This window comes from Hyaena hyaena, unplaced genomic scaffold, assembly GCF_003009895.1.
Source record: "Hyaena hyaena isolate Hyena2069 unplaced genomic scaffold, ASM300989v1 scaffold_14, whole genome shotgun sequence".
In the NCBI taxonomy this organism is placed as follows: Eukaryota; Metazoa; Chordata; class Mammalia; order Carnivora; family Hyaenidae; genus Hyaena; species Hyaena hyaena.
The window spans coordinates 2,723,507-2,795,595 of record NW_024080646.1 but is presented as its reverse complement, the minus strand read 5'-3'; the positions used below and the strand labels follow the sequence as shown (position 1 = coordinate 2,795,595).

At 39.5% G+C, this 72,089-nt stretch overlaps 2 protein-coding genes across 6 annotated transcripts in view; one reads left to right on the top strand and one right to left on the bottom strand.

Annotated features, from left to right (window-relative positions):
• Positions 1 to 9,930, bottom strand: part of OSBPL1A (oxysterol binding protein like 1A) — a 239,018-nt gene extending 229,088 nt beyond the window's left edge. Inside the window, exons 1-2 of one of the 3 annotated variants that reach the window (XM_039217817.1) lie at positions 9,879 to 9,930; positions 7,618 to 7,711 (exon numbers count right to left, since the gene is read on the bottom strand). Coding sequence is in view for 1 of the 3 variants with exons in the window: in XM_039217802.1 (XP_039073733.1) it covers positions 3,965 to 3,974 (10 nt within the window). In the remaining 2 variants the exon portion in view is untranslated. Of the gene's footprint in view, positions 1 to 3,964; positions 3,994 to 7,617; positions 7,712 to 8,999; positions 9,170 to 9,878 lie in introns of those variants that run through there. The other 2 variants (XM_039217808.1, XM_039217802.1) reach the window with 2 other exon arrangements.
• A 22,433-nt stretch (positions 9,931 to 32,363) lies between these two features.
• IMPACT (impact RWD domain protein) lies at positions 32,364 to 58,844 on the top strand. 3 transcript variants are annotated; one of them, XM_039218205.1, is made up of 11 exons: positions 32,364 to 32,466; positions 33,543 to 33,671; positions 34,648 to 34,700; positions 36,806 to 36,868; positions 43,835 to 43,920; positions 47,078 to 47,200; positions 49,119 to 49,171; positions 51,298 to 51,371; positions 53,964 to 54,054; positions 55,458 to 55,592; positions 56,343 to 58,844. In XM_039218205.1, the coding sequence occupies exons 1-11, from the start codon at positions 32,431 to 32,433 to the stop codon at positions 56,409 to 56,411; spliced, it is 912 nt and encodes a 303-aa protein (XP_039074136.1). In that variant the 5' UTR covers positions 32,364 to 32,430; the 3' UTR covers positions 56,412 to 58,844. The 3 variants fall into 3 exon arrangements, with proteins under 3 accessions (XP_039074136.1, XP_039074127.1, XP_039074146.1); XM_039218196.1 differs by having other exon boundaries at positions 49,074 to 49,171; XM_039218215.1 differs by lacking the exon at positions 32,364 to 32,466 and adding an exon at positions 32,661 to 32,909 and having other exon boundaries at positions 49,074 to 49,171.
• The last annotated feature ends 13,245 nt before the right edge of the window (positions 58,845 to 72,089 follow it).

The following is a 72,089-nucleotide window of genomic DNA, read 5'->3' as shown; positions in this document are numbered from 1 at the left end:
ACTGAAACCAAGAGAGGACCGAGCTTCAAAGAAGCCAGATGGGTGTGAAACGGTAAAGGCAGCACAAGACCAGGTAGGAAATCACTGGCCGGTCTTGGTGAATCAGAGGACACTGATGAAGTCAAGGGTACAGACAAAAGCAGGTGTGGGTACACTGAGGAGTGAATGAGGAGAGAGGACAGCAGGCTCCTTTAAAGGAGCTTTGTTCTGAAGAGCTAGTGTTAGCTCCAGACTTAGGATAGCTGGGCACATGTTAACAGCTGTGGGGCAAGGGCGAGAAACAGGAAAAGCTTGATACGTAGGAGAAAGGAGGCGTGCGGGATTGAAAAGATCCTAGAGGTGCCTAAAGTGAGTGGATGAAAAGCCCAAGAAGGGGGCATGGCACTGAGACCGGGGGCAGGGAGATGGTACTTAAGGGCCGGTGGGCAAAGCCAGACAGCCCAGGAAGAGCTCCTGTCCCATGGCTACCGATTCCCTCAGACCAGAAACACGTTCTTGGGCATCTTAACAAGGGAGAGAACTCTTACTATAAGACAGGATGAGTGGGTGGCGGGGTGTAATAGAGGCAAATAAAACAGATTATCTTGAAGGAAACCAGGCCTTGGTTAAATTTCACCAAAACCCGGGGGGGGGGGGGGAATCTCTCGCTGTTCTCTGCTTAATGCCCATAGATTTTAATGCAGGTGGCTGTTTGATTAAAAAACATTCTTAAAGCAATCTGGACACTCTGCCATTTTCAAAGCAATTTTAACACCACATCTATCAAAACTAATTAGCCTATCAGCAGGCCAACCCAATTCTAAAGGTTTGTGGTCTGTAAATTTTAGGACTTAAGTAAATCCTTGAAGATAAGTTCCAAACTGCATTTTCTCTATATTGTTTTTAAAAACTTCTCTGACCCAAGAAAGGGGTGGCAGGGGTGGGAAGGAGACGGACACTTTCTCCTCTCCCTGTAGAAACAAGTCTATAAAATCACATATACATTTAAATATATACATTTTTAATGTTTATTTTGAAAAAGTGCAAGTGGGGGTGGGGCAGAGAGAGGGGGAGAGAGAATCCCAAGCAGGCCCTGTGCTGTCAGCACACCTCCCGCAGGACTCAAACCCATGAAGCTATGAGATCATGACCTGAGCAGAAACCAAGAGCCACCAAAAACCACCCGGGCGCCCCCAAACCACATATACATTTAAAACTTACTTTCATAAACAAATCATTTCATGTTAGGAGCAGAAAACAGTTAAGAATATATTTTAGCAAGGTAATTTCTCAGTGGCACACACAGACCTGGGATTTAAAAACTCAGTAAACTTCCTAAAATGCTAGCAGTATGACCAGCATATTCATCGTCCTGTTCCTTCCAACTAAGCTACAAAAACTGTTCTAAACCGAGGCATAAAACCATTCATGGCAACTTCTTTCTCCATTCAAGAATCAGAACGCAAAGCCCACTGCTGACAAGGCAGACTTGAATTTTAGAATATCCACTAGGATCTTAAACCACGTGCCTTCGGCAGGCATCCAGGTAGTCAGTCAGCATGGGCTGGGAAGGTGTCCAGTGTGACGTGCCCAAGAAGCTGCAGCTTCCCAACCAGCACCAGCACCCCCCCCCCCTCCCGCCTAACACTTGTGCCCCACAAGGAGATGAAGCAGCAAATACTGGATTGAGCGCTGACCACATTCCAGGAATACCACATTCTAGGTATGGTCCTGAGCTCTGCTGGCTCATTAATGAATAAAACTAGGCCTTATACTAGGGGGAACTTATAAATACTGTAGGAATAAGTATATAAATCAATTACTACCCACCTCTCTCAAGAAGTCTGCCTTGCTCTCTCTTCATTCCCAATCTCAACTAGATCCCTCACTGTATTTACCACACGTCAGCCTGCAAGTATTCTTGGGGTCATTTCTTTGGCTCTCCTTACACTGCACTCCCTGTAAACTTGAATGGCACAAGGGTCTCATGTCTATTATGTTCCCCATATTTCTAGTACCTAGCAAGGTGCCCAAAACACAGCAGATAATCAAACGTTAAATAGATAGACAGACAGATGAATGGATGTGGATTTAGTTCTCTGAGAACAAAGCATCAAGTCTCCCTATCGGAAGGCCTAAACGCAATGCCTTTAAGTGGTACACTTTTATTTATTAACAATTAATGAAGGTTTTTTAAATTGTTTTAATCTTTATTTTGAGAGAAAGAAAGAGCGCATGAGCAGAGTAGGAACAGAGAGAGAGGGAGATACAGAATCTAAAGTAAACCCTAGGCTCCGAGCCATCAGCACAGAGCCAGACATGGGGCTCAAACTCATGAACTTTGAGAACATAACCTGAGCCAAAGTCAGACACTTAACCAACTGAGCCATCCAGGCATTCCTAATGAAGGCTTTTTCTTATCGGTCACAGAAAAAGAACTTTTAAAAAATCTACTCTAGGATTACTAAGGATTAATATTTTTTAACTTGATGCATCTCTAATTTATGAACTGATACCTATGACTAATAGTTGACTTTAGAAGAAAAACAAAAGAATCCAAATTCACATGCTGAACAGACTTTGTTTTAAAAAACATTCTCTGGAATCACAAGCTTATTTCAGAAAAGGGCTTGGTCTCTGACATATAAGAGAAAAAAAAGACAAGCAATCCCTTACTGCAGCTGATCAGAATGGATCTGAGTAATAGCTTACTGCCATTGTGTTTTTCATCACCACTTTGTGGAGATTTTCAACTGCTCTTTCCACATTCATGCAATTCCAAGCTTTGTTTTTAAGATTAAGGAGATTTGGGGGCACTGGAGTGGCATGGTAGGGTAAGCGTCTGACTTCGGCTCAGGTCATGATCTCATGGTTTAGGAGTTGAGCCCTGCATCAGGCTCTGTGCTGACCACTCAGAGCCCGGAGCCTGCTTCAGTTTCTGTGTCTCCCTCTCTCTCAGACCCTTCCCCGCTTGCATCTGTCTCTGTCTCTCTCTCAAAAATAAACATTAAAAAAATTTAAGATTAGTAAGATTTTTAACAACGAAGAGAATGTTTTCAAGGAACCAACTAGACAAAAAACAGTTTGAGCTTCAAAAACTGGGAAACCACAGACTATTTTGCCTAGTTTCCTCTCCTCTGAGGTCCACTGAGGAAGCTAGGCTTCTAAATTATTTATTTTGTTGTTTTATAAACACTGTAAATTACCTAATTAGACTGGTCCCCATACTTGATGGTCTGTGCCACTAAATGCCCCCTCAATACAGCAGATAAATTCTATAGCACTTAACAACTCTGAGATCCTGGCAAAGACCCTAAAACTTGGAGCCTAAAGGACAGTCATGACTTGCTAAATTTGGTTGGAAGTCTATCAGAAGTTGAACTGCTACTTTTCTTTAGTATTCAAGTTTAATGTCTACAGAATCAATGTAGAAAATTCCTACAGAAATCAAAGGTAGTAAAGTTTGGGGCACCTGGGTGGCTCAGCTGGTTAAGCTTCCAACTCTTGAGTTTGGCTCAAGTCATGGTCTCATAGTTCATGAGTTCAAGCCCCACATCAGGCTCCATGCTGACAGTGTGTAGCCTGCTTGGGATTCCCTCTCCCTCTCTCTCTCTCTCTCTCTCTCTCTCTCTCTCTCTCTCTCTCTCCCCCCCCTCCCCTCCCCTCCCCTGCTTGCTATCTCTCTCAAAATAAACATAAAAAAAAATTAAAAAGTAAAAAGATAATAAAGTTCAACAATCAGAGTTAATTCACCTGAGTACCAAAGACTCAAAATAACAATTTGTCTTCAAGTTCTTAATGATATTTAAAAAGTTAAAATTCAAAGACATCCATGTTAACTTGACTCAATCATACACATAACATTTAACTGGGCATCATAAACTGTCAGGAAAGTATAGAAATTTCTCAAAAATTAAGAATTACCATATGACACACAATGTACCCAAAAGCGTTAGAGCACAGACTTGAACAGATAATTGCTCACCCGTGTTCATAGCAGCATTCTTCACAATAGCCAAGAGGTGGAAGCAATCTAAGTGTCCAGTGACAGGTGACTAGAAAAAGTGTGGTATATACATACAATGGATTATTATTCACCCTTGAAAAGGAAGCAAATTCTGACACATGCTACAACATGGAGGAACCAACCTTGCACACAATACGCTAAGTGAAACTAGACACAAAAGGACAAATATTAAATGATTCTATTTACATGAGGTACCTGGAGTAGACACATTCACAGAAAATAGGATAGTGGTGCCTAGGAGCTGAAGGAGGGAGTGCATAGGGTTTCGTGGTTACACAGTTTCTGTTTGGGATGATGAAATAATCCTGGAGATGGACAGTGGCAGTGGTTGCACAAGGATGTTAATTACTCAGTGCCACTGAACAGTAGACTTAAATGGTTAAAAGGGTAATTCTATGTTATGTGTATTTTACAGTGGAAGAAATTCAGGAAGCATCTGAAATATGGTTCTTAAAACTGTCAAATGGTTTTTGTTCTATTAAAGTCAAAAGGAACCTAATTATTCAAAATTGACCACATGTTGTGATTATTTTAAAAATTCTCAGGGGCACCTGCATGGCTCAGTCAGTTGAGTGTTGGACTTCGGTTCAGGTCATGATCCCATAGTTGGTGGGTTCGAGCCCTGCATCGGGCTCTGTGCTGGCACCTCAGAGCCTAGAGCCTGCTTTGGATTCTATCTCTCTCTCTCTCTCTCTGCCCCTCCCCTGCTCATGCTCTGTCTCTCTCAAAAATAAACAAACATAAAAAAATTAAAAGTTCTCAGATACTGCTTTTATGCTTGATATTATTACAACAATATTTGAAACACACTGTATGCTAGGAATTTGAATAGTAAGAAAAATTAAATTTATTTATGAACTTTTTTTTTTAACTTTTTTAATGTCTTTAAATTTTATTTTGAGAGACAGAGACAGAAAGCAAGGGGGGTAGGGGCAAAGAGAGAGGGACACATAGAATCTGAAGCAGGCTCCAGGCTCTGAGCCGTCAGCACAGAGCCTGACATGGGGCTTAAACCCACAGACTGTGAGATCATGACATGAGCCAAAGTCAGACAGTTACCCGACTGAGCTACCCAGGGGTCCCTTTATGAACATATTTTACAAACTAAATCTAACATAAAAATCTGTAGTGCACTGAGCACTGCATTCTAATGTAGCTAGCTGCTTAGACTTTTTTCTTTCCTGTTATTATATTCTTTTAATGTGAGGAAAATATAAAAATTACACTATGTAAAAACACAGCAATAGCAAGAAAATAAATTTTGTCCTCATTCTTACTAACTCCTAGCAAACAATCAGTGAGTTTTCTAATGTTGATATATCTATGTGTACATATATACATATATAAAATGTATACAACTATAAATTTGGGATAACAGTTACACAAATACATTGTTTTAGAAATTCAACACTGGCATATTCATATTTAACCTTACACTGATTTTAGAAATAAAAAAAAAAAAACCCAAAAAGTACAGAGGTAAAGTTACTTGACAAGTGTTTGACAATAAAGCCATAACCATAATCTAGAACTTCTAATCAAGGCACGTAACGTTATTAGTGCTATATATTCCATAAAACTCAATTCAGCCTCTAAAATTAAAGGCCACGGATTCTAGTTATTGTTCCTGTGTGAGCATTAAGGAAGTTAAATCTGAATTCTGGCTTAATCTCCTCAGTTTTAGAAGCTTTATTTACTAAAAGGAATTAGCCAAAACATGACAATTTAAGGAAAACAAATTGTCATGTCCACTTTAGGAAGTACTCACTTCCTCCTTTTAAAAATGTAAAGTTCAATTAAAAGTCACTTAACTTTTAATACAGTGAAACTTTACAAATTCCTTCCAATAAGACTTTGTGCCCTGATAAACAGCTCGTGTCCTTTGGAGGAGAAATGATAGACAGGGACCTAAAATTGCAGTATGTAACACTACAGTTTGTAAACCACTGAAGACAATGTAAAAACATTTATACCAAATTATTTACTTTACATAGGACATATTTACACTTCTCTTATTCATACTTGTTATGGACTTAGATGTCATACTAACATAGTAAAAGAATGATCCCGCTTGCTGTGTATTTATCTTTATTTGGTTGAAAGTATTAATCAAAATTTGTGAAAATTATATAAGCTTCTGGGCCTTGCTTTATGAAACTGTTTAAACTAACCTTAGGTTGCTACACATTTTGTGTGCTTTGATAACCAAGAACTCTTAGATGCAACCCTGATTTGCACTGAACTTGATAGATTCTGAGAACTACTAACTACTGTTTCAAACAGTTTGGATCTGTAGAAGCAAAGAGCAGAGAAGTCCATACATTAGACAAATCCAGTTCTAGACAGCAAAAATACTCTAACAATGAGATTTATTGCTACCTTTTAATGATAAAGCTCCAAACTTTAATTATGTATACATAGTAATTCTGACCTGTTATCTATCATATAGTCAGAAGTTTCTCTTTAAAGAAAAACTTTAAATAACAAAGTAAAAACATGTGGCTACTTTCCATTGTCACATGATTGGAAAATAGACAAAGACTGTTTTCACTACATAGTAATTTCCTATTTGCTGGCTGATATGTACAAGAACTCAAAGCCAGTGACCTAGTAGTTCCTCTTACTAAAAACATAAAAATTGTATGGTGACAGATGGTAACTACATTTATCATGGTAAGCATAGCTTAATATACAGAACTGTATAGGAACTATGTTGTACACCTGAAACTAATCATTATATGTCAACTACAATGAAAAAGCTTTAGAACTATTTCTTATACTTGCCCACCTAACTGGTGGTTGAGGTCAGATGAGTGAGGGAAAATCCAACATTTCTAGGGATCAAGAGCATCGTGAAAGATACTTATATGACATCATGACCATCAATATAAACTGTAACAGAGCGCATGTTTTCTAACACTTCTGTAATGAATTCTCTCAAGACTCGCATACGCTAGTGACTACACTGCTAACACCAGCCTTCGTTCTAGGAACTGGAAAAAATTTACTAGTCATCAATAAAGTTCTGACTTCCAATGGACTTGGCTTGAAAGAACTGACAAGGTCCCTAACCACATCAACCATTTCTCCTGTGCATGTGCCAGCTCATTCTTTCCTTTCCATGTTATTTCTTAAGCAGATTTCTACCTTCTACTACTTTTCTCAGTGAATCCATAGAATGTACAAAAGCTCAGCTTTTAGTGATGTCAAGAGATAAGAAAGGGTCACAGAGTTCCAACTTGAAAAGATAATAATTAAATATACAGATGTTTCTATAAGTTAAATAAAGCCACAAGAAGAAAAATTTTAACTTCTCTAACACTGCACCATGTTATTCCTCAAAAACAAAACAAAACAACAACAACCAGCTGTATTCTTCTACCTACTTGTTGATTCCAAACAAGTATTCCCCCTTTGCCTTAAGGGCAGAGTGGGGGGAGCAATGTTTTCATAGAAACATCTAGCTGCTATGAATTACAGGTGTAAGTACTGCTTGAATAATACCTCCAAGACTGAAGGGCCTCCAGAGACCAGGATTAGCCACCCACCATAAATTTCCACTGACAAGATTCTGCTGAGATATTTAGGCAAGTGTCATCTGATAAACTGACCTTGGCAGAAGACTACACAGAATTACAACTGCTTCAGATAAATCCTCTCAACTTGCGGCAGTTACCTCCTGTTTTGGATATCAAATGTTCAGTGCTGCCAGGGAGAAAACAAAAAGATGATAAAATTTAAAGCTGTTACTGACAGTTTTGTTTTTTGTTTCCTGTAGATTGTAGATAGAGCTCCTAGTTTACAACTAGGGGATGGAAAGAAGGTGGATTTTGTAACCATTCTGTAATTAACACAGAGAGCTTTAAAATTTTCGGGGGGAGGGATGCATAAATTATACCTACAATACTACCTGCATAAAATTCGTTGCTCTCAGGGTTAGAACGCAAACATTGCTAGCCCTCAAAACAAATTGACAAAACTATCTTCCCAATGCTTAGTAAAGAGGTGAGATTATTCTGAACTCTGTCAAGAATAAATCAACTAGAATGCTAAGGCTTAAGTTTTCAGACAAACCACATCACTGATTTTAGATATTACCAACTATCCACAACAGCCTTTTAGCTTGGGTGGCTCAGTCGGTTAAGCGTTGGACTTCGGCTCAGGTCATGATCTCATGGTTCGTGGGTTCGAGCCCTGCATCGGGCTCAGCTCAGAGCCTGGAGCCTGTTTCAGATTCTGTATCTCCTTCTCTGAACCTCCCCTGCTCACGCTGTTTCTATCTCAGAAACAAAATAATTTTTTTTAAAAAAAGTCTTCAGCTAAATGTGCTAAATTTGAGCAGTCTCCATTCAACACCACATTGCCAACGGTTCAACTTCACAATATAGTCTGCATAAAGCAACGACTTTGAGAACGAAAAACTAATATTAATTAAATCAGAAAAACCCTTTTCAACGCCTTCTGCCAATCAACAAGGCCACCGGGTAAATGAATCTTTTTCTATAGTGCAGCTGCAATCTTTCATAACTGTTTCTGAATCCCTTTGATAGTCTTCCATGCTTGTCGAAGTGACCACGAGGTACACCGTGAGAATGGTCACATGGACAGCTCGTGACTTCCACTGAGATTCAATCCTCTCCTCTTGGTAGTAGGAAACTAAAAGTTATGATGCACACATCAAAGTACTGAGAAAGCACACAGCTGACGACTTGATAGGAAACACATGTAGCACCAGCACGAAGTCGTTGCACCCCGAGTGGAAGCGCAACAAACGCCAACATCTTGCTACTTTCAACAACTAACTTTGCAGCACTGGAGAGCCCGCGGCCACAAGGAAGCCTAGCTCGGTGTGGGAGCACAGCGTCACGACTCAGACCGTCCTAGAAGACGCGCGCGAGAGGCCCGCGCACGCCCCACCAGGGGATGACAGATTTTCCCCGCGTACCAGGCAGGGGGGAACGCGCTCGCACAGGAACCGGCCACGGAAACTGACCTACGCGGTCACCCGGGCTCCCGGAGCTCCCGTGGCGGGGGCCCCGACCGCAGGCTTCCCCACGTCGATGAAGCGGCCGGCACCGACTCTGGCTGGCACTACCGGAGGACTCGCGGCCCCGCGGAAGGACGGTCTCCCGAGTGCCGGAGCCCGGAACGGGGCGGAGCGTGAGGCTGCCAGGCACTACTCCGCGAGGCGGCGCCGCCCCTCCACGCCGCCCGCGCCACGAGCGCGCGCGCGCCGGGATTACTTGCGCCAGGCCCTTGCGGCACGTGACCGGCGCGCCGGGGCCCCGCCCCCGCCCGGCACGCCCCCGCCCGGCACGCCCCCGCCCGGCACGCCCCCGCCCGGCACGCCCCCGCCCGGCACGCCCCCGCCCGGCACGCCCCGCCCCCGCACGCCCGGGTCCCACTGGGACCCCAGGCCCCCACTCCCACCCCAGCCCAGGCTTTGCCAAGCAAGGGGTGCCAGGAGTTGTGAAGGCTTATGCTCTTCTCACCAAACCCCTGACTCGGAAGAAGGGGTGGATCTGATACTTGGGAGCTGAGGCGGAGAGTGGAAAGGCTCCCTCCCCTGCCGAAGCGAATATAAATATTGGGCTAATGCTCTGGAAATTTGTCATTAAATAAATACATCACGCAGCTGCCTAGATGTTTTTCTTTCCTGCTTTGGTTGCGACTTTACCCACGAGAACTTAATTCGCTTTGTAAATTAACTACACCCCTTTTTCTTTTCACGTGTCGAAGGATGGGCTTAAAATGCCATACAGGTGTAACTGTTACAAGATAGATAGCAGCGAAGGATGCTTAAAGTCACCAGGATTTATAAAGTTTCCTTCCCCTCCTACCCCCCATCAAAAAATCTTTCATAAAAATCCACCTCTTAAGAGTCGATTCATAACAGGTCTAGCCAGAAGACTTAATTATGCAGTCTTCAACATGAAGCTTCAAACTCTAGTATAATGACAACTGTAAAAAAAAAAAAAAGTATGCTTAATTAAAACAAAGGAAATTATGAGCATGCAAAAACTTGTCCAACTTTTTTGTATTTTCCAATATATTTAATGAACATTTTGTAATGAAAAATTAATGAATAAGTATTATTTTTTAAGGGGCTGTAGTTTTCCTGTCAATTCCATTTTGGAAACACTATTGAGAACTTATATGCTACATGTGATATGTCATGTGGCAGTTTTCTTGGAATGTTTTTGGAGCCTTGCTTGTATTTCCCAGGCTAGCATCTCTTATTAACAAAAAAAATGCACTTGAGTAGTACAATACTTCAACTGCAAAATGTGGGGTAATTGAGGCACTCTTTTGCCTAAGTACATCAGAATTTATTTTCTAAGGATACTGAATTATCTTCACAGCCAAAATAAAAATTGACCACTGAAATAATTTTCCACAAAATTCTAGGAAAGGCTTCATTCTCACTATACTTAAATGCCTAAATTCACTACTCACAGTTTTTCAATTCACTGTACTCTCTTGAATAAGTAAATGAAAACAGATCCTAGCCAAATAAGAGGATGGAGGTAACAGAAGGTAATCATTACATTTACTAATAAAGGAATATTGCCGACTAGTAAGATGGAAACACAACAAAGGTGTTAACAATTCTTATTGTAGAATACTGCTGTCCAGTGGAATTTTCTGCACGGAAATGTTGGAAATGACAAAAATGTTCTATGATTCTATCCTGTCCAATATAGTAGTCAGTACACAATATAGTAGTCACATGTGCCAAACTGAGCTCTTGAAATCTAGCTAGTGTGACTAAAGATCTGATTTCTAAATTGTAATTAATTTTAATAGCCACATGTGGCTAGCAGCTACCATACCGGTGAGTGCTGTTCTAGAACAACAAAGAAATCACTGTATTTCCCCAATCATGGTATACTCTTTCTTGAGAAACATTTGGCAGATATAGAACCTCTGGAAGCAATAATTCCTCCAAAGTCTCTTCTGAGCTTTTGACAAAGTAGGTATTTTAATTTGACAGAGCATATTAAAGTAACTATATCATCCTTAGCTGCAATGCGTGTAAGCAGAGATAGAAGTGGAAGCTCTAGATGTATGGAAAGGGGCTTTGGGAGTAACTAAGTCTTTGCTCTGCCGTTCCCATGCCACCAGACCCAATTGGGATGGGGCTGGGGGGGAAGAGGTGGCTACTGTTCTTTAGAGCATGATATACTTCAGAATTGCCCATTGTCTGGTTCACACTAGATCCAGCTGGTACTCTTCCATTTGCTTCATTCAATAAACTTGGGAGCCCACACCTTTCTACCACTGTTCTCCCCACGTCCCAGCTATTCCCTCCAGACTACGGTACCTGACACTCGTATCCCTGTAGTTCTGTCTAAAGACTGAAACAGTCCAGAAAGCACTATGTACATTCCATGTTTTAAAAACACTCCCCTGATGCTAGTGTGACTTTGAAGTGCTGCAGGAGCACACTAAAGGCTTGTTAAATCTTATAAAAAGGAGGAATTTATAGACTGAGACTTTGGGGAGGGCTTTGGGTAATTACTGCCTGGAATGCTGAAAAAGTAGGTCAGATGTCACCAGGCACGTCCAGATCAATTGTTTGGGTGGGGGAAATTAACCCTCCCCTACAGATTAAGTACTTTGTAGTTATTATGAACTCCAGACCATAAATGCTATGAGGTCAGGAGGTTTTTCTCTGTCATTTGTACCATTAAGTTTATTTAACAGCTAAAATAAGGGGGTTGATATATTTCCAGATATTAAATTATTTTTATCTAGACCTCATTCCGTGCTGACCCTCTGTTCCTAGGGGTGACAAGTTACAGATGGCTAAGTAACTCAACTTCCACCAATGATTGATTTTGCTGGGTCTCCACACAAGAAGCTTAGAAGGGCACCCTATACCTATAGTTTCTTGGTTGCAAGCAGTGAGCACTGACCCTGGCTAACTGAAACAAATTGGGAATGTAGTGCAGTATCAAAGAAAGCTGAAAATCTGGCCTGGCAAGGGCAGGGCTGGGGCACTTCCAGGGATTACAGCAGCAGGAGAAGTCAGTCTATAGCTTTTCTAGGAAATGAGAATAAATTCTGATTATTTTTGTTTTCCTATCCTATCTTCAGAAGAGGGAAAATTAAGAAAGAGAAGGAGAGACTGATTTTGGGCACCTTGGCTGACAATCCCACAAGATTACCTTCCATAGAAGTAGCTCCTCACCTACACACACACACACACACACACACACACACACACACACACACGGGTGGGGAGAGAGAGTGTGTGTCCTGGTGCAGTGCTATAACCAAAAAAAGGGCCAACGGTTAATGGGCAGCCACCATCACAGAAATGCCCTTTAAGCCTCTTTTTTTTTGTTTAAATCAAGTCCTCCTCTTTCATAGCTTGTGACATAAGGCTCCTTGGGCAATGTTTCCAGCTCCACCTTTAAACCTTAGCTCTATTCATCATGAATACACCCCATTTTTCCATCCAGTGTACCTGACTGTTAAATACTACCCCTTCTTCGAAGTTGCAGAGTCTGGGGGCATCTGGATGGCTCAGTGGGTAAGTGTCCGACTTTGGCTCAGGTCATGATCTCGCAGTTCTTGAGTTTGAGCCCCACATGGGCTCTGTGTTGCCAGCGTGGAGTCTGAAGCCTGCTTCAGATTCTGTGTCTCTCTCTATGTCCCTCTCCTGTTTGTGCTCTCTCAAAAAAAAAAAAAAAAAAAAAAAAAAAAAAAAAAAAAAAAAAAAAAAAAAAAAAAAAAGCCAAACATTTAAAAAAAAAAAAAAGTCACAGAGTCTGCCCCACCCAAAGTCCTGTTTTGAGAACTTGCTTATGCAACCTACTGTCCTTGGCTCAGCAGAAGGCACAGGGTCAAGGGCTAACTGAATGGTACCTTTCTATTAAGTTTACCAAAGATCTGGGGCGCCTGGGTGGCTTAGTCGGTTAAGCGTCTGACTTTCGCTTAGGTCATGATCTCGCGGTTTGTGGGTTCAAGCCCCGCGTCTGGCTCTGTGCTGACTGCCAGCTCAGAGCCTGGAGCCTGTTTCAGTCTGTGACTCCCTCTCTCTCTGACCCTTCCCTGCTCACGCTGTCTCTCTCTCTCCTAGAAATAAAACATTTAAAAAAAAAAAAAGTTTACCAAAGATCTGGTAGATACTCTCTGCCCAGCAGAAAAAGGTCTTTACTAAGTAGCATTAAATGATCTAGATTCCCTCTGGGAGTATTTGTCCATGAAGTAGACAAATACATTTTTTTTAAATGTTTTTTCTTTATTTCTGAGAGAGAGAGAGACAGCGTGAGCTGTCAGGGGAGGGTCAGAGAGAGAGGGAGACACAGAATCCAAAGCAGGCTCCAGGCTCTGTGCTGGCTGTCAGCACAGAGCTGGACGCGGGGCTCGAACCCATGAACCGTGAGATCATGACATGAGCCAAAGTTGGACGCTAAACCTACTGAACCACCTAGAAAAGTACATTCTTTAGCCAGGGTACATGAATAAAGGCATAGAGGTAAGTGAAGACAGAGAACAAACAGAAACCATAGAACGGCAAGAAGGAGAACAGAAAAAGGGTGATCAGAAGTAGAAGCAAATGTGGAGTGAGAATGACAGAGACCCCAAAGTGCGGGAACGCTAGAGTAGGGAGCCAAGGGTGAGGTGCCGTGCTTGAGAGGGCGCCAGAGGTGGCTGCAGTTGTATCTTTAACGACCTTTCAGAGCAGCACAGGTGTTTTTACTTTCAACAAATCCTGCTCTTCATCGATGAAACCTGAGTGCTGCTCTATTCCTTGAACCCAGAAAGAGCCTAATATATCACTCCTACTCCCTTCCCTGCATTCATCTCTCTTGTTCTTTATCTCTAACAAACAGCCCTGTTTCTTTTCATAAGCTATCTCTTTCTTGAGGGTCTGTCTACTTCTCCTTGCTCTTCTGAGCCTTCTAAAACATCCTCACTAACCTCCACTGTCTGTCCTGAGTCACCTTTCAACACCTGATACAGCCAGGTCCAAGGCCCTACTCTCAATGAGTTGCCATAGCATGAAATAGTGGTTCATTTACTGAAGTCATGAAGATCTCAGCACAGGGATTTGGCGGACCAACCTTGGGGCCTGAACTGGAAGTGTAGAACAAATCACAGACTCCTGGATATTAGATTTGGAAGAGCCATCGGAAATCAGCTAGTCTAACCTCAAACCTAAAGCCAAGTTGCCCTCAACCACATTATGAATAAGTCTTTTCCTCAGCCTGAGGCTGGGGAATTCCTGAACGGGCAGATCATGGTTTCACAGTGCAGCTCAAACAGTTCCCCACCCCCCACCAATACAATTACTGTTAGATGTCCCTCCCGCAGAGGCAAATGCTGGCTCCACACACCCCTCACCTGCTGGTCCTCAAGATAAAGCCGAACACATTAAGTTTAATTTCCTTTTTCCTAATCCATTCTTCTAAAAAGCCTCAAGACATGTGGGATCAAAGAAGGTGATATGTAGGGTAGCTTTTTCTGATCTTTAAAATATACCACAGACGTACACTATTATTCTCTCCATTACTGTAAACACTTCTAATTCTTCTTCATACCCGAAGAAGGAAGATCCCTAGACTTCACAGTGCAGCTTGAGAGGGAACAGACTATACCACCCAGAATGTGCCACTTTGGCATGTGGATATTTTCAAGTTGAAGACAACAGGGATCCATCAAATTCAGGAAGAGACTTTTACTTCCCTCTTTTTAAAGTTTTTAAAAATATTTATTTATTTTTGAGAGAGAGAAAGACACAGAGCACCAGTGCTGAGCAGAGCCTGATGCAGGGCTTTAACTCACCAATTGTGACATCTTGACCTGAGCTGAAGTCATGAGCTTCAGGTTCATAAGCCTGAGCTCAGCTTAAAAGATTGAGCCAACCATGAGCACTTTCCCTCTTTAAAAAAAAATTTTTTTTAATGTTTGTTTATTCTAGGGAGAAAGGGAGACAGAGCACAAGCAGGGGAGAGGCAGAGGGAGACATAGAATGTGAAGCAGGCTCCAGGCTCTGAGCTGTCAGCACAGACCCTTACGTGAGGCTGGAACTCACAAACCATGAGATCATCACGTGAGCTGAAGTCAGACGCTTAACTGACTGAGCCACCCAGGTGCCCCTACTTCCCTCTTAACTGCCTAAAATAATTTAGATCAGGGGTGTGTACCAGGAAGAGCTGTTACTACAGAGAACGTTTTATATCAGAAAAGACTTATCTGCATGGTATGGCAAACATTTGTTTACCAAACATTTACTCTTTTCATCTTCTTGTGAACTCTCTTCGTCCCCTTTGAAGCCCCAGACCCCTACCTCCTCCTTCTCCTTGGCTCAGGATGGTAGCTAAGCCTCAATCACCTGACTGCAGCAGAGTCTCATATTTTTATGGGGCTCCAGTAAGTATAAAACTTGTTTTTCTCCTATTAATCTGTTTTATGTCAATTTCAGCATTAGACCAGCCAGAGAACCTAGAAGGGAAGAAGGGAGAAGTTTTCCAACCCTACAATCTCAAACTTTGAAGCCCCCTACCTCCACTCCAACATGCTTACTGTTGCCAAGTTCTTCTAGAGGAAAATGTCTCCACAGTGCTCACCTGTTAGGTTTACTGATCCTTTCACATTTAAGACAACTAGCATGAGCTGCTTTGATTTCCTTTTCTAGGCTTACATTCCAAGATGCTCCAGCCGGTCCTCATGTCCCAACCGGTCATGGCATTGTGATACACAGTTTGTACTTTTCTCTTTTAAAATTTAGTGCCTATAATTAAGCAAATCACATCTGTTTCTAAGAAACTAAAGAGAGTAATCTTAGTTAAGTCCTATTATATCACCTTTGCTAAACCGAAGGCCTTTTCCCCCCTCCCTAGTCTCTCTGACCTCTCTACTGCCCTCTGGTGGTAGCTAGTTTTTTCTCAACTAAGAGAATTGGAGAGAAAAGGAACAGATTGGAGAAAGGGGCAAAGGAGTACAGCAAAACTGTGATACATTTATATAAAAATTCTTGGCCTCCTGAATTTTACAATCTAATGTTGGAGGCAAGTTATACAATGAAAACCAACAAAAAAGACAAGCCACAGTAACACCCCGAAAGATTTGGGAAGACCAGATCAGTGAGGACTAGAATAGAGAAGATATTTAGAAGTCGTGGCATGGACACTCAGCCTCAACCTTAGATAGGAAACACCAAGAAATGAGAAGTGAGCACCTTCCACATAGGAAATTTGAAAGATGCAGCAAGAAACAAAATGTGGGAGTTTATTCTGGGCAAGAGCTTCGGTATAGAAACCGACTTAAGAATCACCCTCAAATATCCGTGAGAGGATTACCAGTGGAAAGAAGATTGAGATAATGACATGTAAAGCCTTAGCAGAGCAGAGAATGTGTCGTTCATTGTGGGTTAATTCATTTATTCATTAGTCAGTAAATACACATTAACTTCATAAATGACATGATTTTGTGAGGGAATACATGCTCTCCACTGGGACAAAAAAGATGCCTTTGACAACAGCCTTACCTTATTTAACAACCTAGTAATGCAGATGAGACAATATAAGATGTGTAAATCAGTAGGTATACCACACAGGAGAATGAGGACTCATACAAGTTTGGATAAAGGACGAGTAAGAGGAGGAAGGTTTGGTTTTCCAGCTGGGGCTATTAGTGAATGTTTTACAAAGAAGATGGCTTTTGACGTCAAGTCATTAAGAGGGATAGGACTTGAAGCTGTAGAAATAGTTGGGGAAAGGGCATGTGAAAGCTGATGAAATCGTCTGAGCAAAACTAGGGCGTGGCATACAAGACAACATAGGGCCTTACACGGAGTAGGCCGTGCTGCAGGTGCAGGAGGCTTAAATATGGATGGAATTCTCAGCTCTGCCTAACAGTCTCCTCTCCTCCACTGGCAGCTCCGAGCTGGAGCTGGAGGGCCAGAGTGGGGAAGGAGCCTTCGAGATACTCAAGAGTAGGCTACAGGTGCATGGTTGAAAGCTCGCAGCTGAGGCCTGGGCTAAAGATAGCAACCTGCCGTCTGTGCAGAGGCAACGTGAAGCCACGAGCCTTGCAGGGAAAGGCCCAGAGAGCAAGCAGAACAGAGTGAGAATCAAGGGGGCCAGGGCTAAGCTTTGTCTCCTGCCCTACTTCACATCCCTTACCCCGCCCGCGCCCCTGCACTCTCAACAGAGGACTACACTCTGCCAAGGAAACAAAAGCCATTAGACGAGAACCCCCTGGAACGCTTACATCCAAGCCAACATGCTTACCTGCACCCACACCCATTCTTACATTTCTTTTCTGTTAACGTGTCAAGGCCAAGGGCCTGCATCCGTGTTCGTGGCCCCTCCTCAGCACCCTCATTCCAGCAACTCCCTTCTCTTGGATCTTCAAGTGCTCTCACAGTCTGCCTGACGCACAGGGCGTCTCTAATCTGTGCCATCTTTTGCAAACCTGCTAGAGAGTAGTATCCTTTCTCTCTTTCCTCCCTCCCAATTAAAATTAAACTCCTTGACAGAGTAGTCTATACAGACCCTCTCCACTTCCTCTCATTCTCTCTCTACTCTCTGTGCAGCCACTTCTGTCCCGGCTACTCCACTCAACAGGCTCCCACTGAAGACACCGAAGGCCTCCTGGTTGCAAAACTGAAAGGACCCTTACAACTCCTAACTTTACTTGATCTTTGGCAGCACTTGACACCAGTGACCCTTTCCCCCCTCCTGGGAATGCTCTCTTCCCTTAGTTTCCCTGCGCTCCTTATCCTTGGTCCTCTCCTCATACCCTTCCTGGGTGAGGTCATGTGTTCCCTCTGTATGCTCATGTCTCAAACCTGTAACTGGGTCCCAACATCACACCCGAGCTTCTGACTCACACACCAATTCATCAAACTCAGTATACCTAAAGGGACAGTTTCTCCTTCCCCACCCACCCCCACCCTGCAGGCTGCTCCTCTCCTTACATTCATTCTCTTTCTCAAGGCAAACATTTTTGTCGCTCTCTCTCCATTCTCCCCAACCTACCTTTTCCTCTCTCCACCTCCCATACCCAACCCTAATCCATTTTGTAGTCAAAGTATGTTGCCACATTTTACACCTGGTCAAGTAATGCTCTTTCTTAGAATTCTACTCTACCTTTTAATTGCTTTGGGATGGAGTCCAAACTCCTTAGCACCACAAAGGCCCACAACATCCTGATTTGTGTCTCATTATCACCTGGGTACTTTACACTTCAGCAATTATGAACAACTTTCAGTTCCCTGTATTGACAGTCTCTGACGCTTTCAAACCTTTGCCATCTTCTCTTGTGCCTTGAACTCTCCTCCCCACCTTCTTCATCCTGCTGAGGCTTATGTTTCACACGGTCCGAGTTTAGAAATCACTTTTCTCTAACGGCTTTTTTACTGGATTATGTGCCCCTCTTGAGGCTTTCTGATTTACGGTGTACTTAAACCCATGATGACCTTTTCACACTGCGATACAAAGGCATCTTTATTTATCTAGGTCTTTCATCAAACTAGAAGTATGCTGAAGGCAGGGAATGCCTTGTTTACCAGTTTCCTTCCCTTATCTAACACAGTGGATAGATACCACACATTAGGAAATCAATAAATACTGGTTGAATCAATGAATGAACTGGGACATTAAAGTAGGTCTAAGGTATTTTATCCAAGGTGGGAGGCAGTGTGATGAAATAGAATATACACAAAATTTAGAATTAGAAAATCAGATTGAATCCTAGCCATCGGGCACTTAACCAGGTGTCTGACCATCAACAATTCATGTAACTACTCTGAAAAGAGAGCCGACCAGAGGCTCAGCATTGCGCTAGCTGCAGGTAATGCAAGGACAAAGAAAAACCTAGTAACTGCCACCAAGAAAGCCAAGTCCGAAACAGTATATGGTAGGAGGGAGGGGGAAGGAAAGAGTATTTCAAGCAGAGGGGGTAACAGGGATAGGACGGCAGGTAAGCAATCAGGTGCCTTATTGTAGAAGTGACAATGGTCTAGTAAGGCTATGTCTAAGGTGCAGACCAGGCAGCTGGAAAGTTAGGATGAGGAGACGAGACTGGAGAAATCCATGGGAACCACATTATGGAGGGTCCTTTAGTGTGTGTCATAGTTTGAGATTCATCCTCAAAACCACTGAGTGAAAACCTAATAGTCTCAACGTTGGATGTCTATCGTGGAAAGAGAGAAGTCTGGTGGCAAGAAGGGAAAGGGTTGACAGGCAGTGATGTGTGAGGCAAGAACAGCAGTCAGGAGGCTGCCACTGCAGTCCAGTCAAGAGATCACAGTGGCCTGAACTTTGGTAAGAGCTGTGAGGATGGAAAAAAGAAGCAGTTAACTGACTGATGGCAGATTCAAGCGACAGAACAGAAAGAGCATGGCGACAGACTGCATGAGGAAGAGTAAAGTTGGCACACTGCTGGTGCCGACAGTTGGCCTACAGGCGATGCAGAAGATGGTAAGGCTTTGGGACAGAGGACTGACATGACCCAAGTGATGCTTTAAGGGCAGAGTTCTGTCAGCAGGGAGGAGGATGGGTAGAGAAAGGGTCTGGAGTCGGGAAGATGAGCTGAGAGGTTTCTGCCATAGTCTGAGGTAAGATGAGAGGGCCTGAACCAAGATGAGCAGTGGGGGTAGGGGGGACAGGGCGTCACAAGAGGCAGGGCTTGGCACATATGGCACACAGCCCTGTAGTACCTCAGCCCTAGCAGAGTAGAGAAGGGCTCAGAAAGGACTGAGCTCATGATCTCACAGTCCAAAGCCATCAGTCTGGGATTTGGAGCCAGGGAAAGAAAACAAGGGTAGAGTGGTATGAACTGCATGAGGGGGACTGATCTGACATTCTCTGAAAGCCAAGCAGAATTGAGCCTTGATTCAGCAGGAAAAGATGAAACTTGAAAATATTCTAGGGCACCTGGGTGGCTCAGTCGGTTGAGTGTCTGAGTCTTGATTTCGGCTTGGGCCATGATCCCAGGGTTGTGGAATTGGGCCCCATGTGGGGCTCCCCAGTGAGCACAGAGCCTGCTTAACATTCTCTCTCCTTCTGCCCCCCTCTCCCCTGCTTGCACACACTCTCTCTAAAAACAAACAAACAAAAAAAAACCTTAAAAATATTCCTGAACAAGGTAGTATTTAAGAAATAATACCAGATCCAGAATGTGGGAAAGTGGAAACAGGATTGAGTGAGGAAAGAAAGGATTGAGGCAGCAAGGAGACTGTGGTGATCATTCAAATAAAATACAACCCTCTGAGAAGATGGTTATGACCAAGAAAGGATTTAAGGTATTTGTCTCTTCAAATGTGAGGTGTAAAGGAGAGGAAGCAACTGACATACAGCCATGGCACATAACACATTTTATCTGTTTATGTGTTTCCCTCCATCAGACCATGGGCTTCTTGAAATCAGAAACCATGTCTCATTTATCTATCTTTACATAGTGCATTTTACGGCACAGATCCAGGCTTGCAAATATTCTGAAATGACCAACTCGAGGAATAATAACTTGGAAGGGCAGGGTACAGTAGTGGTCTCCCCTTATCTGTGGGAGATATGTTCCAAGTCCCCCAGCGGATGCCTGAAACTACATAGTACCCAGCCCTGTATGTACTATGTTTCTTCCCCACACATACATACCTGTGATAAAGTTTAATTTATACATTAAGCACAGTAGGAAATGAACAATAACCACTAATAATAAAATAATCATAATATACTGTAATAGAAGTTATATGAACGTGGCCTCTCACAATATCTTACTGCACTGTACTCACCCTTCTTCTTGGGGTGATGTAAGAAGATAAAATGGCTGCGTGATGAGGCAGAGCGAGGTGACTGATGTAGGTGCTGTGACGTAGCTTTAGGCTACAAAAGGATTGACCTGCTGGTGCCATGTCAGAGTGGGGACCATCTGCTTCTGCACGGCAGCTGACGGCAGGTAACTGAAACCATGGAGAGCGAAGCTGCGGATTAACGGCAGATTACTGTGTAGACGAACACAAGATCATTTGGGGGAAGGTTTTGAATTTGGCTGTGAAATTTTCAGTTTAAGGTGACATCTACAGTATCCACTTACACTCGTCACAAATAATGTAAATGTCTTATAGATACAGAAAGAGGAAGTGCTCAGAAGTGTAACAGAGAGAAGGAACCTGGAAGGAGGCACATTAGGGAGCCAGTGTCAATTATTCCCCTCAGGCCCCTAAAGCCATCCGGCATCTGAAACAAATAACCACTGAAGCCACAGGGGCCTCATATTATAGGGCAGTGTGGTCAGGATGGAGGTCCGCTCTGGGCACTCACTCAGACATCCATGTTGCTTCTACTGTAAACATCACCACCGTCAATGCAGACTCCAGAGTCACTGCAGCAAAAAAGAGCATAGAGGATGGTACTGAAGGTGTTATGGTTGGGGCTGGATGGGGTTTATACTGCTCTACCCACCTGTTTTTTGTTATCACCTGGGCTCCAAACCCCAGATTATTTTTTATTTATAATTTTATTTTTTAATGTTTATTTCTGAGAGAAACAGAGACAGAGAGACAGAGTGCGAGTGGGGGAGAGGCAGAGAGAGAGAGAGGGAGACACAGAACCTGAAGCAGGCTTCAAGCTCTGAGCTGTCAGCACACAGAACCCGACATGGGGCTAGAACCCACGAGCTGCGAGATCATGACCTGAGGTGAAGTTGGACGCTTAACTGACTGAGCCACCCAGGTGGCACCCCACCAAATTCTCTTTTAAATATTTATTTTTAACAGAGAGAGAGAGAGGGAGGGGAAGACAGAGGGGGACAGAGGATCCCAAGTGGGCTCTTTGCTCACAACAGAGGGGCTCAAACTCACGAACCACGAGATCATGACCTGAGCCAAAGTTGGACACTTAACTGACTGAGCCACTCAGGCACCCCTCCAAACCCCAGACTGACTGGTGTTCTGGACTGTCCATTGCCTTTCAATCCATTCTCTGCCCTTCTCTACTCTGCTCTGTGAACTAGGATAGCTGTAGTGGGAAGGAGAGAGAATGGGTATACAATTGAGTAATCAGCAGAGAAATCTGCTTGGCATTGTACAAAGATCATGCTTAATGGCCCTACATAGCTGTGACAAGAATCACTTTAGATAACCAATTGAAGGTCGTAGGAGATGAGAAGAAAAATTGGTTTCAATACATTTAGAAAAAGTATGTATGAGGCCTAGAGGTTTGTTCCAACCACACAGCAGAGTTTTGCTGAGTTTTTAGATGGGAATGCCTCAATGGTAAGAACTGAGTCTTACGAATACTCATATCTCCAGCAACCATAATGAACTTTGCACACAGCAAGCAGCAAAAAATATTGACTAAGGTGGAGAATGAAACTTCATACTGTTTTCTATATGAAACGTAGAGATGTTTATTATAAGTGTTTATTAATTATACAGCTCTTTATAATAATGTTATAATGATAAATAACAACATATTATAACCTAAAATAAAAATATTTATTGAATGTTTACTATGTGCCAAGCAATATCCTAAGCCCTTTACATGAACTAGATTATTTTTTAAATTCTTTTTTTTTTTTTTACTTATTTTGAGAGAAAAAGCACTGTACTGTCAGCATGGAGCCTAATGCGGGACTTGCACTCATGAACCATGAGATCATGACTCGAGCCAAAATCAAGAGTCTGACACTTAAATGACTGAGCCACCCAGGAGCCTCCAAAGATTAGATCATTTAACTTTCATAATACTCCTATAAAATAGATACTATCATCATCATCCTTATTTATGGACAAGGAAACTGAGACAAAGAGCAGTTAAGTAACACAGCTAAGTCATTGGCAAGTCAGTATTTATACCTAAGCATTCTGGCTCTGGAGCTCTTCCAGAGTACATGAACAAACTATATACCTATTGCAGCTTAAATGTATATCAGATCAACTTCATAAGATATGCTAAACATGGCCTGGCTATTGCTAATAATTTTGAATCTCTTCAACACAAATTAAAATAATTCAGTGTGCTACACATAGTTGAAAAAAGCACAGTTATACAATTTCATTTATTCTTTCTTACCCTTCTTGGAAATGAATTGCATAGTGCTTTGTATCTGGCACAAAATAGGCCTTTAATATTTATTGAATGCAACCAAGTTAGTAAGTTTTCATTAGCTTTGTAGGAAAACATATCAGAAGGCATTAAAAACAAATAAGCAAACAGAGGTAGTAAAATACATGGTCGATTTAAACATATATTATCATTATTGCCTCCTAGATACAAATTTTGGCTACCTTTGGGAAAATGATTCAATGGATATCTTTAAGACTACAATTTAAAATGGCCACTAACTGCAGTAAAGCACATATTTACCTGGAATGCTTTCTTTGAAGGCTTCAGAGTGATTTCCAAATACACCATAGTATTTTTTTAAGTCTGTTTATTTATTTTGAGAGAGACAGAGACAGCGTGAATGGGGGTGGGGCAGAGGGAGAGGGAGAGAATCCCAAGCAGGCTCCACACCCCCAGCTGGGGAGCCTGATGCGGGGCTCAAACCCACAAACCATGAGATCATGACCTAAGCCAAAATCAACAGCTGGACGCTTAAAAGACTGAACCACCCAGGCACCCCAGTATTTTAATGAGCATAAAAGAGCTATATTCAATGATATTCTTTTCATATATACAGGAAGCTGGGGCCTGGACATTAAAACAAAAGTTCTGAGAAGATACCTTATGATGGCCATTGTATGAAGATGATTGAGAGACCTTGTTTTTTCAGATTCTGTTTCTTGAAGGTAATAACAATCAAAACTGGCAAGGAGTAGAGTATCTTTGGTACATAAGTGGACAGATAAAATCCGATTTGACCATTTCAGATTTTCACAGCATTCTTTAGTTAGAATGCAAAAGGCCACTCATTCTAGAGATAGTAGTTTCCCAGCCTCCCAGATCAGGTACCCTATTGGAGGATGACCTGGCAACCTCAGAGATGACTTGAAATGGCTGTACCATCAGGCATATGCTTTGGCACTACCTCACTTCCTTTTGTGAACCTCTCTGCTCACCTCTATTTGAGCCCTTTCCCTAAGCACCTAACTTATGCATCCTTTCAGCTATATTTATTGAGGATATACCATATGATGGGGCTGCTTTTGACACTGGAGACAAACAATGAATGAGAAGTTGATACCATGCCCTCACAGAGCTTATATACATATACATACATTCATACAACATAAAGACAGGTCACACATTAAAAATATGTTAAGTTAGGGGCGCCTGGGTGGCTTAGTCGGTTAAGCATCCGACTTTCGCTTAGGTCAAGATCTCACGGTTCATGGGTCAAGCCCTGCGTCGGGCTCTGTGCTGACTGCCAGCTCAGAGCCTGGAGCCTGCTTCGGATTCTGTGTCTCCCTCTCTCTCTGACCCTCCCCTGCTCGCGCTGTCTCTCTCTCTCCTAGAAATAAATAAAATATTAAAAAAAATATGTTAAGTTATATAATTGTTGGATATTGATTCATACTGTGAAGAATATTACATGAAACAATGAGATAAAGTGGGAAAGGAAAAAAATCACCTGTTTGCTGGGAGCTGGTTTGGAACTTGAAGCTAGATGGAGGGGTTCTCTCATTGAATGGAACAATTTCATGGCACATCAACATGAGATAAGACCACTCTGGGATTGTGATGGAAACAATGACAACAAAATACTACTCTATGGTCATGTCTAAGCACAAACAAAACCAAGTACACTGGGCAAACCCCTAAAATGACCAAACAGCCTGTTGCTCAGCTACCACAAGTGAATGCTGCTTCTTTACTAACTGCAGCTTCAGCCCTACTCTGCTCCTTCTGCCTCTAAGATAAAATTCGCTAAGACACACAATCCCAGAATGACTCCCATTTCCTAACAGCCCCCAATTCAGAGTAAATCCCATTTCCTTGATACAAGCCCAAGCCCTTAATATGCCCACTGTAGACTTTCTTCGAGATGTCCCGTTTTGCCAAGATGTACAATCTCGCTTGCTGGCAGAGGCATCTATAAACCCAACTTTGTTGGATTACAAAATGTTCCTGTGGTCTTTGATTAATGGGCATCAATAAGAGGGAGAGGAAACAATTCTTTAGTTAGGATGGTCAGGAAGTCTTTGATGAAGAGGTGTTGTTCTAAGAACTGAAAGGTAAGGGGAACAGTCATTTGAAGACTGGGGGAAGAACATTCCCATCAGAGGAAAAAACAGCTTGTGTTTTTAAACATTTTTAAATTTCAAGTACATCATCTCCTTTGAACACTGATTTTGGGGTGGGGGCAGCTAATCCTATTCTCATATTCTACTTCTAATCAAGAAAAGCGTTTGGGTGTGCCTGGGTGGCTCAGTAGGTTAAGCATCTGACTTCAGCTCAGGTCATGATCTTGTGGTTTGTGAGTTTGAGGCCTGTGTTGGGCTCTGTGTTGACAGCTCAGAGCCTGGAGTCTGGTTTGGATTCTATGTCTCCCTCTCTCTCTTGCTCCTGCGCCTCCACCCCTTACACTGTGTCTATCTCCTTCAAAAATAAATAAACATTGAAAAACAGAAGAAAAAGAAAAGAAAAGCTTTTGGAGAAAAAGAAATCTGAGATGTCACGTAAAGAGGTAAGAAGTAGAACGTGGAGGCAGCGTGGGCTAAGGCAGTGTCAGTGTGCGTAATGCCGAGGAAGGCTTAGCCCTGGGTTCACTCCTATTCCCACCTGGGACCCCGTTCTCTGTGGGCTCTATCTCAATCTTTCCAAGACTTTGACAAGCAATTAACAATAGAACTGGTAGCCATCCCTCCTAGAAATATGTTCATTAAGAAGACAGTTCTTTAAAAGACAATAATCAAAAAGTCAGTTAATATTTTTGCCAAGGGGGAAATAAAGTCCTTCTTAATACTAGACCAGCAATAGATATCATTGTAACCCTTCTGAACTACTATTGCCAGGAGGACATGAGATATAATGATGCTTAAAGGGGATAGTACTTATCAAAGATTGGTCTAATAATGCTACTGCTCCAAGATTTTAAAGAGTTGGAAAGGAAAGGTAGGGATTCCTTAGTCAAATTCTCTGTGAAAAGCTGAAACTATTATCCTCTCTTGGAGATTTATATTGCACATTAGAATATTAAGGGCTCTGAAAAATCTAACATAAAATTATCAGATGAAGTGTGTTTAGCGCAGTGATGATAAACTTGATTGACCACGTAACACCTTCCCCCCCCTTGACCGCTTAAGGGATTAATTTCTGTGGCCTACACATTTGTACACGCTGTTACTGGGAAATCAGCCACTGCCCTAGAGGTCATTGAAGTGGTTGCACAATGTATCAGAAGACAGGGGTTCCTATCTCTGAAATGGGAGTGCTGACTTGGACTGGTACTGATAGGTCCGCACAGCTCCATCGTGGATGAGCTCCCACACTGCAAACTACGCCTCACCTTTCCATTCCCTTCACATCTCCTGAAGTTGGCACATGCCTGGCGCCACTAGCTTTTGGTGACTGTTTGCCAGCTAATCTTGCCGTGTTACTTGTGGTGACATTATAGTATTCAAAGATTTCTTTCCTTCCTCAATTGCTAGCTAACTCTGACTCCATTTCCCTGACTATTTCTTGGACAAAGCTTCTCCATGAGACTTGTATTTTAATATCTGGCATGTTAATCTTCCTTTGTATCTTGATCACTTTTCTTGCGGCCATATTTGGTCAAACAGTTGGCAGAACAAAAATAAATGGCACAAGCAGAACCTGTAACCTTAGCATTCATTGGCCTGTAGTCTGCCACATCAGCTTGTATTCACTGGGAATATAAGCATAGAGAAATAAGGGAGAGACTTATTATTAACAGTATGCCAAGAGGGGTTGTATTTTGTTTCTTAAATATTTTAAGGACATATTTTCCAAGAAAAAAAATTTCAGAACTAGGTATTACTGTAAGTCAATACTACATGGGCAGAATTCACCTGTGTTACAGTGTATCCCAAAGCACCTTGTGTTGGTCTCGGTACTGGAGAGGTAGACACCAAAATGAGGTTAAATGTGCAAGAAATTTATTGGGAGAAATACCTGCCAGAGAAAATAGGGAGGAAGCCTGAAGGGGCTCAGAAAGCCAACAAACTGATACAAATCTGACCCTGAGTGAATGAGGAAACGGAAGGAGGGACAGAGGAAAGCTGTATGGCACTAATTCTAAGAAAAGCTCAGCAAGGCCTTCAGGGGAACCCCGGAGCCCAAGTTCCCCATCAGAGGAGGCTTGTCTCCTAAGAACAGGCCAGTTTGCGTTAACTCTGCTTTGCTGAGAGCAGCCCAGGAGAAGCATAGCCTCAGGGCAAATGGAGTAATGGATCCCAGAGCACAGGAGTTGAGGTATTCAGTCAATTACTCTCCTTGCTCTGTAATATCTAAGAAACACTTCCTCATGGCTGTCACTCAAGATTCTCAAAATGTAATGTACATACAAATGACCCAAGAATCTCACTAAATGCAGTTTCAATAGGTCTGGGTGAGACCTAAGTTTCTGCATTTCTAACAAGTTCTCAGATAAAATGATGCTGTTGGTCCACACACCTCACTTTGCGGAGCACAGTCCTAGAGAATGTTTGGAAGAGCCCTATTCAAACCATCTAAGTATGATTATGGAGAACCCTCCACAGGGTTAATTCCTAATCTGATGTGATAACCATCTCTCTCATAGTCAGATGTATGCCCTTCCAGGTTGGGGTTGTTGGTTTTTTCCCTCCATTCACATAACTCATTCTCCTTGCATCTAATATCATAGTCGTCAATCTCATCTTGTCACACTGCTTGCAAAACCTGCTAATGATCATCTCTATATCTATACAGAATCATTTTTGGTACCATGGCACTGCACTGACCCTTTGTGATCTCAGTAACATCCTTTCTCACCTCCAATTATTCAATTTGGACAGTTTATGTTTCTTAATCTTTTTTTTTTTTTTCCTAAGTAGGCTCCATGCCCAACGCAGAGCTTAATCTCCCAACCATGAGACAGTCATATGCTCTACCAACTGAACCAGCCAGGCACCTGTTTTTTAATCTTAAGCAAAAAATTTCAAGCATCTCCTATCAACCAGCTTGCACTCTTAAGTCCATCCTGGTGTAGCCAGTCACCCCATCTTTCTTGGTGAGAAGTCCGTGGGATCTGGCCACATGCATCTCCACACGGTGACCTGAAGCCTTCTTCAGTTACCACACTAACACCACGTAGCCAGACACATACTGTTAAACACATCTTCTCTCTTCCTTCGCTCTAGTCCCTGGCCTCTTTGTATATCTTAATTCTATACACAGGGTTTATGGTCTAAAAGAGCAGTTTTCATACTTTTTATTTATTTTAAGCCATGGAATTCTTTCATCAAAGGAAGCTTAAATAAAATAGCTTGGTCTTCACTGGAAAAGTGGGACATAGAGAGGTAACCATGAACATTCCTTGTGTTAAGGTGCCAAAACATCATCACAAAAGCTACGGGCAGCCAGTGAAGGATTTCAAGGAAGAAAAAAGCCACGATCAGACTCTAGCATTGTGAATGATTGCTCTGGCCAGTGTGGGGAGGTTAACTTTAAGAGAGTCCAGATGGAATCAGAAAGACAAGAAAGGAGGATACAAAGAACGTAAGGGATATAGGAATCAGAATCATCAGAACTTGTTGTTTGGGTGTGAAAGCAGTGAAAGACAGGGGTATGGCATGTCTCCCAGGCCTCATGCTTGGGCAATTAATTATCGATGCACATGTGTAAGGGGCGCCAATTCCTGAACGGGGGAAGACAGGAGGACAAGAGGCTTAGGGAGAAAGGCACTGAGCTTGGGTTTGAACATACTGAGTTTGAGGGAGACATCCAGTAACCAACACTTTGGGTAAACTGAAGAATCTGGCTTAGAGACCCCTCTTGGATTCAAGTCTATGTTACTGTTTGAAGACCATTCTCAGCTTCTGCTTAGGCAACTGCTCAAAGTTCATATGAAGTAAAATCTTTTCAACTGAGCTGTCTATAAAAGTTTTGCTTTTTTTCCAAGGTGTTTTACGAAACAGGTTGTCTGCTACACTTACTACTTCAGTAACTATTTCTTTCCTTCTCTTCCAAAGTGCTCTTTGCATGTCTAAGTTTGAGGTTCTTTGTATCCAACACATACTTAAACATTCAGTGCAATAGGGAGGGTTTTATTCTGTTCCTTTTGGCAAAGAATCATTTTTGCTCAGAATCTGAGCTCAAAAGAAAAAGTAAAGGCTCTAGCTAAAAAGAAATGGGAATTACAGCTGACCTTTAAACAACATGGGAGTTAGGGACGCCGAACCCCTGTGCAGGCAAAAATCCACACATAACTTGACATCCCCAAGACTTAACTACTAAGAGCCTCCTGTTGGCCAGAAGTCTTGCCCGATAACATAAACAGTCAATTAACATATTTTGTATATGCATTACATACTGTAGTCTTACAGTAAAATAACCTACGGAAAATATTAAGAAAATCATGAAAGCAAAGTTACAGTATTGTACTGTATTTGTCAAAAAAAGTCCATGTGTAAGTGGATCCCTGTAGTTCAGACCCATGTTGCCAAAGGGTCAACTGTAACAGAAAATCAGGGGTGTAATCTGTAGAAGGTAAAATAGACTGTGTTTCTCTGATACATGGTAAGAAGAGAGGTACTATGTATAATAAACTGCACATAGTGTGCTTTGTTTAGACTAAGTTGTGCTGGGCATTGCTTTCCGTTATTTAACACGGCAGTTTTCAAATCTGGGTTTAAAGTCTTTGAGGGGCCTCTGCGGGGGGTGGGAGAGTTTGTTAGGTAATTTGGACTTCAGGCCCATCACCACTATTTCAGCCAGAACGACCTAATCAGTTTTACATAAGCTTTCATTGAAGGAAGGATTCTATGGGTTTTCTTTTTTCTTTTTAAAAATCTATTTATTTTGAGAGAGAGAGAGGACAAGCAGGGGAGCGGCAGAGAGAGAATCCCAACCAATGTGGGGTTCAAACTCACAAACCATGAGATCATGACCTAAGCCAAAATCAAGAGCCAGATGCTAACTGACCGAGCCACCCATGTGCCTTTATGGCCCTTTTTCTTAAAACCATGAAAACCACTATTTTATGCAATAGAAGCTGTAAGAAATGTGAAGAGGTCAATGAAGGAAGAGTTCGGAGTGAAGGAAGAAAGGAATTTAATAATAGATGGGCATCTAGGTAGCATGAGGGTGTGAACTGCAGAATGTTTCAAGCAGACTGGAGATGCGTGGTGGCCAAACCCCATAGCACTTCTGGGCAAATTCCTCACCTCGTAGAGAAATACCATGGTAGACTGGCTAATCATGGGCTTTGGGGCCCAATATGGTTGGAAGGAGGGGCTAGAAACTGTTTTGGCTCAAGATGAAGAAAAACACACTGTCCAAACCAAATACTTAGAGGGAGGAAATGGGATTGACATTACCCAGGGCTGAAGCCCTCTAAGCCCTCTCTTGGAGTAAAAATGAATGCACATCTGCAGATCTATGGAGACAATCAGAAAGGGGTTATGTGAGCCATGTGACAAGAGGAGGTTAACAGCTGTGATGTCAGAGGCAATGAACTGCATGAAGTTTCTTTTTTTTTTTTAATTTTTTTAAATGTTTTATTTCTAGGTGAGAGAGAGAGAGAGACAGCGTGAGCAGGGGAGGGTCAGAGAGAGAGGGAGTCACGGACTCTGAAACAGGCTCCAGGCTCTGAGCTGGCAGTGAGCACAGAGCCCGACGCGGGGCTCGAACCCACGAACCCCGATATCATGACCTAAGCAAAAGTCGGACGCTCAATCGACTAAGCCACCCAGGCACCCCGGAACTGCATGAAGTTTCTTAAATAGGCCACAATTCTTCTGGCAACATTTTTCTCACCATCTGGAACAACTACCCTCCCCTTCTTCAGTTAGCTAACCTCTACCTGTTCTTCTGTAACTCAGCGCAAGCATTCTCTGGAAAAGAAGCTCAGTAAAATTTGAACGGATGGGGGCACCTGGATGGCTCAGTTGGTGAAGTTTCTGGCTTCAGCTCAGGTCATGGTCTCCAGGTTCTTGGCTCGAGCCCCTTGTCAGGCTCTGTGCTGACAGCTCAGAGCTTGAAGCCTACTTGGGATTCATGTCTCCCACTCTATCTGCCTTTCTCCCTGCTCAAATTGTCTCTGTCTCTCTGTCTCTCTCTTAAAAAAAAAAAAAAAAGGCTGGACAGTCTTTCTTTGTGCTACTAATACAACAGAATACAATTCTAGTCCATTTTAATCTTAATTTACTTTTGTTGCTCCACAACTTAGCTCCTTAAAGGCAATGGATTATGTCTGAAAATGCATCATCTTTAAAGCTTAGCACAAAAGCCTAACAAATACCTAACAAATAAATCCACAAGGCTAAGATCTTCTTAAAGTAATCTAAACAGAATTCTTTACAAGTACTTAAGTGGTGCGCCCTTAACTCAGAGCCAAGTTTTATAGGAGAATTAAAACATGCCCATAATTAAGAAAGACAAAAGAGATGAAGGACGTAATATTTTGAGGTTTTGTTTGTGCGTGTCAAGAGAGTGAAGCAAGAGGGGACAAAATGCCTGTTGAATAAGATACTATGTGGCTTGATTACGATATCCATACAATTCACAACTAATGTATTGGAATGTAGGTGTCAGAGTGGGTGGGGTGGAGAAAAACTGAAGCAAATTGATTCAAAGTTTTTGGCTAATGAAACAATGCCCATTACACAGGCTGGCATAACTGGTGTCTTGCACAAAAGGTACTTTTAGGCAAAATGTCCAAGAACGCTAAAACAATAACAAACACACAAAAACCCAAAAAGCTATCACAAAACCACAGCTGCGTGGGTAATTTTTCCTGCACGCTTTCAAAATGCCGCCTGCTCTCTCCTCTCGTTTTTGGAAAACCAAACACATCCTTGACAAGATTAGACAAAATACCTTAAAACACGTTTTTAAAAACCCAGAAAACAAAACAAACCCAAACCCTGCCTTGAAATGCAAAGACGAGTCTGGGCTGGGCACCGCGGTGGAGTTCCTCCCTGGGACGTGGCAGTAAACCTGACTCCCCAAAGTTTCCCGGGGACTTCGGGGAATACCGCGGCCGCAGTGGGCGACCTGAAGCCCCCAGCCCCGGCGTTTTCAGGACACGGAGCCCAGAAGCTCTCCAGGCGCCTCTCTCGCGGGACGGCTTCCCAGGGCGCCGCTAAGGGGCCGAGAGAACGCGGGCGTCAGGCCAGCGAGAGGAAGCCCGGGTGCCGAGACCCCTCGCATCACCTGGCTTGCAACCCGGAAGCAGATGCGGGCAGCGCAGCGCGTCCCGCGTTGCGGTTCCGGGTCGGCCGCGCCGCAACCAGCGCTCCGCTCGCCGCCGCAGCGCCCCGCCCCCGCACTCCGGACCTGGGCAGGCGGCGGCCGCCCGGCTGCTCCCGGGGCCACATGGCTGAGGGGGACGCAGGGAGCGACCAGAGGCAGGTGAGGGCCCGGCGGGACGCGGACCTCCAGGCTCGGCTCGGCCTCGCCTCGCCGTCCCGGGCCTCCTCCGCCGAGAGGCCCTCTGTCCGGGGTCGCCCCCATTCCCGCCCGCACCGTCCGGGCCTCCAGGCGCGCCGTTTGCTGCACCGCGTCACATTTTCTTGGCGCTTGTTCTCCGCCGATCGCCCACCCGCCAGCCGCTCCCGGGCGTCGGCGGGCTCGGCCTGCCTCCGACGGTGTCGTCGTCAACCATCAGCACGCGACAGAGCAGCTCCGGGCCGGCGACAGAAATCTGGGTTCTGCTTTCTGCCCTGTCGCCGCCGGGTCACCTTGGACAAGCCACTTATCTCCAGTTTCTGCCTTTGCAAAATGGGCAATAATAACACACCGTGGAATTCCTTGAGGGCCCGCTGGATCTTACCCTTGATAGTGAGCTTTCCCTAGTGCGTGGCTCACGTGGGCGCTCTTAAAAGCTTTTCCTCCTGGCCCATGAGGCCAAAATGAGATGGTACAAGGTTGCATACTTTGCTTCCCCTTTTCACCTTTAGATCCTGTTATTTTTCCTTTTTAACCCCAAACCAAAGAGTAATTTCCGAAATGTGTTTAGGATTTGATTACCGAATAAATAAACAACCACCCAGCCCTGTGCCTTAATCCTAAAGACACAAAGGAGATGTTAAGTAGGACTGTATGACTATATATAGCAAGGATACTGGGGAGTGGGAGTGAGGATGACCTCCTAAGAAAAGGTGAAGCAGAGAATATATAGTCATCTTTCCGCTTGTAAATCCTGCTGTAGGGTATTGGAGTGCGTATATATCTTGGCTCACTCATGGCCAAAAACCGGGTAATGTCGCGGGAGGCTGATCCCAGCCCTTGGAGCAGCGTCTGGCAACCACTTACAGAGTAGAAGGGGTGACCCACCGCTAAGACTTTTTGTAATGTTCCTTCAGGGATCCTTTATAAAGGCTAGTCATGTTAAATGCAAATACTTTATAAGGGAAGAAGGAAAACTCAGGCTTTTAGGGCATGTCTATTCATTGACTTTTTTTTCCCTCCCGTCAACTTTCTTACAGAATGAGGAAATTGAAGCAATGGCAGCTATCTATGGTGAGGAATGGTGTGTCATTGATGACTGTGCCAAAATATTTTGTATTAGAATTAGCGACGATATAGATGACCCCAAGTGGACACTTTGCTTGCAGGTATTTTCTCTATAGAAATTTTCCAGTTGACAACAATGACTCTACATGATTGACTAATACTGTATTCCTCTAAATGACTATTATGTGACTTCTAAATTGTCTTTTTTGTTGTTGGCTTTTGTTAACAATTGAGTATCTAAGCCCCTGGGTAATGAAATCTCTGATCATGCCAAAGACACACTTTAATTGATAGTCTTAATCTTTCCTGTCCCAGTTATTTAAATTAGGTATTCTTAACGTACCTTTGACAGACTTGAGTTTCACTTCCTTTCATTGTTCTATCCATTTAATAGAGGGTTTAAACCTTGAAGGATGGCTAGACCTTTAAGAGGAAGAATAGGTTAGTAATTTAAAAGGGGTTATAAAGCAGACATTTATTTATTTATTAACTGAGAATCAGTGTGGTTAAGATAAATAAATGAGAAGATAAGAATGGCTTTCTGTATTAATGCTTATTCTTTGGTGGCTGCTTCTGTTTTCAACATAAAAGTTTTTGTCAAGTGTTTGTTTTTATAATAATACTGATTTGGGAATAAATGTGTATGGCTCTCTGTAAAGCGTTAGCTATTTAATGGATTTAACAGTAATTTAATAGAATTTTTTTGAGTGTTTCTTCCAAAAAGTACCTGGAACATGCTATAGTGCCACTATATTCACTTGACGTTAGAGTAGAATGCCCCATTTCAGTTTTCTTTTCTTTTCATCTTTGTCTTCCCCACCCTTAGTTCCTAATTTTCATTCTTACATACTTTCCCTTTAAATAATGTGCTCCTTAAAAAATTGGCATCATCATTAACAACATATTTAAAGTGTAAGTATAAATATGAGGAGGCATTTCTCTCCTGAGATTGAACAAAATGATGGTTTTGTTTTTTAGTGTGGCAAGTAAGAAATTTGTCCAGTGACTAGCTTTATCAATATCATTATTTTTGAGCCATGATGAAGTATACACATTTGTTTTTAAACTGCTTTACAGGTGATGCTACCAAATGAATACCCAGGGACAGCTCCACCTATTTATCAACTGAAGTAAGCTATGTTTCTACATTTCTATTCTTATAAAAAGATCATACTTATTAAAGATTATTTCTCTATACTGTGCATTGTGTTTATATAAAATACCTTTCTTAGGAAAAAGTATAGAAACTAAGAACACCTTTTGGGGGCACCTGGGTGGCTCAGTTGGTTAAGCTTCCAACTCTTGATTTTGGCTCAGGTCATGATCCCACAGTTCCTGGGTTCAGGCGCCACATCAGGCTCTGTGCTGATAGTGCAGAGCGTGCTTGGGAATATCTATCCCTCTCCCTCTCCCTCCCTCCCCTACTCCCCCCACACATGGTTGCATGTGTTTTTTTTCTCTCTCAAATAAGCTTTTTTTTTCAACATTTATTCATTTTTGAGAGAGAGAGAGAGAGAGAGAGACAGGAGTGTGAGCAAGGGAGAGGCAGAGAGAAAGGGAGACACAGAATCTGGAGCAGGCTCCAGGCTCTGAGCTGTCAGCACAGAGCCTGATGCAAAGCTCAAACTCAGAAACTGTGAAATCATGACCTGAGCCAAAGTCGGTCACTTAACCCACTGAGCCACTCGAGCACCCCTTTTTTAAAGTTTATTTATTTTGAGGTGCCTGGTGGCTCAGTCAGTTAAGCTTCCAACTTCAGTTCAGGTCATGATCTTGTGATTCATGGGTTTGCGTCCCACATCAGGCTCTGGCTGACAGCTCAGAGCCTGGAGCCTGCTTTGGACTCTGTGTCTCCCTCTCTGCCCCTCCCCTGCTCACACTCTCTCAAAAAAAAAAAAAAAAAAAAAAATTTTTTTTAATAAAATAAGTACTTAGAAAGAGCACATTTTGGACTTGGTATGGAGTCCAAAAATTTTTTATTTAAATAAAAAATTACATTATATAAAAACACATTGCAGAATGTACTTAGTGTTCACTGAGAGAATCACAGGGTTCATAGGGATAAAATAGCTAGTGAGTTTTATGTAGACATAGAGAGGGAAATCTTTCTCTTTAGACAACCTGGAAGTCTAGAGTTTCTCCTGACCTAGCCATAGTTCCTTGACATGCCTCTGCCTAAGGACCAGCTCTGGTCCTCTGGGAATTACCCATGCTTGGTACTTCTGGTGCTTCTCCCTGCACCTTGTTGTTCTTAGAAGCCGCAGCTTAATCTTAGTGAGTCATGACCTGTTGATTGCAAATGATCTTTGATCAGCTTTACCCACTTGACCTCCTAAGACGTATAAACTTGTGTGAAGAGAAGTCTGTTAAATCGCCATTATTAAAATTTTCACCTACCAGTGGGATAGCATTTTGTATGTGTTTTATTTATTTATTTATTTTTATGTTTTATTTATTTGTGAGAGAGAGAGACAGTGTGCAGTGGAGGGTCAGAGAGAAAGGTAGACACAGAATCTGGAACAGGCTCCAGGCTCCTAACTAGGTGTCAGCAGAGAGCCCTATGCAGGGCTCGAACCCACAAACCATGAAATCATGACTTGAGCCAAAGTCGGACGCTCAACCGACTGAGCCACCCAGGTGCCCCTATTTTGTATGTGTTTTATAGCAGCAATAAAATTTGCTGACAGTAATGGTTCCGTTATTTTTAATTTTTTTTTATTGAAAATGATAGAATTTTAGAATGCCTATAAACATAAATGCCTTTTTCAGGAAAAGTTGATATGTGTTTTTGCAGTCATGTGGCAAATTTGTTAAATTTGTTTAAATTTATTTGTTAAAGTTGTTTTTGAGATACTATTTAGAAAAAAATTGGCAACTCCTGACAGTGTCGCAAATATTGTGAATCTGGAAGTTTGGATTTTTGGACTTGTTCTGCCACTCATGAAAACCTGGACGGGTTCATGATACCCTGTGAACTCACCTCTGGTTTTTAAACCATATTTTAATTGAATAATATTAAGATTGTCTTCATCATAGTTTCCTGGGAGGACACAGTGAGTTCATGTCAATGAAATCATTTTGGAACTGTATAGATTTGTACAACATAACATTTTAATGAAAGTAGATAATTTTTAAAAGTTAACTAAAATAATTTATAATTTAATCAGTAATTTCTGTTTGAGATATAAACACAATCCTTGAATAGTCTTCTTCACTGTGTTTTATTTAATCTTAGTGCTCCTTGGCTTAAAGGGCAAGAACGTGCAGATTTATCGAATAGCCTTGAGGAAATATATATGTAAGTAACAAGTGATTTTAAAAAATTCTACTTGTGATCTTATTGTGGGCTTTTGTTGGAACTGATATGATAAGGCCTTTTCTAAACCTTTTGGTAAGCTGCCTTTCTATTAACAAAAAGGATGCATTTGAAGAGTCTTTGAAAGAATGGTTATATAATTTTATATATACATTTTATATGATTTCTACTTAGATAAAAATAATACAGTAATAATTCAGACTAATAGCTATGAAAATACCAGATTGTCAAAATAAATTCAGAGATACTGCTCTCTTTTTGATATTTTCACAGGCTACGTTGAATGAAAATGGTTACAGCAGAATCTTCTATTAGGTCATAAAACTGAGAGTCTGTTGATACACTGTAGTTTTCATTCTCTCATTCAAGAAATACTAGATGACAGGCACTGTCCTAGGTCATAGGTAACCATAGCAAAAACAGAAATGGTCCCTGTTTTCATGGCATTTAGAACTTACTGGTAGGAGAGGTATTCCTCATGACATTGTAAAATGAATGTAAAACTGCAGCTCTGATAACTGCTGTAAACGAAAGATATTAACGTGCAGTACTAAATGAGTTTGAAACAAGATGTGACCTAGTCTAGGAAGTCAAGGATGGCTTATTTGACTGCAGAGCTGAGTTAACTGAAGTGAAGATGACTAGCGAACAGCACTACATGTGCAAAGGCTCTATGTCGAGGAGCTTATCAAGACAGAAAGTTGGTGGTATGAAGTGAGAAGAGAAAGGAAGGGAGAGGAGGGAGGTTGGTGGGACAATGACCTGGTGGGGTAGGCAGTGGAGGTCATGCACAGTCTTGGAGGCCACGTGAAGGATTGTTGTCTTTGTCCTAAGACCCGTGGGAATCGGAGGTTTTCAAGTGGTCTGATGACGTGGTAAGAGTCTGACTTTAAAAACACCGTTCCGTTTCTGTGCAGAGAACTGATCGGAAGGGAGCAAGGGTAGATGCGTTAGGAGGCTAACGCAGTAGTCCAGAGAAGATAACTGTGACTTGGATTCATTTTAGTAAGATATATTAACTTAGTCAAATAATGTTTTAGAATCAGTTTCACTATAATCCAGGAACTAGTAAGGATTGTCTTAGATGTTGTAGGTGACCACATTGGGTACAGTGTATCCCTGGGGTCTTGGCCGGGTTCCTTTTCCCCGTAAAATATTTAATTAAAATATGGTAAGTCTTTATGGAACTGATTCTGTTCATTTCTTCCTAGAGAAGTATGGTCTTCCTTGAGTCCCAGGTTTACACTTGACCCTGGAAGTAACCAAGAATGGGACATATCAATAAAGGATGATCTCATTTAGAGATTCCTCAGCATATAAGTATTATTTATTTCCTCAAGTGTTTTCTAATAACTTTCTCTACTGGTCATTCCAACTTTTATGTCCCCAACAAACTTTTCCTGTAATCCTTTATTTATGCTTATTTACCAATTTGTCTTCTTTCTTAGAGTAGGATAAATATCCTGCATGTTTGTTCACCAGTGATGTTGTAATTATACATCCGATGGTCATTTTTAAAGTTCTTATCTTACTTGACATCTGTAACTTATGCTGGTGTTGAAGTTCCTCTTTCTTGAAAACCTTCCCATATTTGGATTCTGTCATACTAATCATGTTGAGTTAGATTTTTCTCCTACCTATGCACGATGTCTGTACTCAGAAATGGCTTCCCATCTGCTGTTTATCTAAGCAGAAAGCCTCCCTTTTACTAAGAGATTCCCTCCCATAGGACACAATTTGCTGTTCTCCCTAACTGGTTCAGTTGAGCTACTTGAGAATTAGGAAAGGTCTGATATTATAAAGTAGTTTGTTCTAAAGATAGAATTGTGATTTATACTGTCTTGCTTATTAAAAAGAGCTTGAAAAATCCTATTCCAATGGTATTTTCACACAGGTGGTCTGAGTACAAATAAACACCCTCTTTAAAAGTTCTGTTCTTTAAAAGTTCAGGGGCACCTGGTGGCTTTGTCGGTTAAGCATCTGACTTCGACTCAGGTCATGATATCGCAGTTTGTGGATTTGAGCCCCGCATCCGGTTCTGTGCTGACAGCTCAGAGCCTGGAGCCTGTTTCAGATTTTGTCTCCCTCTCTCTCTGCCCCTCCCTTGCTCTCACTCTGTCTCTCTCGGTCTCAAAAACAAATAAACATTAAAAAAATAAAAAAGTTTTGTGACAGCCTAAAGGCTGTTAAATGTTAAAATATTTCTCCATAAATCCAGCAGGGGGCAGCAAATTGAAAAAATATTATTTTTGAAAATTAGTAAATGTATGAATATAGTTTTTAATGTTTATAGTTTATATTCTAAATATTGTAACACTATCAAGATTTTCACATAAGCATCATTTTGCATGTAAAATTTGATTTTTGCCTTGACAGGAAGGTAAGCCATGGTTTGTTCCCTTTTAGGTAGGAAAGTAGGAAGTCAGAAAACTAACAAGTTTTTCCCGTAAGCATTTATTGAGTATCTCCTATATGCTGGCACTTTGTTAGGAGTTTGGAATTTAAAAATAAAGATAAATGTGTACCAGTACGATATAATGATGTAATTACTGAGAGGTTTAGATCGAGTGCCATCGTAGCATTTTTTAAAGAGGTTTTAGCAACAAACTACCTCTGGGTGTGTGGGTGAAGTTGTAAAGGAGGGTTCCGTTGTGAAGGAGACCTTGGAGCATGGTGTTTGCCAGGTAATCAGATGGGGAGAGGTTTTCTGGTAGAAGGAACTATAAGAGCAAAATCATGTAGGTGTGAAGCAATCTGGCGTCTTCAGAGTCTAGCAAATAGTTTAAGATGGCAGATATATAAATTAGGTAGGGATAAGAAGAAAGAACTTGTAAGTTGGGAAGGAAGTTCAGACATTCTGGTGTAGACTCTAAGTGTTTTACACAGAGGAGTGATGTAATCGGATTTATATGGCAGTGTAAGAGATGGATGGGCTGTGAAGAGTTTGAGGGAAGGGACACCATAGGAAGAGCAGTCAGTAACTCTTGAGGGAGATGGTGGAGGCCTTTTTAGGAAGACAACAAGAATGTGGGTGGAGAAGAATGGTCAGTTAAAGAAATACTTAAGAATATAGACTGGGGCATCTGGATGGCTCAGTCGGTTAAGCGTCCAACTCTTGGTTTTGGCTCAGGTCATTCTCTCATGGTTCAAGAGTTCGAGCCCCATGTTCGGCTCTACACTAGCGGCATGGAGCCTGCTTGGGATTCATTCTGTCTCTCTTTCTCTCTCTCTTTCTCTCCCTCTCTCTCAAAATATATAAATAAACTTTTTTTTAAAAAAGAATATTCACTAGGATTTGGTGATTAGTTAGGTGTAGATTAATATGCTTATTATACCTTATTTTTGATGAAATATTTTGTATATGAATATTTTAAATCTATGAAAATAATTATATTAAGAAAGCAAATGACAGATTTAAAAAGACCTAGAACATAATAAATTATGTTGTTTAAGAATAGAGGAAAGGGATTAACATTTTTTTTTGTAGTACAGGTTTTTTCCCACCATCTGAAAGTGGAGCATTCCTATTAAACCTCTCAAATGCCAGAATGGCATAAAGAAAGAGTATCCCGACTTTCTGAATGTTTAAGTTATACTGCTTGACTTTGTGAAAGACCTACGTTCGGTACAGTAATGGCAGTTCTCATAGAAGTGAAAATCCTCTTCAGCTTTCTTTTGGTTTGTGAAAATAGCCAGTGTAGGTCTTTTGTAAAAGTGCAATGGCAAAACACAAACTTTTGGAAAATGGAGGAATATCAGTATTTAAATTTATGATGGTTCATTTTAACAATATTTAATTTAAAATCCAAGAAAATGATTTTAATTTCCCACAGCTCCTCACATTTTGATTTGTCATGGGGTCTTAGATTTGAAAGTTGAGAGGTGAGGCTTACAAGGTAGAAATTGCCACAAAGCGAAATCAGTGAGGAAGACATTGTTCAAGACTATTTTGGAGGGGAGAGAGGCTAGAACTCAGTCTGAACTGAACTTCCAGAAAAAAAGTGGAATTTTTTGTGTTTTTAATTCCAGTGAATTAACATACAGTGTTATATTAGTTTCACATATAAAATCTCATGATTCAACAGTTGCATCCATTACCTGGTGCTCATCATGACAAGTGCCTTCCTTAATCCCCATCACCTTTTCACCCATCTCCCACCCACCTCCCCTCTGGTAATCATCTGCTTATTCTCTGTAGTTGAGTCTCTTTCTTGATTTCTCTCTCTCTCTCTCTCTCTGCCTCTGTGTTTTGTTTCTTAAACTCCACAGATGAGTGAAATCATATGTCATTTGTCTTTCTCTGACTGCCTTATTTCACTTAGCATAATACTTTCATCCTTTTTCTATGGCTGTATAAAATTCCATTATATATATTTATATACGTCACATCTTCTTTATCCATTCGTCAATGGATGGACACTTGGGTTGCTTCCATATCCTGCTGTTGTAAATAATGCTGCTATGAACATAGGGGTGCATGTATCGCTTTGAATTAGTGTTTTTGTACTTTTTGGATAAATACCTAGTAGTGCAATTGCTGGATGGTAGGATAGTTCTATTTTTAACTTTTTGAGGAGCCTCCATACTGTTTTCCACAGTGGCTGTGCCAATGCAAGGCAAATAGACACAGGAAGGAGGACTCTCAGCTTTTGTCTGTTTTTGTTTGTTTTTGATTCTGTGAGAGATTTCATTATGGCAATGCAAAAGTTTTAAAACCACCAAATCCTAGTGGATAGTTAAAATCTTGGAACAAGGAGAAAACACAGTTTCTTCTTACAAGAGAAAACACCAATGCTGCCATAATAACAACAAATAAAACAAACAAAAACCACCATGAGTGGTAGAATTGGAGGTTCCAAGGGAAAGAGTAATTTTCATTTTCCTTAGGAAATTGTTAACACCCACTACAGCTTCCCTATGCTGGATTTCAGTAAATTTTGTTAAATGCTAGGGAAGAAGGAAGCATTCAGTAGCTGATGTTGGGCAGAAGTGCTGTTGTACAGTTTTCTGCAGGAAGCCATGGGCCAGAGGAGAGGAGATTTGGAGTTAAGGTTTAATTTCTTCTTTGTTATTTGGAAAAGTTACTTATTATTTGTGAAAATTCTTCCAAGGTGTTTTCACAACCCTCCAACAGCTCTGAATGTGAGTGTATATTCGCAGGATGATTTTCCTGCCTCAGAGGGTGGCTTAAGGATTAAGTGAAGTAGCAAAGTGTTTTTTGTATGTTTTCTATATAGTAGGTGTTCAGTAAACATTAGATACAGGTATTACTATTTTTGGTGCTGTGAAGAATTCAACAGAATGAGATTAGGAGATGGAGAGAATTACATACAAAAACATAAGTTTGTAAGGATAATGATCACAAACACCGATAAAAGGGACCCACTTCTCTCATTGACTACCATACTCCCAGGGCAGCACCTAGAGCATAGTGTAGAGATGAAGCCCTTGAAGTTATGTTGAGTGAACTAAGATAGGTTCATGTGAAAAGAAACTGCTTCTGTAAAGTAAGAGGACCTGCCTCAAGTCTCTGTTTTATTGATGAAGAAACAGACTCAGAGTTCAAGTGGCTTACTTGCTTAAGTTCATAGCTGCATGATTGGAGAGCAAAATGCAGTGGGCAAGCTGGGCTTTGGAGGAAGTCTACATTTACACTCTGTCCCTGGGCTTTTTCACTGCTTCTAAGACTGTCTTGGACGAGTTAATTGATCTGTCTAGGTCTATTTTCTCATTTGTACATTGGGGAAATAATACTTCATTAGATAATTGTGAGCATTTAATGTGTTGACACATATAATGAACATTGGGCTTTGTATATACTCAATCCATCATACCTTTCTGGGTCTATATCTCTAAATTTTTTATTGAGAAGAGAGGATAGAAGAGAGTCGGAATTGTTTAAAAGAAATTCAAGCCACATTCTCAAATTTTTAAAACCTTCGCAGTTGACTTTGCCTCTCTCTAAGAGTCTTAGACACCGGTGACCAGAACACAGGGGAGATTGTTTAGTGCTAAGGAGTTATGGGTGAGATGGGCAAGATTTGAGGATACAGTATTATTTGAAAACAATATTGTTTTCTTCTGTTTGCTTGTTCTGCAAGTTTCCTTTGGTAGGTACTGGTGAGTAGTGATGAGTGAAGAGAGATAGTGGTTTTGAGGGGGACTTTCAGAGGAAGGAGCTAAGGTGTTGTTAGGAAGTAATATGGTGATTGTTTTAATACACGAACAGACATTTATGTAAAGTTAGTATCATTTCCTAAAGAGTAGACACCTGAACCTTCATTTTATTGCTGTTGTCATCATTTGACATAACTCTATGGACACGAACCATGACACGTTCTTTTTCTCAGTGACCTTTGAGATGGATGTAATTCATCTGAAACAGTCAGACATTATTTGGAACCAAAATGAGTCAATTTGGGCAACAGAATATTTTGTCAAAAACAAAATGCGAATATAAAGTTGTTACATGAATTGTCTCTTAAGTATTTTAAATTTGTTCTCTGAGGGAGTACCTCTGATGCTTTGAATTCTTCTTTGCTGAAATAATTATACCAAATAAGTGGTTTGAAATTGTTCAAAAAGCTTAAAACAAGCAGTGACATCAGTACTGAAACTGTATGTGCTGGCAGAAACTAAATCACATTTACATCTGTCTACTTCATCTAGTTCAAGTCAGAATTTTCCTTTACCCTCTTTGGTTGCAGCTTTCTCTTATTTTAAGTAAGCATTGTTAATTTGGAGCCTGTTGGAGTTGTTAATATTGATTTGAACATCTGTGTTAAGTACTTACTTAATAGATGTTAGGAAATCTCATGTTCTTATAAATTATTTTTTAAAAGGCATAGCTAGATTGCATATAATTTCTTGGATTGTAAATATGTTTATATTTTCTTGAATTTGAGAAGGAATTTTTTTTAATAACCAATTCTTCTTAATTTTGTGTAGACAGAATATTGGTGAAAGTATTCTTTACTTATGGGTGGAGAAAATAAGAGATGTTCTAATACAAAAATCTCAGATGACAGAACCAGGTAGGATTGACAAATATTATTAATGCTCTTTTAACTTAGTTGTAATTAGATTTCCATGTAGATATTCTAAATGAAATTTTTAATGAAAACCTATTTTCTGTTTTATGGTTCATATGTAATAAAATACAAGTTTCTCTGGAAAAGTTAATTTACTCATGTAGTTATGGTTATTTCTTTCTATATGATTTTAGCCTCTCTGGCTTCATATTATACTGTTACAGAACATGAGTTAAAGAACATGGGTCTAAAATTTCTGCTTTCTTTGACTATTAAGATAATAGGAACTGTGTAACATTCTTCATGAATTATTGGAGTGCATAAGTTAAACGTCAGCTTCAAATGAGTAAAGTGTTTATAGAAAAAGAACTCTGGAAAACACACCAACTGATAGTTAGGATATAAACATTTACTTTGAAAACTGATTTTTAAATTGAGATATAATTCACATACCATAATTCTTTATCCTTTAAAAATGTGTAATATAGTGGTTTTGGTATATTCAAAATTGTACAGTTGTCACTACTGTCTAATTTCAGGACATTTGAAAAGCAGTATATTTCTTCATTATTCTTTGGTTCAATCATTTTGTGACAATGTGGAAATTTCTAATATTTCATTGTTACCACTGTAGAATTGTTTTCAATCTGGTAAAGAGATTTTTAAAAAACCAACAATGATTTATTTACTAACATTTTAGAAGATTATTTATAATGAACCAATTATTTAGGACTCAGCAAAATCATTATACATTTAAAATTGATAGTATTAACTTTTTCAGAGCATTTTACTGTTTTCCTGTAGAAGCTAAACGTTTTTACTGCTTCCATTAACATCTGAGATAAATGGTATGAAGATATTCTCTCCATGTGACAATCTTTTTTGAATTATTTTCCTAACTTTTATGATTCATGTTCTGATTTTGTAGCATTTCAGGGCATTGATAGGAAAGTAGTGTCAAAAGAAACTTGATTTTTGCCAATCTACCATTCTGGAGTGTGAGATAATTGCAAAATGGAATGTATACCAGTAAAAATTTAGGACTTCAGAAAATTTGGAATCACTCAAGTCTCAGGAGATTTTTTAAATTATAGATCTTAAAAATAGGATATTTTCTCCTTTTCCATTTATATCTACAATATAGTTTAGCCACTCTTCAAATCTTAATGTTACTGATTTTTGTTTATAATTTATAGTTATACTTTTTAGAAATTTTTTTGGTATTTTTTACCAAAAATTGTTCTTGTAGACTTCATACTAAAATGGAAGGATTTGTAATTCTTAAGAACTAATGAGGCTACAAGTTAGTGATCAAGATACCTCATGAGAATTTTCCACTCTACCCACTTGACAAGTAACTTAGTTTGATTTTACTGTTAATCTTCAGTACAAATTTATTACTTCATAGTTTTTTTCTACTATAGAAGTACTAAAATTTGAAGTAATTATATACACAAAAATTTTTACAATTCTGAACTAATTTTAGACTTACAGAGAAGTTGCAAAAATAGTACAATGAATTCTTTTATATCCTTCACTCTGTTTCCCTTAGTAAAATCCTACTTAATCACAGTATAATTACCAAGATTAAAGTAACATTGGTATAATATTAACCAAACTAAAGATTTGAATTTCACGGATTTTTTCCACTAATGTCTTTTCTGCTGTTATAAGGATGCTGTCCAAGATTCCATTGCGTTGAGCTGTTATTTCTCCTTACTCTCTTCTAGCCTATAAATAATTTCTCAGTCTTTCCATGACTTTTATGACCTCTTATGACCTGACACTTTTGAAGAGCACTGTATTTTGTAGAATGTCCCTCAGTTTGAGTCTGTCCATTGTTTTCTCATGATTGGAGCAAGATAGGCATTTTGGCAAGAATACCACAAAAATTATATTGTTTCCTTCATAGTGTATGTATCAAGGAACTCATGGTATCTGTATGCTTTATTATTATGTTTACCTTGATCCTTTGGGTAAGGTGGTATCTGTCAGGTATCTCCACTGTCAAGTTACAGTATTAATCAAGGCTCTCCAGAGAACCAGTTGGGTGTGAGTGAGTGTGTGTGTGTGTGTGTGTGTGTGTGTGTGTGTGTTTATAAAGACAAGGAGGGGGGAAGAGAGGGAGGGATACAGAAGAAAGGAAGAAGAGGTTAGGAAGAAAAGGAGAGAGATCAGTTTAAGGAATTGGCTCATGAGATTGTGGAGGCTGGCAAGTCCACCCTCTGCAAGGTACTTTGGTGGGCTGGAGACCTAGGGAAGAACCGATGTTGGAGCTCAGTCCAAGGCTAGCTGGCTACTCGAATAATTCCCTCTTCCTTTGATGAGGCTAGTCCCTTTTCTGTTAACACCTTAACTGGATGTAGCTCTCTCACACTGTGAAGAGCAGTCTGCTTTACTTAAGTCATTAACTGATTTGAATATGAATTTCATCCAAGAAATACCTTTAGAGAAACATCTAGAATAGTGTTTAGTCAAATAAATATCTGGATACCATGGACTAGCCAAGTTGACATAGAAACTTAACCTCACAATTACTGTCTTTCCCTTTGTAGTTGATAAGTACCTTGAGGGAAATGCTTTGAGGCTATGCTAATATCCTGATCCTCCTTAAACTTTCACACACTAATTTTAATATCTATTAGTGTGTCTTGTCAACAGTATTTATTACTGTGGTGTTTGCACAATGATGATTCTCATTTCCTTCTTTCCTTCTTCATTGATTTGGAATTCTGTTGTGAGGAAGAGATGCCTCTTGTCCCTGTTTATTTTTCTGATTATTTATTTTTATCAGAATGAACTCATGTATATTATTTTATTCCGTGGGTTAAAATTCTATACTTAGACTATCATATTTTGTTGCTCAGGTTATTCCAGGTTTGACCTTGAGGAGCTCCTTCAGGTAGACTCCTGTATTCGTTTTGTAAGCTCACCCCTCCTTTTTTTCTTTTTTTTGAGCATTTCTTTGCTCTCTGGAATCATAAGATATTCCAGGCTCATCTTTTATTTTCCTTGCTTCAACCTTGGAATCCACTACTTCTCATAGAGTCCTGGTTTCTTCTAGTGAAGAATGGTGTTTAGAGATGAAGACCAACCACTTATTAAGTGCAATTCCTTACTGTCCTCCCAAGTTCACTTGTAATGTCTCATATCCACATAGGCCCTGACATCAAGAAGAAAACTGAAGAGGAAGATGTAGAATGTGAAGAAGACCTCATTTTAGCATGTCAACCGGAAACTCCTGTTAAAGCATTGGATTTTGAAATTAGTGAAAATCAAACAGGTATGTTACCAACTAGATTCTTTTGAGGCATGTGGGATGGCAGTATGTTACCAACTAATTTCTTTTGAGGCACGTAGGATATTTCTGAAATGGTATAGAAATGTAGTAAACTCTTATATGTTAAGAAATAGTTATTAATTTGCAGAGAATTGAGTGTTTCTTTTTCCTGCCTGCTGGCCATTTTGATGTTTGCTTGGTCTATCAGAATAAGGAGGAAAAAACAGAAATTTCTCCCTCCCCCCCACTGTTTTTGTGTGTGTGTGTGTGTGACTTTCTAGCGTTTTGAGTTAATGATAGGAGAAACTGAAACTAAGAAAAACTCTGTTAATGTTTTCAATTCACATCCTGTTTTTATATTTCTATTTTGAAATCCTCAGCTGTCTCCTGATGTCTCAGTTAAATTTCAGTCTGTGTTCATAAATATAAATACAATAACTGAAAGTGCAGCCACTGAACTCAAGCTAGTAAAATGCCTTTAAGATCTTAGTTTTTGCTTAAGCAGATTTGTTCCATAATCAAGGAGTATTCAGCTTATGAATAGGTCAGTGTGATAAATCAACCCTATGTTGCTATTGGAAAATATCTTCTATTTTAGTTTCTTAAAATTTTGAAAAGTAGTGTCAGTTTTCTCAAGGCTTTTACAAAAACATAGTAGACCAGAGGGAACATTCATTCTCTTAGAAGGTAAAGAGTTTCCTATACATTATACAGTAGCTTTTAAACAATACTATGGAGATTTTTAAAAGTTCTTGTGCAGTGTTTCAGGACTAGGAAGGGGGGTAAACAGGAAGAGAAAGGGTGGGGAGAAGACCCAGGATTCCCATCCCTGCCTCAGTCTCACATTTTATTCATGTATATACTTGTATATTTGGCACAAGATTTCTTTCAGGAAACAAGGTCCATTATTAAAAGAAAAAGAGTAAAACTAAATAGTATCCAGTTCATGTTGACCTTACTACTGTCCTGGTACAGTGGTAACAGTTCGTTCAAGAAGAGGGCACCCTCAAGAGGAAGGCAAAACGTCCTGCGTAAACCTGGTTTCTTGCCCTAGCCCCCGCCACACACCAGTACGAGAAGTTTTGACAAGTTGTTTAAAGCTGTATAGAAATATTTTCACACATGTTAGTTGAAGTAGTTAATCAGTTGTAAGGCTAGCTGACTTGGTAAGATTCAACAGATCAGTGAATAAAAATAGGAAACAATTTTAATTCTTTTTCCTAAATAACTTGAGACCCTTAAATGAGGCAGATGTAGCAGCCAGGATGGTTGGTAAATTTCTCAGCAGAGTTAAGGGCAAATTAGTGGTTCTTAAACTTGTTTAAGAGGCAGAATAACTGGAAATCATACTTCATGGAATACCAATTTGATGTATCATTGATCGATTCAATCCTATGAAGTAGGAACGGTTTTATTAGCAGAAAATGTTACATTACAGCTACATAAAATAAAGTCATAGGTTTCCTAACCCAGAAGTCTATCAACAGAATGGATAAATAAATTGTGGTATGTTAACAGCTGATAATCTTTTTGGTCTTAGGACCCTTTTGTACTCTTAAACCTTAGTTATTATACCGATTTATACTACTGTAACATCGCAGGATTTGAGTCCCAACGTAACTGGGTGACCTTGACAGGTGAAAGTCATTTATAAGTCAAGTAGTTTCATCTTTTTTACATCTGGAAACTTTTTACTTAAAATTAAAACTTAATTTTAATAGACAACTGTTAAGCGCAGTTTGGGTTGATTTGCCATATAATTTACATCTCTTTCCCAACTCCCTTCCCCACCTTCTGCCCACACCATTGTCAATTTTTCATTATTCAGTTGTAAGAATTTTAAAATGAAAAGTAATATAATTCTTTAAATTTATAGAAATAGAAGAATTACCTCCGATTGATCATGGCATTCCTATTACAGACCGAAGAAGTACTTTTCAGGCACACTTGGCTCCAGTAGTTTGTCCTAAACAGGTAGATACTGTGTCCAGTTCACTTTGATGTTTTTTTTACCAAAGAAATTCAAGTAAATGGTTTTCCTATGATGTTTGTTATTATGTTTTAATTTTCATGTAAGATAAAAATTATTTGTTCATTTTCCTACCCCCAAATCATGGAAGATTTGTTTCTGTTTGTCACTGCTTTCAAAATTGTATCTAATTAGGCCTTAACCCTCTAATGGATTTTTAAATAAGAAAAGCCCGTTGTGTGGAAAATCATGATCCTTAATAGCTTGTTAAAAAAATTATTTGTCCTGTTGTGTGGGAGTTCTGCAAAACCGAGTCCACTCCACTGATGCCCACGGAAGGGGACAGTGGACAGACTGGCTGAGCAGAGTCTTTCTGACCGGATCCTTTTCCCTCCTGCGTCTTGACCTTAAGTGACCTGATTCCCACTTAAGGGTATTAAATGGGAGAATTTTCAGTCACAAACTGTAACTACTTAGAAAATTAAATCAGCAACAAAAAAAGTCTCATTAATTTTGCATAGGTTTGAATCCATAGTCTTTTTTTTTTTTTTCCTTTGGTCTCTACAGCTCTTCTCCTCTAAACTCCTCTGAAGCCCCGACCTACAGGGTACAATTCTTTGTACCAGGCTGCACTTTCACTCGCTTCTGCATTGACTTGTGGTCAGGATAACAGCTTTTGGTGCAGGCTTCTGGCTCTTTCTCTCTGTGATTTGTCCTTGGCCTTTGCCGATAATCTTGTTGCCAGGGTCCTCCTTAGACATTCTGTGCTGAATCTCTTCATCCCAGATCCTCTTTCTTTTTCTGATTACAGTCACTTGGACTTAGAGGATCATAATTGTGAGAGCTAAAATAAATCTTAAAGATCAATGTGTGCTTTCTTTTGTAGATCAGGAGTCTGAAAACCTGAAAGATTAAAAAATGGTAAACACAAGATAGCATAGTTTCTGGTTCAAATTGATCTCCCTGGCTGCAGCTCAGTCTTCCCTACCTGCAATATTTCTTCCCTACTCTTTGCCAGTTACCTTTCTGAAAGATCTGGCCTTGTGTCCCTGCCCGCCCCCCCATCTCTGCTTGTTTCCGTTGCATACAAGGGAAAACCTAAACTCTTCTACAGGGCCCTTTGTGATATGACCCTAGCTTTATCATTCCTGATACATTTTCTTTCATCTTACTCCTTCTCTAAATAGTTTCTACATAAAACTATTGGTCGCTTCCAGAACCTTTCTCTTTTATGTGCCTGCTGGGGTTACCAGATAAAATACAGGATGCCTGGTTCAATTGGAATTTCAGATAAATGTCATTATATGGGACATACTACTAATAAAAAATTATTTGTGGTTTATCTGAAATTCCAACTTAACTGAGCATCCTTTATGTTTTATTTGCTAAATCTGATAGATTTGCACATTCAGTTTCCTCTGAATGGAATGGCTTCTTCTTGCTGCACCCCTTTCTTCCTTTTTGATGCAAAAGAGATTGCCACTTATCTTTCAAGATCTGGCTCTTGTTACCTCCTCTATAAACTGTATAGGACTCCATGAGAGAGCTTTGGCCTTATGACATTTGAAACATAACCAAACTGTTGCACCTGTCACTTAGATATATATGTGTGGTAAATTTTTAGAGTTCATTTTTAAAAATGGTCATATTTACATTTAAAATTCTTTACAGGGTGGAAAATTTCACCTATACAAGTACCTTAGACATGGTTGGTGCTCAAATATTTGTTGATATGTGGCACTCAAAAATATCAGGTCTGGAGGCCAGCCTGACTGACCACTCTCCATCAGCACTGTGTCCCACTTCAGCTCAAACTATAAGGCCCAATAAAGCCTTGCCTCTGCTTTTGAAGAATGAAAAATATATCAGGCCTGTAATTTTTTATACCAATTGAGAGTATCAGTTTCTGCCTCTAAAATGAGGAGGGAACTTTAGAAAATGGCTTTTTCAGAGTGTAGTAGATTCTTTAAATGAGGCGAAAACCTTTAGAAATGGCTTTTTCAGTGATTTTTAAATCACTATTTCAGTACAACAGTTTATATCAATATGCTTTAAGATATTTTTCTAGCATTTATTTATGGAATAAATAAAAAGTATACATTAGTTTACTTATGTTACTGCTGTTTTTAAGGTGAAAATGGTTCTTGCCAAATTGTATGAGAATAAGAAAATAGCTAGTGCCACCCACAACATCTATGCGTACCGGTGAGTGATCCTAATTTTAGGAATGTTCAATTTGTAAAAAATGGGGGAAACTGATGCATGATTTTTAAAATAACAACTATCATGTGAAGTTTTTTTCATTATAAAAGTAATAATCATATGTAGAGTATTTGGAAGCTGCAGAAAATGAAAAAAAGGAATTAAAGGGAAAATCAACCTTTTTCTGCCATTAAATGTAACTATAATAGTTGGATATATTTTTATAATATATTGATACATTTTCCTCCTGTCTTCTATGCAACGTTTATTTTTTCAGTGCATTACTGTAGTACGCAGTTTCTTAATTTAACAAAACCATGTTAACTAACTAGAATTTTAATAAAAACTTGACACAATTTAACAAGAGTATTTTTCCATGTTGTTATAATTGCTTTATAGACATTATTGTAATGGCTGTGTGCTATTTCTTTAAGGCTGTATACCATAATTAGCCATTTTCTTTTCGTTCTACTTTTTCATATTTTTTACTATTATAAAAAATATTCCTATGAACATCTTTGTATACATCTACATTATTTATTTGGGATAGGTTCTGGTTACTTGAGATTGTTTTTTGAAATGAAATGGGGATGTAATTAAAAAAGAAGAAAGAATAGATTCCTAGAAGCAGAATCATCACAAAGTATGAACATTTTTGAAACTCTTGATACATAGTGCCAAATTTTTTCCCAAATTTTTCTTTTAAACCAATGCATGCTTTCATTAGTAGGGAATTAAGTGTGCTTTGATTGCTGTATTCCTTTTAGTTTTGAATACTAAGGTTTTATACAAATGTTTGGTGAAGTGTTAGTAAACGGAGGAATGGTATGTTTCTAAATATGTAAATTAGCTGAACATAGTTTGGGACTGAAATGAATCAGAATATAAACATAGATATCTAGGGCAAATTTAAAGTGTGATTGAGAATATTGGTAAAATGTAGGCTATCTGAATAATCAGAAAACTAAAAAAAAAAATCCATCACTTTGGATAGGTGAGTTTTTAATATTACTAAGTCACATTTCTTTAAGTGCCAAAATTTACAAAAAACTATTTGTTATATGATTCCCTATGTACTGGAGTATCACTGGACAGGATTTTGATGTTTTCTTTATGAGTTAGGGTCATCAGTATAAAAACAGGGGATTAGACTGTGCTTGCTCTTGGTGATTCGAATATGATGTAAAAAGCATTAATTGTCATCCATTCATCCCATGTGTTTATTGAGTGCCTGCTCTGTGCCAAATATGAAAGTTAATTCTGATTATTTCAGCAACTCTGCCCCCGCAGAAAAGTTAGCGTTTTCAAGATCACAAAGTTGTTAAGTGGTAGATCTGAGTTTGATAAACTGATTTTTTTCTATTTTATTCCCACATGGCTGTGTGACTGCACCTTCAAGAATCAGTCGGGGGCGCCTGGGTGGCACAGTCGGTTAAGCGTCCGACTTCAGCTCAGGTCATGATCTCACGGTTCGTGGGTTCAAGCCCTGCGTCAGGCTCTGTGCTGACAGCCAGCTGAGAGCCTGGAGCCTGTTTCAGATTCTGTGTCTCCCTCTCTCTCTGACCCTCCCCTGCTCACGCTGTCTCTCTCTCTCTCTCACAAATAAAAACATTAAAAAAAAAAAAATCAGTTGCTGGATATAACGTTGATCTTAAGTTATCAAAAAGTTAGATGATATGCCAGATATTCTATTTCAGGCCCCAGAGTTTTGGGGGGGGCCAGAATTTTTAAGTATCTGGAAGTATTTTTTTAGTTTTGCAAATTAGTAGGTGATCGGACCAGTTGTCACTTCTCACAGAATTAAGCACGGCTACATGCAGCAGCCCCTCCACCTTACTTCTTTATGTGATAACTGACACTTGGGAATGAAAGGGCTTAGCTTGTCAGAATTATGTGTCACCTAAGACTAAACAGGTACAAAGTGGAGGCCACAATGTAGCCCTACATTATTATTCTAAATACTAACGTTCTAGATAAATTAGTAAAAATATCATGTTTTATCTCAGATGTTAATAATTAACCAGGGGAAAAATCATAGAAAAAGTAAACCGTATAATTCTTAGAATGGGGAGGATAGAGAAATGTTTGGTGGCTAGAATAAGATATGAGGAAAATATAAAATATTAATTTATGTTGATTCTATCACCTCCATCTTTTTTATATACTCTTTGTCTCTTTCACTAGCTCTAAGGCTCTTTGAAGACTGAAGTATGCCACGTATTTCTTTATATCATTTCATGGTGCTTACATGCTTCTCAACAGTCTATTCTCAATAAATGTTTTTCAATGACTACTCTGTAATCTTACAGCTTCAAGATTAAATGAAGTGCCAGATGTATAAACTCACTTTCCCTTAATGGTAGCATTTCTGCTTTAAGGGAGGAGCCCTTGATTCCTAGCTTTCCCAAATATGAAAAAATGAAATGTACTGGATGACAAATCAGAAGAAATGTATCTAGCATACAGTTCAAGAATTTTTTTTTTAACAAATACGCCAATTTTGGAAGTAAATTGATTGTAACAAGTATGTAGGTGTAACTTTTAAGTGCAATATTTTGGGGTTCCAAAGTATAACACTGTTATATGTATTTGTAGAATATATTGTGAGGATAAGCAGACCTTCTTACAGGACTGTGAGGACGATGGGGAGACAGCAGCTGGCGGGCGTCTTCTCCACCTCATGGAGGTAAGTGTAAGTTAAACCCTGTTAATCCTGCTCTCTGAGCCATTAAAATTCTTCAATGAAATGGTGTTCCATTTAGGAATAAGTAAATCAGTTAGGCTATATAACATGAGATCTACTTGGGTTAATTAGTAGTTAATTTTTAAACATTGAGAGAAACTTTTAAGCACTTGATATGGGGCAGAAAGCACAAGGTTAATAACAAGTGCTGTGCTTGGAAGGTCTGGCAGTCGTAAACAATAGAAGATTGTCTTCAGCTGTAGGAAAGCATCTCCCTTTTGCTTTTCAACAATGTCCTCCCTGTATTTTCTCTGTTTTATCTTTGTGCATCTCTTGTAAGTTGGGTATAATTAGACCATTTGGATAGACCCAAGATATTGCTTTTTCATTAAGTTGTCCATCTCATCACCTTATGTTCTAAGATATTTTCTTACCTGTCTTTCGAGATTTCTGTTGAATTAAAAAAATTTTTTAGCAATCATGTATTTAAGTTTTAACAGTTCTTTCTTCTTGGGGCATCTGACTTGCTCAGTCAAAAAAGTATATGACTCTTGATCTTGGGGTTATGAGTTTGGGCCCTTTTTTATAATGTATTCTTTTGGCTTTATGAATGCAGTTTCTCTAATTATAGTAATTAGAGGGTTTTGTTTTGTTTTTATATATGTTTTTCCCCTTAAGTTTTTCCTGGTCCATTTTAGTTTATCTTTTCCTTTCTCTTTCATGCTGCTGGATTTTCTTCATCTGTATGGTGATCATTGATTATCTATTAATTTTAAGGAATGGATTGTTTTTGGGTTCTTTTGTTTCTTTTGGTTGTTTTTTTTTTGTTTTGTTTTTCCCTAAGGTAGTTGCTGTAGTTTCTTGTGTTACCATATGTGGAGGTTTGTTTTCTAACCAGGTCATTTCCACGATAGGAACTCTGTGTGTGGTCAGGCCTGTAGACTGGTGGGCTTCATGTTAAGAGCAGCATTTGACAGATATCCAGCTGAGGAAGACCTTGCTGGTAGGCACCAGCAATTACCCATGCAGCTCCAGTTCTTTCCAGTGTTTTGTTCAGAAGCATGTTTTGGTTGTTGTGTGGCCTAGAGGCAAAAGGCTGCTTGAACTGAACTGTTCGGTTTGAATTCATGAAGAACTGAACCCTACCTGCATGATTTCCCCTTCACTCTTCCCAGTTGCCCCACAATTTGGAATTCTAGGACACTGTGAAGCACAGTGTTTGATTTCTAAATTCTTTCTGTCGCCTGAATGTGAGGAATCTCACTCTGCTCACTTGGGTGGTTCTGCTATTCAAGCCATAGGGCAGTTTTATGTGCAGTTTTGTATACAGGCTATTTCGTTCTCATTTAGAACTGGAATTTGTACATGTCTGTGTCTATATCTCATTATGCTTCTGAAAATAACAGATTTTGAATGTGAGAAATGTCATGGTGGTTGTATCACGCTGGTACGGAGGAATCCTACTAGGACCAGATCGCTTTAAACATATCAACAACTGTGCCAGAAACATACTGGTGGAGAGGAACTATACAAGTTCACCGGTGAGTGCTTACTGATCCTGTATAGAATTTCTAACCACTGCCTAGGAAAGTCAAAACAAAACACAAAAAATCCCAGAAAATTAAGAATGAATCATCAGAGTGTTTGTGGTACACTGGGAGGACCTTTGGACTAGGAAATTGTAGACTTCGGTTCTAGTCAAAACAGCGTGACTGGCCAGTAAGTTGTGTACCCCTGGGCAGATCACTCCCTCTCTTTGAGCCTTAATTTCATAGATTCATACAGAGTTTTATAAAAGCCTTAAAGACCAATTAATCTTCACTCCCTAAAATTGAGGCCAGGAGAGGTTGTATGGCTGGTGCTATGAGCTAGATGGTCTTTAAACATAATATAAAATTCTGATATTCTCTGTTAGCATCAGAGCCCCTTCCCTCTTCCCCGGCATGCATCTGGATACCTGCCCTTAAACTTTGAATTTTTTTCTATTTCGTAGTTTATAAGCATGTTTATTTTATTTCGTTTTCTACCTTAACTTTGGAAAGTGGACAATAGATCAAATAGATTCAGACACAAATCTCTTAGATGAGTGAGTGTTTTCCTTGACTATCCTTGATTATTTTTGAAATCTTAAAATAGACTATAAGTGAAAGTGTCCTGTAAAACAGAAAGATGATATACGTGGAAGTAGTATTATGTCTTCACTGTTCTATTCTGTATGATTAGACTTAGGTTCCTAAGCCAGTATCTTCATATAAACAAGGAGATACTATACTGACTTATGTCTTTTTTAGGAGGAGTCATCTAAGGCTTTGGGAAAAAACAAAAAAGTAAGAAAAGACAAGAAGAGGAGTGAACACTAATAAATTATACAACAGGTTGATTTGCCTGTATTATACACAAATTCCACAGTCATCAAGGAATACTGTGCAGAGAGGATCCTGGGCTGTCAAGTCAGCCAATCCATTGTGGACACCAGCGTTCTCTTTTCTTCTTTGGTTATATCGGCTGCCAAAAATAGAGGACTTGTGATATATTCATGTGTATTTCAGGCTGGTTCAGAAGAATTAATTTGAACTTAATTGCCACTTCATCTAATTTTAGGAAGGTAGCAGTTGCCCAGGGTAGTACCTGAATTAACTGTCCATTTCAGTACATGTCAAGTGCCTTTGTTAGGTGAGGAAGAAATGTCTCGAGAGGAGTATAAATACCTGATAACTTGTCATCGGGATTCTCATAATGTTAAATGAATATTGCCTTTTACTGCTCTTTATGGCTTATTGGAATAGGAGCTCATTGCAGATTGATCTTGGAGAGTTTCTTCTTGTGATTTTGGTTCATAGGAAGTCACCTTGCATTTTATAGTATTCATCCTTGAGTAATGATTAGGTGAAAATCCAAGAGTTTTCCCATCTGCAGTTATGTGCCAAAGCGATAATTCATCTGACATATTTGTTAGCATAAGTGTTATGCTTTCATTTCTGTCGCAAACTGGTGATTGTGAAATTTCAAAATGTGGTTTTTTGGCTTTTGCTTTTTGTTTAATTCCTGTAATGCAAAGCAGTAGATATGGAGTGTCCGTAGTCTCCTCTTGCCCCTGAAACGTGTTAGTGTAATATTCTGGTTTGGGTTTTTTTTCACATCCCAGAAGTACCTTTCTTGTGATCTTCATCGAGGAATTAGGACTACTCTAGAAGCTCTGCTGCAGATAATGGGGCCTTTCTAGAAGGATGTAGGTGGGAAAACAACACTGGTATTGGGCCGGAGCACGTCACTGCATAGGTATGTAGGTATGCTCTGGCCATCTTTCTCAACTCCATGACTTTGTGGAGAAAAGGAACAAACATTTTGGTTGGGCAAACAAAGAAAATCTGTCTTCTTGTCCATTCTTATCAGATCTTCCTTTACATCAATGTTTTATGTTCCTTTCATCTGCAAGTTATGACGTTTAACTCTAGACAATACATTTATCTTTGAGATCTAACAGTAAGTCATTAACTGTTCCCCTTTAGATATGATTGCAACGAATTATTGAGAGTTATTATTTGATTGCAGATTTGCCTGAAATTCTCTTCCGAAGGAAGGGAACAGAAGTTAGGAGGCAACTCGGAATGATGCTTGCATCGTAGAAAGCATCACAGAAAAGCAGACACAGACAGCCTTTTCTGTTCTCTTGATGTCTTACCTTTAAAAGATCCAACAATCTTATTTGGTATTTTTAATAAAAACTGAGTAAATAGTTTTCCACTAGGATGGATTCTGAGAAATAAAATCCAAGTCATATTTGTTGTAAATATGTCTAATGTTGCCAGTGATCAAGAGACATCGGAGGATGTGCTATGTATATTTAGAACACCTAGGTCAGGTCCCAGGAAAAGTATGTCCTGTGTCTTTAACTGTTAAATCAAGAAGCTGAAGAACATTTAATTAACACAAATAATTTCACTATTTAGGCACGTTCTAACCTGTGAACAAAGATATAAAACAGGAAGAATTCGGTGCTGCAGAAAAATTGAGTTAATTTTTCTGTAACACCAAATATGAATTTCTTTCTTGTGGTTTCATCTCAGTTGGTTAGGTCTTTATAGAAAACCTTTGTATCTGTGATCTCATTTTCCCTTATTAAAAAAAAATCTTATTGCTCCTGTCTATAAAATTATTAATCATATTTTCCTGACTAAAAAACCTAATCTCCTTTGCCTAAAATCACCTAGCTGGGAAGGAGAGATCCCAAAGTGTCTGATTCTAGAATCTGAGTCATTTACACTCAACTAGTATGGACCCCTAACTAGTGAGAACATCTTTTTCTCTATTTAAAATTTCTCTCTATTAGAATAGATTTTCAGATTCTCCAAACAATAGTTTTCTATAGCCAGATCTGTGCTGTGGCGTATTTTATAGTATATTGTATTAGTTAAAAATGTTCTCCATATGCCAGTTATGTAAGAGCAAGTAGCATCTACTTTTTACATGGGAAAAGCAGTTTGATTTGGAGGTACATATCATGAAACAGTCTATTTGGAAAGAGTTCTATCAAGCCAATCACATTCAAGAAAGAATATCTTGAAGCAGATACTGTTTGGAGGGCAGGTGAAATTTACTGGGAAAATTGTATAATCACCTCTAATTCTACTCTCTAGAGATAATCATTATTAACATTTGCTATGTACATCCTTCTATTTTTTTCCTATGCATGATTTTGTATATATGGCTATTTTTCTTTCCATAAAAATGGTATTAAATTGTATATACTGTTTTGTACCCTGCATATTTCATATAGAAGTATATTGTTAACATTTTCCCATGTCAATAAATATTCTTCTATGGCTTAATTTCTATGGCTACATTGTATTCTATCTCCTGGGCATATCATAAGGTACTAACTAGTCCCTGTATCTTTCCAATTTTTAAGTTCATTCAAATTTTTCACTTAAATATTTATGAAAAACTAAATCATTGTGTGCAGATTTTTTGGTATTTATCTCTGATTATCAAGAAAAATTCCTAGAAATAGAATTTCTTGATCAAACATTTACACATTCTAATAGCTTGATTGGTTTAGCCAAATTACTCTCTAGGGAAGATTTATTGGTTATGTATACCACTATTAGCATTGTGTTAGAAGATTCTTAGGATACCAAAGATACAAGACAGTAGGGATTCTGGTAGAAAAAACTACCAATATCTTTTTAAAAACTGATCATTTTTGTTTTGAAATAATTATGGATTCACTAAAAGTTGTAAAAATACTCTCCTCTCCCTACTAATAACACCTTATATAACTATAGTATACTTATCAAAACCAAGAAATACATTCTGGATGCAAGTTCTTTGTCAGGTATGTAATTTGCAAATAATCTCCCATTAGATTGCTTGTCTTTTCATTCTCTTGACAGTGTTTTTCAGGTTAAAAGTAATTTTATTGAGATGTAATTGACTTTTTTTTTGTAACCAAGTTTTGGGTGTTATGTCTAAAGACTTTGCCTAACTCCAGGTCATGAAGATTTTCTTCTGTTCTCTTTTGAAAGTTTTAGAGGTGTTTGCTTGTTTTTTTTGTTTTTCATTTAGCTCTATTATCCATTTTTAGTTAATTTTTGAATAAGGTAAGAGATTTTATTTGCAGTTCATTTCCATATGGATATCCAGTTATGGAAGTGACTGATTTTTTTTTATTTATTTAAAAAAAATTTTTTTAACGTTTTTTATTTATTTCTGAGAAAGAGAGACAGCATGAGCAAGGCAGGGGCAGAGAGAGGGAGACACAGAATCTGAAATAGGCTCCAGGCTCCGAGCTAGCTGTCAGCACAGAGCCTGACGCGGGGCTCAAACCCATGAACCGTGAGATCATGACCTGAGCCAAAGTCGGCTACCCAACCGACTGAGCCACCCAGGAGCCCCTGGAAGTGACTGATTTTTTAAATTAAACTTCTTAATGATAAGTTTTCCTAAAATGGAGTCATAGCACTTCGGTTCAAAGAAAGGACACTGCCAGCACCGCAGAATCCCCGTGCGTCTCATCCCACATTAGCTGCTCTGCCCCTCTGCCACCTCACCACCTCCCTGACTTCTGACATCAGAAGTTAACTTGCTCTGTTTTGACTCTGACATAAAGTGGAATCATACAGTATGTACCCTTGCTTGGACTCCTTTTGTTCCAACATCTTTTTGAGATTCATCTGATTCTTTTATGTAGCAGTTATTTTATTCTTACCACTGCATAATGTTCCATTTAGTGAACATGGCAGTTGATCAATTCTCTTTATGAATATTTGGGTCTCCAGTCTGAGGTTCTTCTAATTAGTGCTGTTACGAATATTCTTGTACATGGTTTTTAGTCAACACACGTACACATTTCTAAAGCATATATACCTAGAAGTGGATTTGCTGAGTTAGGATCTGCATACGTAGACCTTTAGATACACAGCCCCAAGGTGTGCTGGTAAATTTTCTGACTGTCTCTGAGGAAGTTGCTCATTAATAATGTTTGCCAGTTCTGTGGTGTATCTACTCCCGCACTGTCCAATTCCAAGCTACCAACGTGACATCCAGCTGCTGGCACACTTCCTGAAAATGCAGCAATCACTTCTTTGTGAGCTCCAGCACACATCCCTCACATTCCCAAGCAGTTTTCCAAAGCAGGTAAACCAACTTACACTCCTACCAGTAGTGAACAAAGTTCTAGTTGCTGCACATCCACATTCGGTATTACCTGACTTTCAATTTAATTATGTTGTGGGGTGCATAGTGCCTTCAGTTTGTGGTCTTAATTTGTATTCCCCTGATGACTAATGAAATTGAACACCTTTGGTTACTATAATTTATATCTGAAATGACTGAGTAATCTTAAATGACACATTTCCCTCCTTCCAGCAGTGGAAATATTGGGGCTTCTTACAAAGGTGGTTTGGATACAGAGAAGTCAGTTTACAGTTTCGCATATCTGAGCATCTTGTCTGTAAATTTCAGTACTTCATCACTGCCCCACTGGTATATTCTCTGTGAATTTATCAGAGAGCTTAATCTGGTTTGCTCTTAGATTCCTACTTTGCAAACATGTAGATTATGATTCTTCCCTGTCTGGGATATTATGGATATTAAATGAGATGCCTTCCACAGTGATAAGCATCTAATAAAGCCATTAAATAAGTATTATCTTTTCCTCACTATGGGAGAACTGCCCTCTTATTTACAGTAAGCTATTGCTGAGGATTTTAACATTACCGAGAATTTTACCTTGACATTGAAGTTACAAAGTTTATGCTCCCTTAAGGAGGCAATGTGGTATAGCAGCGTTGAGATGGCTCTCTGGAGCCTGTCAAGTTTGAATCTTATGTATGCTTTTTGCTAGCCTTGCAGGCTTCAGCAAGTTGTCTAATTTCTCTGCATTCAGTTTTGTAAAGTTTATAAAGAGCTAATCAGGCCAGGGGCAGATAGTAAAAGACTAGTTAGGGACTCGCAATAGACAACACTGAATCTAGTCAAGTATAGATCAAGGGTTGACAAACTTTTTTGGTAAATAACCAAATACTATATATGTTTTGCGAGCCAAGTCTGAATAGCTACTCCATGTTATCATAGTGTGAAAGCAGATAACACCCACACCAATAAAACTATCGATGGATATTGAAATTTGAGTTTTATGTAATTTTCACGCATTGTGGAATATTTTTCTCTTGATTTTTTTCAACTGTGTAAACATGTGTAAAGGAAACACTCTTCTGTGTGTCTCCTTTACTCTCAAAAACTATTCCTAGAATACTTCACTTCTGACACTAGATGTGTAGGTTTTCCACACATCAAGTAACCCAGCAACACCAGTTTGGTGTCCTACAATTCAGTTTCAGTTCTGACACTGTCTGCCTAGAAATAGCCTCAGATCCCACAGGTTAAGGGTTCAGTCTCAGAAGACTGCCCTCCACCCCCCACCCAACCAACTTCATATGCCAAGTCCAGGCTGTCCCTTGTGCTTTTATAACTCAGAGATTCCCAAGATCCTCTCTTGTGGTTGGATTAATTTGTTAGAGTGGCTCACGGAATTCAGGAAGACATTTTATTTACTAGATTACTGGTTTATTAAAAAAAGATACAGGGCTACCTGGGTGGATCAGTCAGTTAAGCTGCTGACTTCAGCTTGGGTCATGATCTCACTGTTCATGGTTCTGAGCCCTGCGTCGAGCTCTGTGCTGACAGCTCAGAACCTGGACCCTGCTTCAAATTCTGTGTCTCCCTGTCTCTCTGCCCCTTCCCTGCTTGCACTCTGTTTTTCTCTCTCAAAAATAAGTAAATATTAAAAAAAAATTTTTTTTAAGATAGAGCTCAGAAACACCCTGATGGGAGAGATGCTTAGGCAAAGTAGGGAAGAAGGGACCCAGGGCTTCTGTGCCCTCTCTGGGGCATCCCACCCTTCTTGTATGTCCCCGTTCACCCTGGAAGCTCTCCAAGCTGTCTTTTGAGCTCATAGGAGGCCCCATTTCATAGACACGATTAATTATATCATTGGTCCCTGGCAATTGATTCAGCCTCTAGCCATCACCTCACCTCGCCCCAGGAGTCAGAGGTGGGACACCAAAAATTACACCATTTTAATCACACATCTAGTTTCCTGGGAGACCAGTGACCTCTATCCCTCTCCCCGCCCCGACCTCCAGGACTTTCCAAAAGTCCCCTCATCACTTAAACTCAGGTGTCGTTGAAAGGGTCTTGTTAAGAATAACCAGACACTTCTTTTACCTTTTTGGCTCTGGAGCTATTTCAAGAACCAAGGACAAAAGACCAAATGCTATAACAAAGATGTTTTTATCACTTAGGAAATTCCTAGAGTTTTAGGACTTCTGGGCCAGAAATAGGGATAAAGACCAAATATATACTCGTAATTATAAACTGTAATATCACAACATGTAAAAATCATTCTTAGCTCAGGGACCAAACTATAGTCTGTGGGCGATGCTTTGCCAACCCCCTGGTGTAGACCAGGTAAAAAAAGAAATAAAGGCAAGTCAAAAATTATAATGCTTACAGATAGGATTTTGGTTTCTGAATGTAGGGAAGAGTTTTTTTGTTTTGTTTTTTGTTTTTTCATTTAGCCCCAGTTTTGAGTTATATACTGTTTAGGGTCATGATAAAGTTATTCCTAGATCAGGACCCACCAAATGGGGGCTGCCCCAGTAGCACGACCCAGGTCATAAATCTAAACATAGGTCTGCCAGCACTTATGGGAAATGCCTCTCAAGAAAACCCAACTTCTGTCAATCGTAATCCTCCAACACAGCTTTAGCTAGCTTTCCCTACTCTAAAAAGTAGGAGCCACTAGCCTTATAAGGAATCTGACTCCTAACCAATCATGCCCTGTTTCTGCCTTACCTCTCCTAAGGTTCTATAAAACTCTCTTGTCCAAAATCTCTCAGGAAGAATACTCTACTGGTTGTGAGGCACTGTACTCCCCAAATCTGCAGGTGGTTCTCCTTTGAATAAAGAACATCAAACTCATTACCAAATTGTATTGTCATTTGACAGGCAAGAGAGAAAGCACACCTATGTGTTTGTAATCAAGGAGAATTAGATATGCAGGTCAGAGTTGGATTTAAATTTTGGTTCCATGCCTTGGACATGGAAGCCCTCTTGGACAAATTACTTAACTTCTTTGAGGTTTATTTTTCTCATCTGTAAATTGGGGCTAATAATCCTTCCTCATAGGACTTTTGGAAGGTTGAATGAAATGAGATCATGTATTAAGTGCCACTAAAGTTTCACACAAAGGGGGAACTTAATAGATGTTTCTTGTAAAAGCAGTGAAATCAGATTGATCTGAAATCAGTAAGATATTGGCGCTGAAGGGTAGCAGAATATGCCCCCCAAATATGCCTCTTTGGCATAAGGATTTGTTTGAGCTAATTATTTCAAGAAACTGCAGACATAGCATAAATTGTGAAAACTGAGTAAAAGTTACCATTTTGTAATGGAAATCTACATTTATAAAGGAAATTTACATTAGAAAGGGGGCCTGTACCAGGAAGAGAGCTATTACTATATACACCTTTTTCACCTGAGTCTTATCTGCCTGTCTGCCTTGCAAAGGGCAACCTTTGCTTACCAATCATTTCCTCCTCCCACCTTCCCGTAAATTACCTCCTCTCCCCTCACCCGGCAACATCTTTTTTTTTTTTTTTTTTTTTTGTCTTTAGCTGAAAATGGTATTTAAGATAGTGGCTTGGATCATCTCAGGAGTTTTACTTATTTTTCCTGGGTATCTCCCATGAATACATGAGGCATACATGTTAATAAACTTCTGCTTGTTTTTCTTTTGTTAATCTTTTTTTTATTACAGGGAGCAAGTACTTGAACAGATATTTATCCAAAGAAAATATACAAATGGCACATGAACAGATGCTCAACATCATTAACCATTAGGGAAATGCAAATCAAAACCATAATGAGAAATCTCATCATACCCATCAAGATGGCTGCTATGAAAAGAAACCCACAAAATAACAAGTGTTGGCAAAGGTGTGGGGATATTGGAACCCTTGTGCAGTGCTGGTAGGAATGTAAGATGGTACAGCCACTAGGGAAAACAATATAGTGATTCCTCAAATAATTAAAACAATTACCATATTGATGCCTCAATTACAATTCTGGGTATATACCTCAAGGAACTAAAAGCAAGGTCTTGAAGAAATCCTTGTTACATCTATGATCATAGCAGCATTAGTTACAAAAGCCAAAAGGTAAAAGCAACCCAAGTGTCCATCAACAGATAAATAGATACACAAAATGTGTTATATACATTCAATGGCATATTATTCATCCTTAGAAAGGAAGGCAGTTCTAACACCTGCTGCAACATGGATAAAACATGAGGACATTATGCTAAGTGAGTGAAATAAGCCAGTCACAAAAGGACAAATACTGTATGATTCTACTTATATGAGGTACCTACAGTCATTGAATTGATAGAGACACAAAGTAGGATGATGGTTGCCAGGGCCTGAGAAGAGGGGAAAATGGGAAATTGTTGGTAATGGGCATAGAGTTTCAGTTTTGCACGATGAGGAGTTCTGGAGATTGGTTGTACAACAGTGTGAATACACTTAACACTACTGAATGGCACACTTAAAATGGTTAACATACCAAGTCTTAAGTTATGTGTCTTTTGCTACAATTTAAAAAAACTAGTACTAGGACCCTATATGGTATAGGGTAGCCGTGACTTTGTTCTAACTGTTGTAAGGTGATGTGGGAAACAGGAAGAAAGCTCCAGTGGGAGTAACTGATGGAAGTTGTCCAAAGGCCTGGATAGGGCTGATCAATGTGAGAAAAAAATTACCAACTGAAATAAGCGATCTGGGGAACTGCATTAGTGGGAAGATCTACCCCTTATATATAGTTCATTGTTTTACTATAAGTTTATTGAGAACTTTTGCCTAGAGGAAATGAAAGGTTGGTGTGGCTGGGGTGCAGGGGCCTAGAGAAAGAATTTTGTGAGATGAAACAGAAGCGGTAGGCAAAATGAGTCAGTCAGGTAGAATCTTAAAAGACCCCGATAAGATCTTAAAAAGAACAATGTGAAACAACAAAAGGATTTTAAGCAGAAGAGTGACTCAATCAGATTTGTCTTTTAGGGAGAGAACCCTAGTTGCTGAGTAGAAAATGGATTGAAAATCAACAAGAGTGGATAATGGAAGCATTTAAGAGGCTATTGTAGTAATAAAGAGATTAATGGTAGTTTGGATTAGGATAATGGCAATGGAGATGAAACTATGTAGATGAATTTGAAAGACATTTAGGAAGCAAATTTAGAATCTGCTGATGGATTGGATAACAGGATGAGCCATTGGCACAGATCCATATTCTGATACTCTCATAAATATACCTCTTGGAATTTCTTTCTTTTTCTTTGGTATTCCTATTCTTAGGCTTTTGTGAGTTGCCTGAGATACACATGTTTGCAGTTCCTCAACACAGGGATGAGAAATATATGCCATTGTTTCCAAAATGGGAATATCACAGAATTTCATTGGCATATGACAGTTTTTAAGAATTATTTTAAACTTTAATTAATGTTTCATTTGACTTATTAGTTTGCAAATTAGTTTTATACCCTGATCAAGATGAACAAATAACTGGAGAAAGCATGGTCTTTGTTTGTTTTTATTTTTAATAATTTGAATTTCCTTTGGCTTTTAAGGGACTGGAAAAACTAAATTTGGCTTTGTTAATAAGATTGTATGACACCTATCTTCTGATAATGAAATCTATGACTCATTGAAACTACTGAGTGAAGTCATAAAACTGTGTTTACAGTATACGTTTACATTTCATCCAAGTCCACTTTCAAATAACAGTCTACTATTTCATGTACCCATGGGTAGTATGTATTTTCTATAGTAACAAAATCCTAATTCCTCCTGTCCGCCCCTAATGTCATTACTGTCATTTATTTTATTTACAAATAAGCATATGTAAGAATGGATATGATATCTATGTAAGCATACATAATCAAATATATTATTGGTATTATTTTAAACAAACTATTATCTGTTAGATCAATTAAGAATTAGAAAAATATGGGGTACCTGGGTGGCTCAGTCAGTTAAGTGCCCCACTCTTGATTTTGGCTTAGGTCCTGATCTCACAGTTCATGAGGTCAAGCCCTGTGTTGGGCTCTGTGCTGTCAGCATAGAGCCTGCTTGGGATTCTCTCTCCCTCTCTCTCTATGTCCCTCCTCCACTTGCTCTTACTCTTTCTCAAAATAAATAAACATTAAAAAAGGAAAAGAATTTTAAAAATAAAAGGTTGGGGTTTTTTTTGTTTTTTTGTTTTTGTTTTGTTTTTTGCCTTCACTTATTCCTTCTTCAGTGCTCTTCCTTCACTTATGTAGATCCAAGTTTCTGACCTCTTTCCTTCTCTCTAAAAAACTTCTAATATTTCTTGTAAGGCAGGTGTACTGGTAACAAATTCCCTCGATTTTTGTTTATCTGAGAAAAGTCTATTTCTCCACAGTTGAAGGATAATTTTGTAGGGTACAGGATTCTAGGTTGGTGGGTTTTTCTCTCAACACTAAAATATTTCACTCTCGTCTTGCTGGCACGGTTTCTTGGAAGTTGGATGTAATTCTTGTCTTTGTTCTTTTGTAAGTAAGGTGGTTTTTTCCTCTGAAATTCTATCAAGATTTTTTCTTTACTTTTCATTTTCTGTATGTTTGAAATAACATGCTTAGGTGTAGTCTTTTGGGTATTTATCCAGCTTGGTGATCTCTAAGATTCCTGGATCTATGCTTTAGTGTCTGACATTTGGGAAAATTCTAAGTCATTGGTGTTTCAAATATTTCTTCCATTCCTTTCTCCCTTCTCCTTCCGGTATTCTCACTGTCCATATGCTACATCGTTTGTAGTCATCTCACAGGCCTTGGATATTCTTTTCTTTCTTTCAGTCATTGTTCTTTTTGCTTTTGGTTTTCTAGGATTCTAGTGACATAACCTTTAGCTCAGAGATTCTTTTATCAGTCATGTCCAATTTACTAACAAGCCCAATTTTCTTACAGTGGTTTTTTATTTTTTATCTCTGGCATTTATTTTTTGTTCTTTCTTAGGATTTCCACCTCTCTGCTTATATTGCTCATTTGTTCTTTTCTTTCTTTTTAAACTGTAGTATAATTGACATATAACATTATGTTAGTTTCAGGTGTGCAACATAATAATTTGAGATTTGTATATATTGCAAAATGATCACCACAGTAAGTCAAGTTAATATATATTACCATAAGCACTTTTTTCTTCCAATGATAACTCAAGATTTACTCTCTTGGCAAATTTCAGATATTATTAACTAGAGTTACCATGCCGTACATTATATCCCCATGACTTATATAACTTGGAATATTGTACTTTTGACTTCCTTTACTCATTTTGGCCACCGCCTCCTAGCTCCCACCTCAGGAACCATCTGTCTGTCCTCTGTATCTATGAGCTAGGCTTTTCTTGTTGTTATTTTGTTTTATCTTATTTTTTTAGATTCCAGATACAAGTGAAAGCATGCAGTATTTGTCTTTCTGTGTCTGATTTATTTCACTTGACATAATTCCCTCAAGGTCCATCCATAGTGTCACCAATGGCAAGATTTCATTCTGAATGATATTCTATTGTACATATGTTTATATACCACATTTTCTTTTTGATTCATCCATCAGCAAACACCTAGGTTATGTCCATATCTTGGCTATTGTAAATAATGCTGCAATGAACATGGAGGTACATGCATCTTTTCAAGTTAGTGTTTGCCCATTTGTTCTTGCATACTGCCCACATTATCCATCAGAGCCCTTCTCATATTCATCATAGTTGTTTTAAATTCCCAGTCTGATAATTCCAACATCCCTGCCATTTCTGGTTCTGATGCTCGCTCAAGTTATTCAAACTGTGTTTTTTGCCTTTTGGCATGTCTTGTAATTTTTTTTTTCTTGATAGCCAGACATGATGTACTGGGTAAAAAGAACTGCCTTAAATAGGCCTTTAGTGATGTGGCAATGAGTTGTCAGGAGAAGGGAAGCATTCTATAGTCCTCTGATTACATCTCAGTCTTTTAGTGAGCCCATGCCTCTGGACTGAACTGTAGACACATTTCTTAGTCTCTTCCATTAGGTGGGACAAGACGACTAGAGTGGGGTGGTGTTGATGTTTCTCTTCCCCTAGATCTGTTAGGCTCTGATCTAATCCCAGCAGGTTAGGCTCTGGTTAACTAGTTTCCCCTGAGGGCAGGCCTTGTTAAGAACAGAGTGATCTGGGGCACCTGGGTGGCTCTGTTGGTTGAACGCTGACTTCAGCTCAGGTCATGATCTCATGGTTTGTTCCTTTGAGTCTCACATTGGCTCTGTGCTGACAGCTCAGAGCCTGGAGCCTGCTTCAGATTCTGTGTCTCCCTCTCTCTCTTCCCCTCCGCCGTTCACACTCTATCTCTCTCTGTCTCTCAAAAATAAGTAGACGTATATAAAAAAAAAAATAGTGCTCTGGCATATTTCAAAATGGTTTCTTTTTGTCTCCCCATGGTAGAAATATGGGGATTTTTCTGATATTTACACTGGGAACTTGATCAAACTCTTGGAAAGAGATCTCATAATATCGTGGGGCCCTCCCTATGACTAGATCCTCTGGAATTTTAAATTCTGAGTTAACTGCCCTGATCTTCTAACAGTTCATCAATTTACAGTTCACATTTTCCTACCCTGGCACCAGTTCGTTAGTGTTTTCTGTTTGCACACCTTCTGCTTTGATAACACATAACTCTGTGTATTTGCCCAGCCATCTTTCCAGTCTTGGGGACAACAGTTTGCCCTGTGTCTCTCCCTCTCTTATGGATCCAAGAAGAGTTGATTTTCCAGCCTGTTCAGCTTTTTACTTATTAGGATGGGGTGGTGAATTCCACGTTCCTTACATGCGGAACCAGAAGTTCTAAGACCATGTTTGTATGTTACCCAACTTATTTAAATATAGTCATAATGACCAGATTTTAAATGAAATTCTATGCTTATGACCAAAAATTCACACTGGTCAGTTTTGTCATCTGCCAACTATGTTTTGTTGTGCTATTTTTAAAATATTTTTTATAAGAGCTTAAACGAATGTACATTGTTTGAATATGTAATTTCATATTGATCTTAAGTGTTGGTCAATTTTCTTTTTAATATTGGCTTCCCTAATGATTTTATGTCTTAAGTTTAAATGATTTTATGACTTAAACCATAAATTTCTATTTCACAGCTTGAAATATACTTTATTTGATGTTTAAGATACAAAGATATTGTTAAACTGAATAGAAAATAAAGAAGAATATGGTACTGGCATAGGAATAGACATAAAGATCAATGGACTAGAAATGAGAATCAAGAAATTGAGAATCAAGAAATAAACACATACATTTATAATCAACTGATCTTCTACAAGGATTCCAAGGCAATTCAATGGGTTAAAAAGTAGCTTTTCCAACAAATGGTGTCAACTTGATATCCACATGCAAAACAAAGAAGTCACACCTTACCTCACACCATATATGAAGACCTAAATATAAAAATAAAACTATAAAACTCACAGAAGAATACATAATTAAGTCTTCCTGACCTTGGATTAGATAGTGTTTTTTTAGCTGTGACACCATGAGTGTAAGCAATTTAAAAAAAAAAAAATCAGTTGGATTTTATCAACATTAAAAACTTCTGTGCTTCAAAAGACATTATTAAGAAAGTGAAAACAACACACAGAATGGGAGTAAATATTTGCAAATTATACCTGATAAGGGTCTAGTATCCAGAATATATAAGAGAAAGGAGAAGGCAGAGAGAGAAGGAGACACATGGGACCCGAACTCACAAACTGAGACATCATAACCTGAGCTGAAGTCTGACACTTAATCAACTGAACCACCCAGATACCCCTATAAAGAAGTCTTAAAATTCAACAACAAACAGTGCAATTGAAATGCAAAATAGCCTCAGAAAGATAAGAGCCTGGCCCTTCTTCCTCTTCATCCTTAAATGTAAACCTGCTGGAAAGCCTCTGCATGGTGATGGTTTTAGACTCGTTTGTTAAAGGAGATGGGACATGTTGGAGACCAGCAAAGTACTGCTGGGTAAGGTTAAGTCTCTTGCTGTGTCCCTCTTGACATTAGCAAGATGAATCTTTTTTTTTTTTTAGCTTATTTATTTTGAGAAAGAGAGAGTACATGCAGACTTGAGCACAGGAGGGGCAGAGGGTGAAGGAGAGAGAGAATTCCAAGCAGGATCTGTGTTGTCTGCACAGAGTCTGACTTGGGGCTCTATCCCAAGAACTGTAAGACCTGAGCTGAAATCAAGAGTTGGATGCTTAACTGACCACCCAGGAGACTTACAAGATGAATTTTTAACAGTCACCAGCTGAGGCGAGGTGATCTTTTTTTCTGTTCTTAGCTATATAAGCATAATTAATGGATAGAGTTAAAGGATCTGAATAATGCCAAAAGGCCTTGGATCAGTGGCAATAGTCCACTAAAAAAATTATCTAAATTCATTATTTAATAGCAAATTGCTAATTGATATATAAAAGTCTCTAGATGTTTAACAACTTTGATTAAAAGGATTTAATCATGGGACACCTTGGATGGCTTAGTTAGTTGAGCGTCCGACTTTGGCTCAGGGGTCATGATCTTGCAGTTTGTGAGTTCAAGCCCCGCATCAGGCTCTGTGCTGACAGCTCGGAACCTGGAGCCTGCTTCCAACTCTGTGTCTCCCTCTCTCTCTCTCCCTCCCCCACTCACACTGTGTCTCTCTCCCTCTCAAAAATAAATAAACATTAAAAAAATTTTTTTAAAGGGTTTAATCATAACTTTTGAATGTTAAAGTCCGTGAGTATAAAACAATCTCTGTGAATAGGTTCTATTGAATGGTGAACTTGCCTGTGAAGAGTACTAATGATAGCTAATAGGATTTATTTATATATGCTTTTTTATTTACAGAACTTGAATTTTTAAAGTATCATAAATACTTAAAAAAGAATCTCTGGATATGCATCATACATCAGAAGGATAGAAAGGAAAGGGACCTGCCACACAAGTTACAGTGACTTGACACCAGTAAATTTAAATAAATTTAAACAGTAACTAGAATGGAATTCTGAGCTATGGACCTAGTCAACTCTCTCTTCACACAGGTAAGAGGATGAAATTTCGCCCAACATGGTTTGTCATTATTCTTTTTCTCAAATGTTACCTACCTGGCAGTCTACTTCCATGAAGTCAATTCCCCACAACCTCAGGCCCCAAGGCAAGCTCTCCAAGTCTGTTGGGTTGCTTTCTCTTCCCACATGAAACTACAAAAAAACAAACCAAAAAAACAGTCCAGATTACCATGCTGTGTCCATAAAATAAATCCCTGTTTACCTTCTGGGCCAACCCACTCAGTGCCCTTTACAAATCTTATCTATACTGCTTATAGTCATCTTGTTTACTTTTGTACCTTATCTTCTACTACAGACAAAGTCAGTGGTGTATTTATCAGCCTTTCTTTCCTTCCCCCTTCA

What these genes read in the sequence shown, in the direction of transcription:
- IMPACT (XM_039218196.1), top strand. Translation starts at nt 32,431, where the DNA reads ATGGCTGAGGGGGACGCAGGGAGCGACCAGAGGCAG. An exon ending in AGTGGACACTTTGCTTGCAG is followed by an intron (nt 33,672 to 34,647) that starts GTATTTTCTCTA and finishes ACTGCTTTACAG; the next exon opens with GTGATGCTACCAAATGAATA. An exon ending in CAGTAGTTTGTCCTAAACAG is followed by an intron (nt 49,172 to 51,297) that starts GTAGATACTGTG and finishes GCTGTTTTTAAG; the next exon opens with GTGAAAATGGTTCTTGCCAA.